This window comes from Protopterus annectens, chromosome 2.part1, assembly GCF_019279795.1.
Source record: "Protopterus annectens isolate FY-2018-M chromosome 2.part1, PAN1.0, whole genome shotgun sequence".
In the NCBI taxonomy this organism is placed as follows: Eukaryota; Metazoa; Chordata; order Ceratodontiformes; family Protopteridae; genus Protopterus; species Protopterus annectens.
Genome location: NC_056729.1, coordinates 1,554,622,038 through 1,554,694,126, shown reverse-complemented (window position 1 = coordinate 1,554,694,126; position 72,089 = coordinate 1,554,622,038).

Below are 72,089 nucleotides of genomic sequence, written 5' to 3'. Positions count from 1 at the left end.
AACAAAGGATAGAATCTCATGAAGCCAGTTTGGATTTTCAAAAAACATCAGTACAAGTAAATCCTAATGTGATTCTTGCACAAAAGGTGGATGATGCGAATGTGGATTTGGAAGATGGAGGATATGAGAGAAAAGGAGATTTGAAGGAATAAGTGAATGTAAGTGATGAAAAGAGAAGTGAGGCAACAAGTACGTCAATGTCTACAGAATCTAGCCATGTTGAAGAAAAGAGTAACATTGAAATTGACATTGGACTTCTTGTAACAGAGGTTCCTGCTGGATATAGAAAACTGTGTTATGAAAGGTCATATTGGAAATCCTAAAACATTTCCCAAAAATATGAATAACCAAGGTTTTCCAGAAAGCATACTAACATTTTGAAATTTGAATGGTGAGAAACATGTCCGAGACTGGCTTGTCTGGACTGATGTTAAACAAGCATTATATTGTTTTCCCTGCCGATTATTTTAGAACAATCTGTGTTGCAACATTAGCTCCACATCCAAGTCTATGCTTGCATCATCAGAAGGATGGTCAGCTGCTGGAAAGTGGCGAAAATTATGTAGTCGCATCCCAGAACATGAGAGAAGCAATAGTCACGGGCAATGCTATCTGGCTTGGCGCGAATTAGAAAGATGCCTGTCTTCTGATAAGGGCATTGCAAGTCTCTTAGAGGCATCAATTGCAACAGAATCTGTCAAGTGGTACAACACTAAGAAATGAATCATTGAATTTATACTATTCCTTGGAGAACGTGGGCTTGCTTTGCATGGTAGTTCACAGTGCATTGGTGACAAGGACAATGGACATTTTTTGGGGCTAATAGAGTTGTTGTCTCATTGAGATCCAATTCTAAAAGAACATGTGTTGCAAGTTAAAGAGTCACAAGAAAAGGGGGAACGACTTCAAGTGCATTATCTCTGCTGATTCTCAAAATGAGTTAATTGCTAAATGCTCTGAACTTGTGAAACAACACATTTTGCACGATAGAAAGACTGCAAAGTACTTTGCAGTGATAGCTGATTCCACACGGGATGCATCTCATGTTGGGCAGACAACATTCCTGCTACGTTATGTAATTGAAAATGAATCCCAGTTTGAAATTGTAGAAAGATTTCTGAAATTTGTTGACTGCAGTGACAAAACTGGATCTGACATAGCACAGATGATTGTAGATACATTGAATGAACATGATATTCTACTCTCTGATTGCCGAGCACAGGGTTATGATAATGCAGTCCAACATAAAAACCTTGATTTCAGAACTGACAGATCTCCGCAACAGCTGGAAAAGTATGTGGAGGGAAGCTAAGCATGTTGCTTCCAATTTACACATAGAAATTAAACTATCTGGAAGTTGTGGTGATGCAAAACGCAAAAGGAGGTTCCATGATGAAGATCCAAATTGTCACAACAACATGAAACGGATGACTCCTCTGAAGAAGCGTATTTCAGAAAGTCTGTTTTCTATGTAATGTTGGATAATGTTATTGGTGGGCTTACAGTTCATTTCAATGCTGCAGTGAACATTTCTGAGAAGTTCAGCTTCCTCTGAAAGTACCTAACAATTCCTGTAGATGAGCTGAAAGAAAAATCAAAATCACTGGCAAATCAATATCCTGCTGATGTCAGTGAAGATCTTGTAATGGAGATGAGTCATCTGCCAGCTGTTCATCGATTAAATTTTGGAGAGAACCAGCTGAGCTGATTGGAGCTGCTGAATTGCTTGAAAAAGTACAAACTGGAAGGACTCTTTCCAAATATTTGCATCGGTCTGCATATTCTGTTGACAATTCCTGCCACTGTCGCCTCTGCAGAGCACTCATTCAGCAAGATAAAGCTGGTAAAAACTTTTCTAAAATCCACTATGTCACAAGCTCAACTAGTAGATTTGGCAAGACTCAGTATTGAGTCTGATCTAGCAAAACAGGTTAATTTTGATTATGTAATTCAGAGTTTCACTAGGAAAAAGGCCAGGAAAGCACTTTTGTTCGGCAGACAATAAATGCTATTATAAACATTTTTTACTATTATAAATATATTACTTTATTATTACATTCATACCTATACATACTTATCTAACTGTATCAATGTAATCTACGATTGTTAGAAATAAATAATAATATATACACTTACATGTGTATGTAGAATTTTGTATAAGGGCCCACACACCTTCTTTGTACCCGGGCCCGGCTTTTCTCTTGGTGGCCCTGACAGTAGGCAGCTACAGCAGGACATATGATCAGGTGCACCATAGGGCCATTGACATGATCTCATCTGGATAGATCCACTGTCTGGGATCCAGACAGCTCTTGGGAAAGTGCAGAATGGCATGTCCTTGACATTGGTGCTACTGTTTCAGGGACAGCAAGCATGTCCCAGGAGGAGCTTCCAGGTAGGCTTTTGTATTGCAGTTGTTAAATACTGTTGTTTAGTAAAACTATTTAAATCAATATGCTAGTTCTGTTTCACAAGACATTTTTTGGGGAGGGAATTGGATTGAAGACTGCTACAGTTACAACACATTCTGACTGATTACACATGGGCTTAGTTTGGACTTGTCATTCAAGTTCTTGTTGAAAGCATAGTTAATGGATATATAAATGGAAAATATATTACTCCGTGTGTTACTGTTATTTGTGATGATATTGTCCTTACCTTTTGCTTAACTTCTTCCAGGACCATCCAGCACATGGCGCATAACACCATCTGTACATGGTAAGCCAAACATTTTTATATCAGTACTGATGAGCAATTCAAGGAAATATTTTAGTGTGTGATGTTGATGTCAGAAATATTGTGTGTATTACTGTACTATCTGTAGTGGCCCTAATGTTATTTTGTTAGCATATATTGGAATATAGTAGTTTAGGTATTAATTTTTCCTGTGTTTGTTGCTTTTTATCACAGGTGATCCTGACAGTGGAAGTGTGGAACTTCTACCACCTGATATCAGAGTATCAGCAGACTCTGATGGTGATGGTGGCCAAACAGAGGTACAATCGGGGAGTGCAGCAGTCGAATATGACACTGAGGGTGGCATACAGCCATCCCCTGAAATTCCATTGGACACAGCCAGTAAGCCTGTGCCTACCGATTCCAGTGAGCCCTCAGATATTGGATAGGCAGAGGGCAAGACAATCGATCAGGGAAGTGTGGTTACTGTGGCTTCAGTGCCTGTTGAGTCTAGCCTTAGCTAAAATGTGGGCAAGCTGCCATGCAGAAAGGTTGTTAGGGGTGCTTAGAGGAGGCCTGCTGTCCATCCTCCACCTGATCCAGGTGTCTTTTCCCATGTCACTCAATGCATATTTAGGGCAATCATGGAGGCACAGGTACAGTCCCATAGGTCCTCTAGAGAAATGCTTAGAGTTGTGGATGTGGAACAGTCTGACATGTGTGACTGCCTCCACTGTGTTGCAGATTCAATGGATTGGATGAAAGACACATTGGGGTGAGTGGTGTCTGATGGAACATCTGCTGGGAGGGGGATGGCATCCTCAGGGGTGTAGGTCAGTCACATCATCTGCTATTAGTCAACATGGCCATGCCCAATCACGGTCCCATAGTGGCAGTACTTCCACTGCTTTATCAGTGGTTGAGCTGTCCACACCCAGATGTGGAATGCCATGGGTTCATGGTATTGGGTGTCCTCATGAGTGGAGCTTATCCAGCAGACATAAGTCACGTTCAGGTAGCATCAGTAGATCCGACTGTGGGGGTGGACATGCTAGTGCAACTTCTGGCGGAGCCAGTTCTCATGGTCAGTTACAACAACAATGAACTGCCACCTCTACTATGCATGGCTCACACCTGTCTGACTTACCAAGATGCAGAGCTAGCACAGAGCTTGGCTGTGTTTCTGCAGACACTCAAACACTAATTTCACCTGGAGGACCTACACAGACACACACACAACAGTTACATGGTTCAGCTGTGACGTTTAGAACTCATTTTGTCTCACTGGCCATTTGTTGCTTTATCCAAATGTCTGCCTGCTTCTCTTTCTTACTCACACACACACACACTCACCGACCTTTTGTGCCAGCCTAGGCTTCCTGCCCCTCTTCGCAACAACACCCTGTACAAGTGATGGTAACTGTGCCATATCCCTGTTTTGTATCTTTTGGATTCAGGGATACATAAGCTTTTTGTCTGATGCTCAGGGTGCATAGCTGACTTAGTGCTTAGTTTATCTGCATTTGTGATGTTGAACTGGTACTTGTACCTTTGACTTATATTGCTCTTGGAAAATTAGATAGTTGATAGCATCAAAATATTTCCATCTTTATTGTTAATGATCTTGTGAGGTTTTGAAGTCTGAAACTGAAATGTGTATCATTACTTTCTAACTTCTCTCGTTAATGATTTTCCAGTGGAAACATCTGGTGTTAAACTGAGGGCATGCAGTGACCATCAATACTTTTGAGAAGTATGACTGTGACTCTTTCATGCCTATGCCTGAGGCCTACTACTTAATAATGGACACACGTAAGTCAAATAAGTCTCTGCTGTCACATGTTTAGGTTATTTCTGTACAAACCTCCCACTTTTTACTTGCTTACACTACCAAGTAACAACATGCAATGATATGCGAGTCATTTATATTATTACACAATACACTCCAGGTTCAACACTTATCTTGTAAATCCAGCAGTTGCAACAGTTTTAGTTCAGGGCTGACTCTGTATGATGCAAGCAGTACACAGCCAATACATGGGGAGGTAAAGGTTATGAGAGTTGCCTGGCATCAGTGTTACTATATGTATATGTGTAGGAGGAAGGTTTTAGGCCCTTGGGTATTGAGTGAGTGAGTGTGCTATGTGTTGTTTCTTAGCCAGTGCAAGGGTATACTGAGCATGCCTACATCTGCCTGCACCCACAGCATCTGCTGGTTCCCCCTCTGACTCCTCACCTACATGTGGCTGTGGTGACCTTGCAGTTGATGGTGGGATGTATGCCCTTCCCATTGTTGATCCTGTTAAAGCTGTTTTCTCAGGATGATGTTGTGTAGCATGGCACATACCATGAATATTTCAGTACATGTCCTTGGATTGTACTGCAAGGCTCCCCCAGATGTTTCTAGGAACTGTGACTTCAACAGCCCGAACACATGCTCTGTGATATTTCTGGTTTGAGTGTGTGCCTCATTATGGCATTCTTCAGCAAGTGTGTGTCCATTTCTCATGGATGTCATCAGCTACATTTAAAGTGCATAACCTGCATCCTCCAGTAAATGTCCCTGTGGGATATTCCCCCCCAGTGAGCATCTGTTACAGTTGGGAGGTGTGCCAGATATGTAAGTCATGGTAACTGCCTGGATTCCATCACACACATTCAAGATGATTCCCCTGGCATTGCACATGACTTGGCAGTTAATAGAGTGGAAGCCCTTTCTATCAATGTAGAGCCTTCTATGTTTCCTGGGTAGTGCTTTAATGTCTATGTGTGTGCAATCTATAGCACCCAAACTTCAGGGCAATGTGCTGCAGGGTAGAACTCCTGCATATTTCTGGCCCTATCCTCAGGAGTACAAGGAAAATATATGTGGTCACTAGCATGTTGTAGCATAGCATTCAAGAATTGATGGAGGATCCTGGAAGCTGATGCCAGTGACACCCCTGTTGGTCTCTGAAAGGTACCTGTAGCTAAAATTCTAAGTGCTACACAAACCTTTGTTTCCAATGGGATGGGTTCCCCTCAGTTTGCCCTAGCTCTGAGTTGAGGACAACAGAGGTCACAGAGTTCCTACAGTGTGTCTCTATCCACCCTGTAGTGCTCTACAATTTCCATATCATGTAGATTGTAATAAGTTACCTGGGGTCTGAAAACTCTTCTTCTTGGCTGTAGTCTATTAGTAACAGCAACATAGGCTTCAGCCTGTTGCACATACACATGAATTAAAGCAACAGCAGCCCCTAATGTTTCTGTGTAGACTCTTTTCCGTGGCTGTATTCCAATAGGTTTTGGAATTTGCAGGGAAAACTAGCACTAAGTCTACATGGTCACTTCATAGCTTTGTTGATAGGATACAAATTCAGCTGCTTATGCTGTAATTTGCATTCCATGGTGTTTACCTTGTTTGCATGGCTGTGCACAGCCCTATGCACCACGTACAGCCACTTATTGAATCCAAAATAGTGCATTACTGTATGTGCATTGTGCCTGACATGCACACGCTGTAAATGGACCATGTAGGCTTTATTGAATCTGGCCAATAATCTTCATGGTTAACCTTTCCAACTTTTATGAACATCACTCTACTTTAATGTAGCATGCAAAATATTTTCCTTATCTTAGCAAGCTCAGTCTACCTTTTATTTATTTTTATTGTACAATTTGGCAACTAGATAAGTGAGCTGGTCTGCTGACCCTTTCCAGTCACAACCTGGGGAAAATGTACAGTAATATGTACAATTGAAAGTTTTGTATAGTACATTACATCAAGAAGCATTAACATAGGTTAATGTCAGACTTGTAGATATTACCTTCTAAACAGTTTCACCTATAAACTGCTTAATGAAGGTGTTTATACTCCACTTGCTCATAAATTAAAGGTCATTGAATCTTTATGCACTCTTGTGGAAAGGGTATCAATGAAAATATATAGGCTTGCCTTTACTTTTATTTCACATAAAATGCCCTTTTATAAAATAGCCCCTACATCCTGGAACAGTTTGCCTGGAGAAGCTACTTCCACACACAATGTCTCACTATTGAAGAAAAAAGCTAAACAAACATTTACACTTACAGAACAAATGCACTTGTTACAGATATAGGTTAATAGACCTACAGCTCAGGCATTTTACTTAATAACTATTATACCATGATCCCCCCAAAACGTGCACGCTGATTGGCCAGCGTGCCCGTTGTAAATCGAGTTATACTAATGGAAAAAGGTCCAGTCGCCCGGACTTTTTTCCATTAGTATAACTCGGTTTTTTAAAACACTGTCTCGCTATGTTAAATGGGTTTAACATAGCGAGACAGTGTTTTAAAAAAAAGCAACGGAGAAAGCAAGATCTCTGTTGCTTTTTATGTTTAAGCTATGTTAAATGAGTTTAACATAGCGAGACAGATTTAAAATAAGCAACGGAGATGTCCGTGGCTTATTTTAAAACTGTCTCGCTATGTTAAACTCATTTAACATAGCGAACACTAAAAAGCAACGGAGATCTTGCTTTCTCCGTTGCTTTTTACACACTCTGATGTACTGAGCAAGCGCGCAGTACATCAGAACTGCCGGATGCCAGACATCTGCGGAAGGGCAGTAAACAGGCATTATACTATGCCATTATTTAAGAAAAGTAATAGTTTCTTTTCTTAAATAATGTCATGGTATAATAGCAATAACCCACTTCTGGGTGTGGGTAATGCTAAATTTACCCACGGTTGGCTTTGTTTGGTCCCTCGGGCTTCGCCCTCGGGACCAAACCACGCCAACCGTGGGTAAATTTAGCATTACCCACACCCAGGCGTGGGTTATTGCTATAATATTCCATTTCATTCCTGTCCCAGAGACTTCCCATACTCTGGAACAGACTACCTATCTTTGTCAAACAGAGCTCCTCATTAGCACGCTTCAAGAAAAATCTTGATGATTGGATGTGTAATTCACCCCGGGGATCACATCTGTGGTTCTGCTTTACAGGGGCACAGGAAAATCATTTTCTTGGGGTGGCGAAAGCCAGGGTACCTTTTTGACTAGGCTTGTATAGGCCCTAGGGCCAATAGCCTAGTACCTACCTATGAACCTATGACTCTATAAGCCAAACTATGATGCCTGAAGACATTTAATTTTCCTTTTCTTTCAGTCCTATTTCATCTGAATATTTCCTTAACTTCTAAACTTTCACTTTTAAGCTCACCCCTCACCATAGATTACAGTCATATACTGGTTCTATTTGTGATACTGTAGTTAACAATAATTTTGCCTATATTACCTGTTATCAGTCTCCAATCATTTGTCAACTAAATCTACAAGTACTCAGGTAACTATATTTTCATTCTAATTAGAAGTGTTTCTGGAAGGCAGTAACATTGAAATATTTCATAAAAAAAGTTTCTTAAAGTTTACATTGCCTGTACTATGCATTATTTGTACCCGCATGCACTTAAGCACTTCTGTGTTGTTTGCAAAGTCTTTGCCTCATGGCTTGGGAAGTGACTGTAAAGAGTCTTGTACCATCCCACCCTCCTGGTTAACAAATTAAAATAAATAAATAAATAAATAAATAAATAAATAAATAAATCCAAAAGGTATATTTTAGGCAGTGAATAACTGTAGTGGTAAACCTCTGACAGCCTCATACGTAATTATCCGCATGGCAGCCAAGCATTCTAGTCATGTTACTGTTGTCTTATATCCAGTAGAACACAGCTGGGTCAGCATGCAATAGTCTCTCTCCTGACTTAACAAGTGTCTTTTTTATACTAGTACAACAGTGCATCTGTCAGACCATAAACACACTTACTGAGTTTCCAATTTTGTCCTATGCATCCTGAATTAGAAGGGAGACCCAAAATAAATGTCACAAGAAACTTCCATTGCTTGTGTTATTTAACATCTATGGAATGAACCTTCCACTGCTCTTAACAGATCATGGCCAAAAGGAGATGAACCTGTTGTGAAACACATTGGTGAATCTTTTAGAAGTTTTTTTTTTTTTTGCAAAGTTATTCAGATCGCCAGCCACAACAAGTGCTGTTTTGCTAGCCCTTTTGGAATTTCTTTGAAGGTTTGTGCCCACCTAGTGGAGATGCATCTCTGGACAACATTATCAACTTCTTAACTCATTCAGTTCAATGGAACTCGGGAAGCTTGCACTGTTAACTTCTAATGGGTGGAGCCAAAGCCTTTTGAAAGAATCAAATTATGTCCTCACGTTTCAAACAAATATTCTTATCTTTGGAACCACAGGGATTATGAAAGAAGTATGAATGGCAAACTCTTCAGCACAAACTGTTTTTATACTGGTAATATTTTTCAGGTTCTAGGTCTTAAACCAAATTTTATAAGTCACAGTAATCATAGTAACTATTACATTTGTAATATTTTGTAAACAACTTCCAATATCTCAGCAACAACTCAAGTTGCACACATACTGTCAGCAGTATTTTATTCATCTAACTGAGAGCATTCATATGAGCCTAAGGAGTTCTATCTCTGTTAATTGGTTGTCGAGATATTTAGAAAAATGTGAAAATTGTATCTATATAAATTAATATTATAAAAACAACAGTTAATATCTATTTACCTGTAGTAGACAGAGGTCAAATATTAATGCAGCTAAGTCTGCTATTGTGTAAGCTTTAAGATGAAATCTTTTAAAACCTTGTACATAATATGGTTTTTGGAAATATTGTTGCAAATATAAAGAAGCAATATTTGATGTCTAGATTCATCAGTAGGAGGTAACTGCAGATGCACCTGGAGGCGTCACTCGGATGTAATGAGTTATCTTTCCACCTCCATATTCCATCCTGTTTTCGTGACCCAGATGATATACCCTAAGTCAGGATTACATCATGTTCCATATTTAAGTCAGAGGGTTGTATCTGATGAGTCCCTAGTTCAATGCAAATATTTTCTACACTTGTCATTTCAACAGATCCTTCTATGTCTGTAATATCAGCTGGATATAAACATGTCAAGTTACTCCATTTCTTGTACCATCCTGCAGCTTTACCAGCCCACCCTAAGATTTAGCTGTATGTCCCATTTTTCAATTTCCACAGATCTTATGGTTTAGCCTTTGTGAAACTGAGGTTACTTGTTGTGGCAGCAATGACCGCTTCTTGCAATCCATGCCAAATTCTTCTTTACTTCAGAATTCTCCATTTCATCTTTTCCATTTTCTGAGTTCTTTGGTATCATTTACAGTAAGTCTCTCACCCATCACTGTCATTGTTGTTGATGCAACAATCATCTATTTCCAATTCGACTTTATGATGCCTGAAATGATATATCCTTGTACAAATAACACCATGACTAACAAACACTATGACTTCATCCTGGCCGTTGGTGACTTTGGTTCCTTTCCCCTTTGCATGGTCAGCTTTATGTAGTATACCTTGCCTCCGTTTTCAGTCTATTTATTTGTGGCTTAAAGTTGCTTGTGTAGTGCTCTCTGAATTCTGACCAAACATACATTCTCAGTAAATTCTTGATGTATATAATGCCAAAATGTGCTCTGCATTCTCCTCTTGGTTCCCTTCTATAGCAGGAAATGGTATCAATTGGAAATGTTGGAACCTGCTAGACAGAATCACAAATGCATGGCTGAAAGAACAGATTTACATAAATTAAGTCCAAGATCTCATTTCTGGGACTATATATAAGTTCGGGGGAGTATGGGGGGGGTGCAGGAAGGGGCTTGTTCACCCCCCCCGCAAAAGAAGTTTAAAGGAAAAGAACAATTCTCTGTGTTTTCGGTCCTGTTTTTTTTTGGCTTGTTGGCACTCGGCATTTCAAGTGCCGACATTTTAATAGGAAGCCATAAGAAACTCATCAATCTCAGCAGAAGGTAGTTTTGAGTTTTGACCAAATACAAACTGATATGAACTGCAGTCACAGACAATTTGCATACTATAGTTTCAGCTAACGGATACCAGTCTAATGCTGTTCCCAGTCACATCCATAACTACCTTTGGCTTGTAATATTATTTCTGCTAGTGCCCAATTGTGTCATTCCCACAGTCACTGCTTCAAGGACTACATGCTGCCATGGCCAGGGTTTCAAACCTGAAGCTCTCTGACATATCCCCGGTTACATGATTATTGAAGATTTTAACATTGTCACTGAATAATTTATGCGCTGAATCTTGCTTGCTTATTTAGAAGTGGATTCACTTCTTTATAATTTCTTATGGTCTGTTTGTATTCAGTATGCTTCCTGTGTTGAAATGTGTAAACTGATTGATTATTTGAGGGTACCAGGCACCAGTTTCAAGCTCATATATGAGTCCAGAGCAACTGTCTCATTATACTCAGAGGCCAGCAGCATGCAATAATGTAACCAGGCTTAAGTCTGCTATACTTCACGGAAACCTCACAACTGCTTTCAATTTGTTTCAGGGCAGAAATGCATCTGGGGTCCTTGTTGTCTGAAATACAAAGCAGTTTCTGTAGTCTAGTCACCGAAGTATGTCCTCAATGAAACTGCTGTTTCTTAAAAATGTTCTGCTTTTTCTCCAGGGGAATTTTTCTATGAAACTATGAAGACTTCATTCTCACAATGAGTCATCTTAAGGTCTTCATCTAGAATATTGATATAATAATTATTTTATTTTTTATTTATTTTATTTTACATTTGTTGACCGGGAGGATCCGACTGGATGCATGTCCATTTCAGCTGGAGGCCCGGGAAAAAAAGCAACACAAAACAACAAAAGGAAACACTGAGCAGATTAAGTCTAAGTTTGGAGATAAGTTTTAGGAATTTATCTAAAATTTTGTAAGATTGTTTTGAGTTTTGGGGTTTTATTTCTATTCTTGTGGTTGGGTAAGGGTAGTAAACAGGAGGTTGATTCTTCCCAAGTAACCATAAAAAAGAAAGTAGTTATTGAATTTACTTCCAATTATATTGGTCATACAGCCTTATTCTGCTTTTAATAGTACTTTTACAGGCACCAATTTACAAGCCTTGTAAGTTTAGATTTGTGATTTTCAGGGCACAAATATAAGTCCCAAGTCAAGTCCAATTTAATTTTAGGTGAAGTCTAGAGCCTAATAACATAATAAAAGTAAAAAAAAGGATCCTAAAGGCAGAGAGCAGACTGACAAAGGCAGAGGCAATTATTATTATTTAACAACCTGTGTAAACACAGTGAATGTCCAATAATGTCCAGAACTGGTGAATTCAAGACTTTCTGGTTGTTTAAACATCACTGCATGGCCAATTTCCTTGTCCAGGTATGTTCCTATTGTTTTTAAGGATATCTTACTCATCAACAAAGGTCTCTTAACTGGAACTACTTTTGTTTCAGCATTACTCAACTTCTTCTTCTTTCTCCAAACTTCAAAATCCTACTGTTATGTCTTTTCAGTTTTCAGTACATTTTCTACCTCAATCTAATATAGTTGCCAAGTCATTTTCTCCACAAATGGTGCATGTGCATGTGTTATCAATCACAGAGGACCCAAAATCTTCTATTATAAAAATTTCTGCATCTGAAGTCATCTCTTTTGCAAATAAAGTCAGTTGTTTAACACTTATTGGTCATTCTTTTGCTCAATGATATGAGCTTTAACATATACCATAGTTGGACCTCCTTTCATGTCTACCTAGAGGATTTGTAGCTGGTATTTTCAGTCTCCCTGAGTTATTCTGTCTGCTCAATGCGCTTCTCCACTTATGCTCTGAGAAATAATGCCTTTACTCTGAAAATGCTCTTTAGTCCTGACTTCACTGAGGTAAACATAAAGTCAATACATGCTACTAATAATGATTGTCTATATTTTACATTTAAATATGCAATAGCTAACAAATTAAATGAGGGCACTGCATCTGGGAGCAACTACTTATAGTTACACGTCTAACTATATCTTTGCTCAAAATCAATTTTGTAATCTGCCTGTCTTTTATAACCCAATTTAAATTAAAAAAAAAAAAAAAAAGATCAGGTACCTTAACCAGGAAACAAGTATCAGTCACAAAAAGGTACCAAGAGGAGGTGCCAAAATAATCACTGTGCAAAGATGTAGCAGCCACAAACAGATTTATTGCATAAATGCCAACCAAAATCCACAGCGTTTTCATCCACTGACTTCTTCAGATGTACAAACAAATTCATCAGTTAAGGCAGCTTATATACTCTCCCCTAAATGTTTAATTGAATAATTTATTAACATATTTAATCAATTCCATATGACTTCCCCTTAAAGCCATAATAACCATACTAATACTAATATAAAAGCCATACATATTTAAAATACTTTTTTAAAAGGCAGATGAGAAACTCAAACACATCAATACTCTTATTCAAATAAGTGACCCTTTCTAATAAATAACTATGATAATCTAAAAAATAATAAATATTTGCTAAAAATGTATATACATGTATTTGTAAAATACATTAGAAGGTGTGGAATACATAAAAAATTACAATTAATGTACAAGAATTGACAACAGTAATCTGAAACCCTAAAAAATAGAAGTAAAAAAATGCATTGCTTCACAGAACATAGGACTAAATTCACTTCTATCCTACAATTTAGCAACCCTCATTCTCAGTATGGGAGCAATAGAAATGTGTTCATTAAACCTGGGGAGTTTGTTAGCTTCCAAGAGTAATTGCAAATATATCTCTCTTACTTCTATTCTGTTCTCCCACGGGACCCCCTGAGAATCCTGGTGCACCATTTCAATTACAAAAAAAAACCACTGGGCCTTAGCACACAAGAAACTGTGTTTGTATAATGCATTGTTACTGTCCTTTGTTCTAATGGCATTTAGATGTTCATATATTCTCCTTTTTAGTTTTCGTGTAGTTTTACCTATATAGAATGCCCCACATGTCTTACAAAGACCTAGGTGTACAAGTCCTGCACTATCACAGTTAGAGAAACTAACACTTTTAATCAAATATTGTCTATTCTTAATGTACACAGAGTCCTGCCTGAGAATATATGAACATTGGGCAAAAGACCCACACTTGTAGGTCCCAGGTTTTCGTCCTTTCTGTTCCTTATAGTTGTTTTCCAGTAACTCTTTAAGGTTTTTACCTTTCTTATAGGTAAATTTCAATGGATTTTTGAACAACATGTCCAATTCTGAATAGCTACTAAACCTACCCCAATGCTGTGTTATGATATTTTTAACTTTTTTTGTGTTCTGATTGTAAAACATTACATAATTGCTCGTGAAATTCTTTTCATTATTCAGGCTCATCTGGGTCCCTTCCCCAATACTTTTCTCCTGTTCAGAGATTGGTGTAGCTTGCCCTGGGTGTCCCCCCCTCCCTAATCCTAAAATGGGGGCAAATGTAACACTTCTTCCTTGTTTCACCTCCATCATCACCTCTTCTAATAGGGTAATAGGGTATTTCCTGGCCAAAAACATGTCCTTGACATTCTGACTCTCCTGTTCATATTTGTCATCCCTTAATGTCATCCTACAACTACGTATGAACTGGCCCTTGACAATACTCCTCTTCTGTTTAAAGGGGTGAAAACTAGAAAAATGCAGGTAGGAGTTTGAAAAAGTTTCCTTCCTGTATATCCCTGAAATAATGCTTCAAGGGATCTTTTCTAATGGTGACATTCAAAAAATTCATCTCTTCATGTGAAATATGGTGGGAGACTCAAACATCCTGTGGTCTGATTCAAACACTGGATAACATCCATTAATTTGTCCTCACTACCCTTCCAAAATATACAAATATCATCCAAATATCGCTTGTAGTGTATCCGATATTGTTCATATGCAGACTGAAAGACAAACTTTTGTTCCCACATCATCAGAACTATGTTGGCATATGTGGGGGCACAACATGCCAACATGTTAATCTATCAGACCTCCTTGCCACCCCTTGTTTCTGCTTAAAAAATTTGCCTTCAAAAAATAGAAAATTCTGCTCTAATATCAAATCCATTAACTCTGTATACAACAGAAAGGTGTTGTGGTCTATATTTCCATATTGGTTGATGGCTTCCTGAAACCATTCGCAGCCCACATCATGTGGTATTAAATTAAATAGATCCTGTATGTCCAAGGTTACAAAAATAATAGAATCTGAGTACATATCCTTACCTATACTCCTTAGAAAATCCCAGGAATCCTTAAATATACCATTCAAGTTCACCCATATATTTTTTAGCCTTGAGTCCAAGAACTTAGCCAAAGGATATGTTTTTGATCCATTGGCAGCCACAATAGGTCTCAAGGGGGGATCCTCAATATTTTTGTGTACTTTCAGGATCCCAAATATAGCAGGAATCCTGGGTTTTTCTACTATTAAATATTTATAGGTATCCAAGTTAATAAATTCCTCCTCCAACATATCCTTTAGTATGAAATCTATTTTACGATAGGCCAAGTTAATTTTGTTTCTTGAGACCCTAGTGTATCTTACGGTATCATTCAAAATTTACATCATCTTACTGGAATATAATATACTATCCATAAAAACCACCCACCACCTTTGTCAGGTTGCATCACCCTAACATATCTGTTTTCCTGTAAAGATCTAAGTAACCCGAATTCAGCTTGGTTTAAATTATATATATTTTTTTAGTATGTAACTTCCCTTCTAACCTCTTTTTCCACTTGCAACTCAAAGTTTCTTAACTGGGGGTGCAGTGGTGGGTTAAATAAACTAGGCTTCTTGACCTCCGTACCCTGATTACATTTTTGCTGTCCTTGAAATAAAATCTCCAAATTCTTCTTTCTTAAAAACAATTTTAAGTCCATGAAAGTGTCCACTATATTTCCCTTAGTAATAGGAATAAATCTGAATCCTTTAGAAAATAAAGAAAAATGATTTAAGGTAATTTCTTCCCCACTATAATTGTATATAGTAAAGTCATTCAAACTGTAACGTAGACCATCCACTACAATATCATTATCTGCCCCTATAGCTTCCTGTCTCCCTCCACTGCTTACTTCCATTATTGTCTCCTGCTGTTCGGGGGATCCCTCTGAAAATATTGAACTGATGTCTTTTCTTTTAATCTATCAGACCTCCTAAGGTCGGGGAAGTATTTATGTCCCATCATGTCCTGTTCCCTTCCCCCATTAAAATCACAGTTTACATCATGAGACTGGGCACCCCAAATTTGGGGCTCCCTGTTGTGTTGCGAAAACTCTACCCTATTTTGTTCGTGATTATCTTTAAAATTTTTATGGTAAAAAGTGTCTTTTTTAGGGAATGGGTACGCTTTTTTCAATTTGTATTTCCTTAGATCCCTGTCAATTTTTCCACACTTTCTTTTGTAAATAAAATCACATTTGTCCTCAACATATTGTTTGATCATAAAATATTTCCTTTTCTCACTCTCTAAGTTAAACATTAAATCATTAGTCACCAGTTTATTCAAATATTCAATTTCCTTAAATAATTCCTGCATGAGCCTCTCATTCTCCCTAATCAAAGCTCTCATTACATCCTGACCACTTCGGTCAAAAATTTGTAATAATTCTTGATGAAAGGTCGATCCCTCAACAACATTGTTAGGGAATTTGTACATTCTCAGACCTTTTGGTACTATACCCCTAGATATGCAATCCCTCAAATAGCTATTGTCCATACCCAACAACTTATGTTTGAAAGTTAAATCCTGAAGCTTTTTAATGCTTTCATTATAGGTAATGTCCGCATCAGTCACTTGTTGTTCTTCAACAACATTAAAAATGTTAACAGTACCTTTATGTGTAGAAAATTAATTGTTAATGGTTAACCAAGAAACCAACACTTCAGAGTCCTTCCATTCATCCGGTCTTCCCATTTCCCATTGCTGATGAATGGCCATTGCCTCTCAACGTGCACAACACATACAAACATCCTCCATGCCAATGCCCTGTTGATATGGGCCATTAGAGCTGCTGAAAGGTATTTTCTCTGTGTTACAGAGCCTCAAATGCACTCCATTACCCCTCGAGCTCTCCCGTCTCGGTTCCCTCTGCGGTTTGGACCTGTTCAATGTCGTCACTTCCACCTTGCCTTGTACGTCGTCTGTGCCCATCTGCCTTAACCGACCATCTGCTTCCTGATTGCAGGCTGGTGTTATAGTGTTACCTGGAATGTCCTTAACAAGTAACAATTCAAACTGGAAGCAACGTTGCCCACAGCTTTTTGTTAGCCTCCAGTTAGCAACGATATAAGCTGTGTAAGCTGACCTTCCACACGAGTTAAATGCTCCTGGTAATCAGTCCCTTGGAGCGCTTCTCCTCCCTGGGAGTTGTTCTCCACCTTCACGACCTCCATGTAGAACAAAAACCAAAAAACCAAAAAAGATCAGGTACCTTAACCAGGAAACAAGTATCAGTTACAAAAAGGTACCAATAGGAGGTGTCAAAATAATCACCGTGCAAAGATGTAGCAGCCACAAACAGATTTATTGCATAAACGCCAACCAAAATACACAGCGTTTTCATCCACTGACTTCTTCAGATGTACAAACAAATTCATCAGTTAAGGCAGCTTATATACCCTCCCCTAAATGATTAATTGAATAATTTATTAACATATTTAATCAATTCCATACGACTTTCCCCTTAAAGCCATAATAACCGTACTAATACTAATATAAAAGCCATACATATTTAAAATACTTTTTTTTAAAAGGCAGATGAGAAACTCAAACACATTTATTTATTTCCAGTTTGATTACCAGGGAGGTCCACTGGGCCATGGAGACCCATTTTCAGTGGAGGCCCGGGGAGAAAATCTCCAAAAAATACAAATACAGATTACAAATTACAAAATATGAAAAAATATAAGTGATACATTGAGGTGACCAGTTTGTACAATAGGAACATTCATTATTACAAAATAGTCAAATACAACTTCACTAAGGTTATTCTAAAAAGGTTATACAATTATAAAGCTGTTCTTATAGAGTAAATTGAGAAAATTCATTATATAAGCACATAAGCACTTTCTAAAAAGGCTATACATTTATAAAGCTATTCTTATAGAGTAATTTGAGAAAATGCATTATATAAGCACATAGAGAAGAGAGTTAAGAAAATCTATTTACAGTATTTACACAAGGGGGTTCAAAGTTAAATAATTGTAAGACATTTTGAGAGCAAGGGTACATTCCATGTGGGATATCAATGTGTTCTTGGATAATTTTTAGGTGGGGTAGACTATATGCACTGCTTCACCTTTTTACATTCTAGGTAGGATATCAGTGTATTCTTGTATAGTTTTAGGTAGGGTGAAGACAGGAGCATTTCCACTTAGTGGACAGATACGACTTTCCCCTTAAAGCCATAATACTATGTCACTAGATGGATTGCAAACTGGCTCAAGGACAGAACCCACATGGTTAGAATTGCTGGAGCCATGTCAGACTCCAAACCAGTTACAAGTGGTGTCCCACAAGGCTCAGTCCTGGGACCTCTCTTGTTCGGTATATATTTCTCGGAGGTACAGGCCAACATGGAAGGACTGTGGCTGACCAAGTTTGCAGATGACTGCAAACTGGGTGCCATAATCGACTCTCTAGCCGACACAAGCATCCTTCAAAAGGGCCTCATAGAAACAGACAACTGGTGCCAGTGCCATGGCCTCAAGCTAAATGCCAAAAAGTGTATAGTCATCCCCTTTGGCAAAAACAAAGTGCCCACAAATTACCACATAGGTGGAAATCCATTAAGTACAGAAGAAGTAATTAGGGACCTGGGGACCCAAGTTGATAGCAATCTCTCATTTGACAACCGCGTGGCCAAAGTGGTTAGAAAAACATTTTATATAGCCCACCTAATCATGAAGGGATTCACATCTAGAGCAGAGGAGGTCATCGTGCCACTTTACTCATCCCTCATCAGGCCCATAATTGAGTACAATGTCCCTTTTGGGATGTACCTTACCAGACACCTGCAGCAACTGGAAAGACCCCAAAAGTACCTCACCAAGAGGATCGAAGGGCTCAAACAGATGCCATATGCTGCCGGTTAAAGAAACTCCAGCTCTACTCAGTGGCATACCGCCTGTTCAGAGGCGATCTGTGCCTGACGATAAAGCCATGTCCAACCCGGAATTAATGGACATGCTGCACCTCAGAAAATCCAAATCCCATCGAGCTATGCACTCGAGACTTGAACCTCAGCACTGAAATAAATAGGACATGCTGGAGGGACAGATTCATAACCCAGAGGCTCCCTTCACTCTGGAATAAAATCCCAGTCCAGGTTAGGCAGAGTCCCTCATTGACTCTCTTCAAGAGGAATCTTGATGAGTGGATGGGAGATCGTAGGTTTACCCCGGGTATCACTTCTGTGTCACTGTTAGATAGAGGCACAGTATACTAACCTCGAAAAAGGGCATAGCAAAATAAATTTAAAATGGGTGGCGAAAGCCAAACACATTCTGGTTAGGCTTATAAATGCCCTAGGGTAGATAGCCTAGTATGACCCTATGAACCTATGAACCTAAGATGTTTGAAAAGCTGAGTTTTTAAATTTTCAGAGTTTGATATTGTTCTTAAAGAGGAAGGGACAGAGTTCCAAGTCTTGCCAATAGTGAAGGAGAAGAGAAGTTGGCCAGCTGGACTTTTAGGTTTATTGATAGCAATCAGGTTTTGATGTTCGGATCTGAGAGTTCTATTGGGGATGTAGGATGGAAGGATGTTAGCTAGGGCAGGACAGTTAGATGGCTGAAATATAAGTTTGTGCGCTGTGGTGAGCTGCAGATAGTTTAGGTAGTTTGGTAGTTCAAGCCAATTTAGGGATTGAAGGGAAAGGCAATGATGGGTGGAATGTTTACAGTTGGAGGCAAATTTAGAGATTTTATTGTAGCAGCTTTCTAGTTTGGAGGTGATAGAGGATGACAAGTTGGTTAGGAGAGGAGCTCCATATAATAATGAGGGCAAAAGTTAGGTAGTGGCCAAAGTGTGCCTGGTGGAGTGAAAAAAAAAGCGATTATTCCTATATAGCATGCCTAGTTTTTGGTGGGTTTTCTTAATATTTTGTTGAATGTGTATGTCGAACTTTAGGAATTCATCGACTATAACACCGAGAAGTTTTGCAGAGGGAACCACTTCAATAGTGGAGTTGGAGTTACTAAGGACTTTGAAAGTGTCTTTGTCATAGGAGTAAAACTTTCTGGGGGAGAAGAGAATTTTGGATTTGTTAGCATTAAGGGAGAGGTGGTTTTGGCACATCCAGTTTTCAGTGGTTGAGAAGGCAGCTTGGGTTTTGAGAAGCAGTTCAGCGATGTTTGAGGCAGAGCAGACTAAGGTTGAATCGTCTGCGTATTGAATAATTTTGGTATCTGGGATAGCAGTGTGAAAGTTATTAATAAAGGTATTAAAAAGCATGGGTCCAAGGATGGATCCCTGTGGTACACCTGTTGGTGTAGGTAGGAAGGAGGAGATGCAGTTTTTCCATTTGACTGCCTGAGACCTATCTGATAAGTAGCTAGAGAACAAGGATAGAGAGTTAGATGAGAGATGCAGGTTTGATAGATGAAGGAGAAGGTGTTTATGGGAAACAGTATCGAAAGCTTTTGAGAGATCAAGCAAAACAGTAGAGACCAGGTGACCTGAATCTCGGGCTTGATTGATAGTTTCTAAGAAGGAAAGTAGAGAAGTAGTAGTGCTATGGCCAGAGCGAAAGCCATGTTGAGTTGGTGTAAGAAGATGGTTTTGGATTAGAAAAGGCAAAAGTTGGACGTGGATACACTTTTCTAGGATTTTAGAGATTGGTGAGAGTAGAGCGATAGGGTGAAAATTTGTGATGCTGGTGTTCTTGCCTCCTTTGTGAAGAGGAAGGATGTAAGCTGAATGCCATAGTTTGGGGACATAAGATTCATTAATAGATCTATTAATAATGATGCTGACTGGGAGTGCTATCCAATCTGCGGCACATTTTAAGAAAGTGGAGGGAATATTGTCAGGGGCATTAGAGCAGGGTTTAAGTTTAGACAGAAGTCTTTTTATAAAGTTAGTTGAGACAGGTTTGAACTCCAACCTGAGGGGATGGTTATTGGAGGAATTGGAGGGGGAAGATAGGGGAACAGATGGGTTATTGCTAGGGAAGGTCTTGGTTAGGTCAGATATTGTTTGTGTGAAGAAAGAGTTAAATTCTGAGCATAATTCTAGGTCAGATTTACTTGGGTCAGGGCAGGGATTATTTTTGGAGCCGAGATTAAGGAGAGAGTTTATTGAATTCCAGAATTTCTTGGGGTTGCTGTTATTATTAGACTGGAGGTTGGTGTAATAGGACGTTTTGTCTTTGGTAATTTGTTGTTTTACTTGGTTACGTAGTTGCTTATATTGGAGCAAGGTGTTGGGCAGTTTATTGTTTTGGAACAGCTACCATAGTTTGTCCCTTTGATGCATAATTTGTTTAGTATGTTTAGATAACCAAGGAGCAGTATTTATTTTTACCCTTTTATTTCTGGTAGGGGCAAGAGAGTTAAGCGTATCTAAGAAAACAGAGTTGAAGTGATCGATAGCAGCATCAAGAGGGAGGGTTTTAAGGTCTTGCCAGTTCATTTGTTTGAATAGGTTTGAGAAGGTTGTAGGGTTAAAGTTACTAAGAATATGAGTTAGGATGTATTGGTGTTGTTGAGGAGAAGATTTGGTAGCGCGATGAATAAAGGCTGGGAGGTGGTCACTAATAGTATCCAGAATTGTTCCAGAATTTGTGTTTTTATTTGGATTGGAGACTTGGATCCAGTCAATGGAGGATCTTGGGGGGTTAGTTTCACTGGGTCGAGTTATATGGTGTATTGTTTGAGTGAAGTTGTAAAGGCTGATGGCTTGGGAAGGCAAGAGAGAGTTAATTTTGTTCCAGTCAGTATTTACATCACCTAAGATGCATGTTTCGTAGTTAACTTTAGTAGATGCCCATTGGAGAATGTCTCCAAGTATAGGGATATTGTTCCCAGGGGAGATATATAGGGCAATAATACAGATATTTTTGTGTCTATTTAGTTTCAGTAGTCCAGCTGTAAGTTCAGTATTTTTGAATTGAGGAACTGGAATTTGGAGGGGAATTACAGTTAATGATTTAGAGTAAACTATGGCAGAGCCACCATCTTTTTTTATAGGTCGGTCATTTCTAATAATATGGTATCCAGGGGGAAGTATCTCTGTATCAGAGATATGGGGTTTAAGCCAAGTCTCAGAAATGGCTAAGATATCTGGTTGGTTATGGGTTAACCAAGCCTGGAAAAGGTGGACTTTGTTATTAAGACGTTGGGAGTTCAAGGTGAAGATTTTCAATGTGTTTGGGAGGGAAGAGGATGGGGTTGGGTAATTATTGTTAGCGAAAAGAATGGGGCCAGGGTTGGGGTGGATATCTCCAGCTAAGAATATGTTGTTAAATAGAAAAGATTTAAGAGATTTAGGTTTACAGATTGAGAGTTTAGTTTGATGTAAGGTTATTTTGTGTGTAAATGTACTGGCAGTAGTGGAGAAGAGTTTATAGTGGAACAGGTAGAGATGATTGGGCGGGATAAGATAAGAGGAGATAGAATGGAAGTGAGAGTAAGAGTTAGGGTGAAGGGAGTTTTCAGTGGATGTTATTTTTGTTGGTGGAATTGGATAAGCAAAGGAAGAGTATGAGCTGATATAGCATGTAGGAATCAGAAAGAGAAGGAGGAAGCAAGGGACTATGAGTTGCTGGAGGATTGAGGAAACCATGATTATGCAAAGGGGGATGAGAGATAGGAATGTCAGTTGAAGTAGAGAGTATATTTGAAGATGAAGAATGATATTGGAGAGAGAAGTGGTTTGTCTGAAGTTATATGAAGGAGGCAGGAATATAGTAGTAAGGGATGTGGGGAATAGGAATATTGAGAGAGAGGTGATAGAGGAGGTGTATGAGAGGAGAGGGAGGAGATTGGGTAGGAGGAGTGAATAGGAGAGGCTGAAGTTGGGTAAATTAGAGTGGGTGTATTAAGAGCAGTTGTAAGGCGGGAAGAAGAGCTATTGGATAATTGGAATAAGTGGGAGGAGAGATGGAGGAATAAATGTAGGAGTGCTGGGGGCGGGTGAAGTTTGGGGACAGGGTAGGGGAGCGGAGTGAGCCCACAGTGCGAATGGAGCGGGTTCAGACAGGTAAGGAGGAGAGAGTCTGAGAGAACAATCAGTGAGCAGCAGGCTACTGCAATTCACCTTACTGGTAAGTAAGGGTGAGTGTAGGGTGAGATAATCTGAAGTGGTGAAGAAGAGGGGTAGCAAAGGGCATAAAGTAGAGGATTGCAGCAAGTAGACTACGAGGTATATAGGCAGTCTAGTACAACAGAGCTGTACTTGGGAAATATTGCAGGGAGACAAAGAAGGGTGAAATTATAAAGCAGGACTAGTAGATGGAGCTAGCCTGGAAGGAAAAAAGAAGTGTGTAGGAGCTATGCTGGGGTGAAGGAGAGACTGAGATCAGAGATAGCTCTTATAGAGGGAGAGGAAGGGGCACTTTACAGTTATAGGTGGATAAGCAAGGCCAAGAGAACGAGTTATGCAGGGCTAAGGAGGGGTATGGCTGCTGGGTAACCTGGCTAGGTAGCAGACTTTTAATACATATTGGAAAAAAAAAGTTTGAGAAAGTATCAGTTTTACTACTTGGTGGGGGAAACACGTACTTTATTGCTTCCCAAGGTACAGGGCTCTGGTATAGGACAGCAAGTAGCTTTTACTTCTTATTGGAGAGGCTGGAATTGTTTGCCTGTTGTCCTTATTCGTCACTCAGGGATGATCCTTTAGTCTTAGAGCAGGGTTAGAAGGTAAGAAAGTTTATTGCTTCCCAAGGTACAGGGCTCTGGTATAGGACAGCAAGTAGCTTTTACTTCTTATTGGAGAGGCTGGAATTGTTTGCCTCTTGTCCTTATTCATCACTCAGGGATGGTCCTTTAGTCTTAGAGCAGGGTTAGAAGCTAAGAAAGTTTATTGCTTCCCAAGGTACAGGGCTCTGGTTTAGGACAGCAAGTAGCTTTTACTTCTTATTGGAGAGGCTGGAATTGTTTGCCTGTTGTCCTTATTCATCACTCAGGGATGGTCCTTTAGTCTTAGAACAGGGTTAGAAGGTAAGAAAGTTTATTGCTTCCCAAGGTACAGGGCTCTGGCATAGGACAGCAAGTAACTTTTACTTCTTATTGGAGAGGCTGGAATTGTTTGCCTGTTGTCCTTATCTGCTTGAATTGGTGGTACCTCAGACTGATGTAAAAGATCTCACACAACTTACCGACGTGATTATCCTCATCAAATTATATGATGAAATTGCAAAATTCACTCAGCTTCATCTGTTTAGATAAATGTGGATAACTGACAATCTCAACAAGAGCAAAATATAATGGGAAATTGAAAAACAAGCCTCCCTGGTGGTCCTCCAACATAAATAAACTTTACAATAAAAGAAAAAACTCCTTAAATGATATAGTAGATACAAAAAAATCTCTTATATCAAATATAGTATCAGAAATATTACTATGAAAAACACTATTAGGTCTACTAATGTACCAATGAATATAGATTACATCTGAAGCTAAGGGCAATTATAACTCCTTCTTCAGGTACATTAGAAAACTAAGGAATAACACACAATATTGCGCTGAACATATTCAAGAGGGTACCACCTATTTAGACCCAATAGATATTGAGAATATACTAGCAAACAAATTCAGTGGTAGTTTTACTCCAGGGCCTTCATTCCAAAGTCTACTTATCCCTGAATCTCTTAAACCCCCTATTATCACAAAACAGCATGTATGGAATGTGCTTTCTAAGACCAAAATATGTTTGTCATATACCTGGCTGTTTAATAAACAAGTAGAAACACTCCTCAAACTGTTTAATATACAGTAACTTTAGCTGCAGGTTTTGTCCCTGAGGTTTGGCACACTGCAATGGTGATATCACTCCACAAGGAGGGCCCTACTGATGCCTGGAATTATATATTCATCAGCCTGATGAGTCTCATTTGCAAAGCCATTGAATGTGTGCTATAACTGACCTTATAAACTATGATAATAAAATGCTCACATAACACATCACGACCAAGCCAAAGTGTTTGATACCATACCTCATGCTGACATTGTAAGTATGCTTAACTCTTTAAAAATAGATTCCCATGTTGAGTGGCAGGTACCTCATCAGAAAGTATAAAGGTAACCAGTGGTGTTCCCATGGCTCAGTGTTGAGAGCCCCTCCTTTTTGGCATTTACTTTTCTGACTTACAGACTAGAAACTAAGACCTCTGGCTAAGTAAGTATTCAGATGACTGCAAACTGGAGTTATTTTCATGTCTCCCAATGATACTCTACCTCTTCAGCAAGAACTTACACTAATAAATAAGTGTGTCCTGAAAATGGGCTCAGTGCACTATTGCCACATTTGGTAGACAGCCCTGGATCATGGGTTGATAATTCCCTCTCTATCGATCATCATGTGATAACAGTAGCCAGACAATCTAACTTCCAGGGGAATATCATCCAGATTTAAATGGGTACATTTTCCCATATATTTAGCATTGATCATGCCAATTACCAAGTACAATGTCCCCTTCAAGATGTACCTCATTAGACATATTAAACAACCTGAAAGACCCCAGAGGTTCCTAACAAATAAGATCATGAGCTTAAAGACTCTGAGCTACCAAGAGAGACCAGAAGTGCTATTCAATATCTTATAGACTCCTGAGGGAGAGATCTACGCCTTTCCTTTCATGCCATTTTTTGCCCAGTTATCATGGATCTCAAGTATTTATGCATGTTTCATAGTTTCACAAATAGCAGATGCAGTGACTTAAATCTTCACCAGCAGTTAAAAGAAATGTGATGGAGAGAGTGACAGTAATCACGCAGGGCTTTTCTCACAAATGGAACTACCACTGCTGATTAAGCTTTGTGATAAACTATCATCCATCAAAAGGGATCTAGATGACAGGATGGAAACCCACAAATTCACAGGCTTGAGCAGCCTAGTCCTCCTGGAGATAGGGGGTATTGCCTAAGGATGGGTACTGACTAAGTGTAAATAGTCACAAGACCCATTTGCCTTGAAATTTGTATGAAACCTATGCATTCTTATTCTCTCAGTGCCCTGGATAAATGTCCCCTAGTCAGTATGAATACCACCTTAGGTTTTCCCTGAAAACAGACTGTTGGCCTAGTGGGACCTATCTGGTCTACAAAGCATAAAGTGAATAAATAAAAGAAAACTTAAGATTAGGGTTATGCTTGGAGTTGAGTAGTTGGTATGGACTGTATTTAGTGCTATGGACAAGATTATATGTTCACTATATGAAGACCAGTTAGCATAATGGTTAAGGTTTTCACCTCTCATGCACAGTTTACAAGGTTCGAGCTTGACCTCTGGCCAATGCCTGTTTGAAGTTTGCATGTTCTTCCTGTGTCTCTGTGGGACCCCCACCTCTGACAAACATGCTGAGTGTTTAATCTCAAACTCACCAATGAATGGAGCTGTGGGCAGCAGCTCAGACTCTAGAAAGTGTCCTATAGGGGGAAGAGTTCTATAGACTACCCACTTTGGGCATCTGCTGTGGTGTGCAGTATCCTTAAGGCAGGGCAACACAGGTCACAGACTGCGTACAGATCACAGACTGCACACTGTGGCAGGGCTAGCCACCTGACACTGTAAAATATGTCTCTAGGTGATTCAGTCATTTTGACTAATGTCACCAAATGGGCATGGGTATTTACTGGTGATAAGTGGGTTGAAGAGCTGATCTACGCCAGGGATCCATGCTAATGGTGGGAGGGTGTCATGGGATAGCTCTGTTGAGTGAAAATTGGACATAGAACCAATTGACCTGCCAAATATGAACTATGTAGGTTCACTGATGGGACACAGCTTGGAAGTGCATGATATGATAGTATGGAGGAGGCTGGACATCCTGTTTATCCAAGAGACAAGATAAAAGGGGAATGCAGCAAAGCCACTTGGCTTGGGATCCAGATTCTACTACTCAGGAGGAGGACAGGCTAGAAATGGTTTGGGAAATGTGGTGAGAGAGAGTCTTCAGAAGGCAGTGAGAGATGTCATCAGAATTAGTGACAGACTCATGGCCATTAGCCTCAAGTTTAAAAATAGGTCAGTATTCATAATCTCAGCCTATGCCAGACAGCAGGGTTGTGATAGTAAGAAGTGTGCATTCTGACAGCAGTTGCAGGACCTATTAGATAAAGCAGGACAACATCAATTGGTGTTGATAATGGGTGACTTGAATGCACATATCGGGTCAGACAGAACAGGATATGAGGAGTGCTTGGGTCCACATGGGTGAGGCAACATGAATAAAGAAGGAGAGGCAATTCTAGACTTCTGTAGTATCTGGCACATGGTTTAGAAAGAGAGACAGTCACAAGATCATGTACAACAGTGACCAACATGCAACTCAGGTAAACTTCCTCCTAGTAATGAAATGGCACTGGCATAGAATCAATTATTGCAAAGTCATTCCCAGTGAAACAGTTGGCCCACAGCATAAACCACTGGTTGCCGCAATCAGCTGAAAGCAGTGGTCAGAGAAGGCTGTAAGGCAGAGACCAGTATGAAGACCTGGAATTTGATTGGAGAAAAATTGCAACAGTTCAAGAAATTACTCAGGGCTCTAGCACCTCAAGAAGAGGGGGAGATAGGTGGAGTTGAAGAAGAATGGTAGCATCTCAAAACAGCAAGTGTGAGGACAACAGAACAGATATGTGGCCATGCCAGGTATGGAAATATGGTACATAAGGAAAGCTGGTGGTGGAATGCAGAAGTCCAGGAAGTCATCAAAAGAAAGGTGTGCAGGAAAAAGTGGGAGATATGAAAGAATGAGCATGGTAGGAAGGAATATTGGTTGGCTAACAAAAAAGCTAATAAAGGAGTTGCAATAACAAAGAACAGGACATTGGAGGTACTCTACCAGATTCTGGAAAGTGACTCACTAGGTGGCACAAGCAAACTATATCAGGTTGCAAGGCAAAGACAGAAAGATAAAGAAGATAGTCAGACACCCTTCATAAGGGATGTCAACAACAACCTGGTCACCAGTTCACAAGACTTCAAAGGGAGATGGAAGGAGTACTTCCAGCAGCCTCTGAATGAAGAAAACCCCACAGAAGCTGTAGTGCCCCAGATACAGCCTATGATGAGAGAAGAAGACATAAGAATAGCACTTAAAGAAAATGAAGTCTGGAAAAGCAGCAGGCTGAAATAAGGGCACAGCAGATATGATAAAGATGATTGGTGAGATAGGGGAGAAATGGCTCCTGAGGGTACTCATAACAGTGTGGAGAGAAAGATGTATCCCATATGACTGGAGAATTAGCATATATGTGTCAGTCTGTCTACAAAAACAAAGGGGACATGAACAACTGTGGACAGTACAGAGGTATCAAACTCCTGTCACTGCATGAAAGCTCTGGATAGAGTGATTGATAAATGGAGACATAGAGTAGTAGAAAGTAAGATGGGAGATGAGCAGTTTAGATTTAGATTAGGATGTATTACAACTGACCTGATGTTTGCAGTGAGACAGATAGTTGAGAAGAAGTTAGAGATGAGTAAAGAGTCCAACTGGGCATTCCTAGACTTACAGAAAGCATATGACAAGGTCCCAAGAAAGCCAATTTGGGCAGTACTGTGATGGTTTGAAGTTACAGAAACATTGGCAGAATTAGTGCAGGCCATGTACAAGGACCCAATGACTCAAGTGTGGACAGTGTTTGGTCTTACAGAGGGGTTCTCAGTGGGAGTGGTTGTACACTAGGGCTCAGTTCTGTGCCCACTGCTGTTCCTGCTGGTGATGGATTACATTAGCGAACAGGTTGGCAGAACAGATAACAAAGTTGCTGTATGCAGATGATGTGGCATTACAGGCAGATTCTGAGCAAGAACTTCAGCAAAGGATAGGGTAATGGAATGCAAAACTGAAGGCACATGGGATGAAATGAAGTACAGATCATTTATTTAACATTTGTTAACTGGGAAAGTCCGACTTGGAACTAAGCCAATTTTCACTGGAGGCCCGGGCAGAAATGCTCCAGATGCATGTCTTTGTAACAGATAGTGGTAATGACAGAAAATTGGTGAAATCAGAAGAAGCTGAGAATTGAGATACAAGGGAAGATGGAGGAACAGGAAAAGAGCTTCAAGTATCTGGAAGGGGTGGTTGAGCAGAAGGGAAGCCTGAATGAAGAGGTCAAATTTAGAATCAGAGGGGCTGCAGCCAACTGCCATAGAGTTTCAGGTGTAGTGTATGACAGAAGAATGCCAAAGAAGCTGAAAAGTAAGGTGTACAAAACAGTGGTGTGACCATTACTATTGTATGGCACAGAAACCTGGTCAGTGAGGGCAGATCAGATTAGAAAGATGATAATAAAGTACCTGAGAAGGGTGGTAGGATGCACACTGTGGGACAAATGAAGAAATGAGGACATAAGAGCAGAAGCAAAAGTAGCTCCAGTTGCAAAAAAGATCAAAGCGAATAGATTATGGTGGTTCGGGCACATGTGCAGAAAAGCGGAAGACAATCTGGTGAAGAAGATTTGGAACAGGCGAGAAGACGATAAGAGGAAATGAGGGCATCCAGTAAAGAGGTGGATGGATTGTGTGAGAGAAAATTTGCAACATTCAGGCATGAGTGTTGGGGAAGGCAGGAGTTTGGAATTGAATCGAGAGAGATGGAGACAGTTAACAGAACACCCTGACCCCATTTAGAAAATGGGAAAAAGGGGGCTAATGATGGTGATGATGATGATGATGATGAAGACCATGTATTAGAAATAATTACACTCATATGCAGCTTCCCAGTGTATAACTGCATACTTCTGGAAAAACAGGTTATCAATTTTTCTTGAAAGTGATAGAGATCAGTTTTGATATTCATGATTGAGCTTCTGTTTTATAATGTTTTATTCTTTTCCAGTTGAAGTTTCTTCTGACTGAACACTAGATACTATAAAATGTTGACTTAGGGGTCGGGCTCATAATTAGAACAACAAAAACGCATTTTGTTGAATGCGTTTTCATCGACACGTAGGGGGAACAGGTAAAACAGCAAAGCGGCTGTTTAGCGAATTCTTTCCCTGGGAAAGAAGTCGCTTGACCGCTTCGTTGCTTTGCCTGTTCTGGAGTGTAGTGTGGTCCCTTGTCCGGTATAGCTCCTGAACGTGATTGTGCAACAGTTACTGACCTTAGGGTTAGGGTGCAGGTTAAGGTAAGTGGATATGTATGAAAGTGATTACTGTTTTTTATTTTGTGTCAGATGTATGGTTGAGTTACGTGTGTGTGTTTTTAACTGTTTACTTTCGTTTTGGAGGGGTAGGATTATGGTTAAGGTAAGTGTGTTTGTGTTTGGAACTGTTTATGTAAATGTGCGAGAGTTACTGACCTTAGGGTTAGGGTGCGGGTTAAGGTAAGTGCATATGTTTTAAAATGTTTACTGTTTTTTTTGTTAGATGTATGGTTGGGTTACGTGCATATGTGTATTTAGTTGTTTACTGGTTTTTGGGAGGTATAATTAGGGTTAGGGTATGTGTGTATGTGTTTGGAAGTGTTTAATGTTTTTTGGGGAGGGGTTTGGAACAGCGATTTCTTTCCCTAGGAAAGAAATCTCAGTTCTGTGGTTTCGACATTTTCAGCGTTCACTGAATATGTGTCGATGTAACCTTGTTCGCTGTTTTCAGCATTCGGTGTTATAATATAAACTCTAGGGGTCATAACCCAGCTTGTTGCCTGTTTCCTTAAAATGTTGAATTGGGATGTTGTACCTATGTTTCAGAAAACATTATGGACCTGAGTTCCTAGCAGACAAGTATCTAGGGAGGTTTGCGTTGGTGAAAACTGCTTGGAAAATATATATATGTGTATCTATGTCTTTATAGATAGCTAAACATAGATATATGCATAGTTTTATGTATATATATATATATATATATATATATATATATATATATATATATATATATATGATTTATCTTTAGCTGGTCGACTAACATGAATGTCAACATCTTGTACATAAACCACTTTATGTCAAAAAAGGAAACATTGGCTTCCTAGTAAACATGCACAGAAATTGCTTCTTGGTGCATACAAATATGACTTAAAAAAACCTCATAAACAACATCCCCCTCAAGTGGGGGGCTGCACCTCCCACCCCCCACTAATTATATTTGCTAACTCTGAGATCACACAGTCCCTGGGGAAAGGGAATATTGCCCTACCTGAGGATTGCCAATCTAACACAACTGTCGATTATCTGTATAGTCAACAAAATGTGGTCAATTAAACAGACGCTGACCAAACTTCCTGTTGACCAAACCAACAGAAACAATCTAAATGTGTGTGTGTGTGTGTGTGTGTGTATGTGTGTGTGTGTGTGTGTGTGTGTGTGTGTGTGTGTGTGTGTGTGTGTGCGTATGCACGCATGTGTGTGGGTGTGTGTGTGTGTGTGTGTGTGTGTGTGTGTGTGTGTGTGTGTGTGTGTGTGTGTGTGTGTGTGTGTGTGTGTGTGTGTGTGTGTCTCATAAAACCTTGAACATTCTTAAGGGAAAACACAGAAAGAACAATAATTTTAGATAACCTAAAAATGATCGAAAGGAGAAAAATGAGCCCCCTTGTAACCCCACACCTGCTGCTAATTATATATACCAACTCTGACATTGCACAACAATGGGGTAAGGGCAGATTCACTTACCCCATTGCTCCACAGTCTCATAGAAAAGGCTGCTGGCAAGAATTCCCTAGAAAAGAATGTTCACTCATATGAGTGTTTGCAGGTATGAGCCTAGCATTGAGCAGTATTATACCATTATCAAGTATGATGCTGCAATATGAGCAAAAAAATTCTTGATTTTAATAATTGGCCCAGTTTTTGTTGCCATTCAAAGGGGTCCAGTATTTGTCAGCCTGCAAGTATATGGTCTGCAGACCATATTGCTTCACCAGGGATGGCCTGCATCTGTTCGCTCTAGGGTTTTGATTATTGGCAAAGATGTTATGCACCCCCACAGTACCTTTTTTTAGGCAATGACAACTAGTTGAACCTATCAACATAATGATGCAAGCAAAATAAACATTATTTATTTATTTAACATTTACTAATCAATGCCAGGAGCTTAAACAAGAAACTGCACTCCTTAGAAGCCCTTTTCATCGAAGAAGATGTAGACATCTGTGCAGTGACTGAGATATGGTTTAAAATGTCAGACAGCACTCTGCTTGTGCCTGGATTTAATACCTCCCACACATTTGGACCAGCTACTGTGCAGGACAGGCAAAAAGGTGGAGCTGTTTAAATCTTCATCCAGAAGAGACTTATGTCAAGGCTGTTAACGCAGCATGATGTCAAATAGCCATAAGAAAGGTCATGTACCATATATTAGCTAGCTATAGAACTCTCTCTATGGCACAGGCAAGGCCAATATTATTTTCCTATGTGACTTATGTGATAGTCCCTACCCCGGGCCAGTAATCAAAGAGCCTCAATCCTCACCACTGACACCAATGAGGGACAACCACGAGGAACAAAAATGGATACACAAAGTATTTTCAGATGTAGCTTTCTTCACACAATTATCCTTAAGAGCAGAAAGGGAGCACACTCCAGACCTGGAGCTGGACTCTTGTCCTCTCTTTCTCTCTCTCTTTCCAGGCTCCAAACAAGAGTCCACACTGACCACTTTGGAGCTCTGTGTCCCAATTCCAAGTAGCTGACTCACACACACTTGGATATTTGATTGTCACACACACACACACACACACACACACACACACACACACACACACACACACACACACACACACACACACACACACACACACACACACACACACACACACACACACACACACACACACACACACACACACACACACACACACACCTGGGAAAGTCTGCCACAGATTTACCAGCTGTGCACATTCTGCTCAGACTATAAGGTAATTACACTGCCACCAGTCAGCTACTTTAAGACTCTTACAAGGGTATGCAATTATACTCCATAAAATCAGTACTAACAAGGTACAGTTTGACCAATGTATAAAGGCTTTCAGGAGGATCCACAGTGTCACAAAAATAAGCATAAGTACTCTTAAGACGTTAAAAGCATTCTCTAAAAGACCAGCTGCAATGAAAGGTATATAAATATTTATTAATAAATGAATATATAATTACAAGAAATGCCAGAGTTTCAGGCACAGGAGATATAAAAATAGCACAGTTGGATAGATTCACACAGATGCAGAAAAACAATAATGAACTAATCTCACTATATTTTCCTGACTGACTAAAGAATTACTGTTCCCTAGTTAAGTTACTTACTACAGCAAGGCAAGATGATGACTGTTGAGTTGCTCACTACAGCAAGGCAAGATGAGGTGTGTGAGGTTGTGTGAGATATCTGTGAGAGATCTTTCCTGTCTGGTTATGGAAGACAAAGTGCTGCAGCAAAAATGTTATCATATCTCTTACTAATATCTAAAAAATCATTTCAGTGCTGGTTATAGAATGACATCACATCTGGTCATCTGATTCTGGTACAATATTAACCCAGAGCTTTTGTAAGATCTGTTGCAGCATCTGAAAGTTATAAAGCCATTTCAAAAAACTTCCACTCTTTCAAGGTAGCAATTAGTTCACTCCTAAGGACAATACAGTAAGATTCCTAGTCCTGATTTTCCCCCAGACATTTCTGCCTCTAGCTGCAATCAGACCTGTAAGATAAAATCTTTATAGTCTAAACCAGCCTATTTAATTTTCAACCTTTTTTAAAATTAGGTGGACTGAGATTAACCTCTTCCCTTCCAGAATTCTCTGTTAAAACATATACATTTAATCACTTATAATAATACTGTCTGACATACATGTATATTTCTTTTCTGTACAGGAGGACCCAATGTTGATGCATTTTTAAGACAAGCAACTTTACAAATAAATTTTTAACACAAGCATCTGTACAAATCAGTGTGATAGTCAAATGACATAAAATTCTTTACAAAACTCCAGCTAGCTATGCTGGCATATGTTACGCATGCACTGCCATACTCTCCCTGGCACAGATGGCACTACCTCATATCATCACATCTTAAACTATTCAAATATAACATGGGAAACCTACACCACCACTAGTGCACAAGTACAGCAATTCCTGGACTTTGCCAATAAAAATGTCGTGGAACAACATTTTGGAACTAGCGCTTACCAACATTGGGACATCTTGCGCCATCCCTTGCTTATCTTCTTCACTTGATAGGTATGACTATAAAGCAATCTTCATATCCATACCAAACTAAGTTAACTGTACTAACTACATGCAAATGTACACCACCATGCTATACCAGCATGTAAACATCTACACAGATGCAGTTGTACCCTGTAGAAATAAGTACGGAGCAAACCACATAAACAACCCCCCCATGGCGACACCATAATATCAACAAACTTTTCAAACAGGAAGAGAATTTTGACCAAAAGTAAGAAGAGTAATTTCCGGTATGATAGAACTGTTGGTATTGAAACAAATAAGCAACTCAGGAGCTTAATAAAATCCACCAAAGCCAAGTTTGAGGATAAAATAACCACACAAGCCAAAGATAATCACAAGGCATTTTTAGTTATGTTTGTCACCTCAGAAGCACAATGCATCAATATGTTAAGCTGATTATGAATGATGTTACCTACACCAAGGCTGAAGATATAGTGAACTTACTGACTGATAAACTCAGCTCATATTTTATCCTTCACTATCCCCTCCATCTATCCCACAAGATATACCTGAAATCAACTCGCCTCTAGCTGTCACACAAGACCAAGTCCTAAAAGCGAAAATACTGCATCGATGGGTCCTGTCAATAACATGAATCATGATTTAGCCACCTTCCCCATACAACACTGCTTAAACCTTAACCTCCATATATGTTTTGTACCGAGTGAATGAGAACAGCTACAGTAATTCTACTGCATAAGGGAGGACCTTCCACTGACCTAGGCAATTATAGACCCATATGTCTGACCAGCCTCATATGCAAGCCCATGGAAAGACTTATCATGGAACTAATCAATAAGGATATAAGGAACCTTTAAACACTGGACTCCTCTCACTTTGGGTTCATTGAGAGTAAGTCATATTTACTTAACCTGATGGACTTTTTTGAAAAGGTCACCAAAGCAATGGACAGAGGTAAAATGGTATGCATCTGATACCTCGATCTGGCCAAGACTTTTAATGTAATCTCCCACTTGGCATAGTAGAAAGCTACATAAGCTGGGGATAAACCCTTATGTTACTCAGTGGCTTGCCAGATGACTCACAGATAGAAAGCAGGAAATTAAAATAGGGCAAGTTACCTCCACAAAAAAACATTCTCCAGTTGAGTCCCACAGGGTTCGGTGCTGAGACTTCTCCTGTTTGGAATATATTTCTCTGAAGTAAAAGCCAATACCAAAGGTTCTGTCTGACTAATTATGCATATGAACACAAGCTGGGAGCAGTCATTGAATCCCCAAATTACTTAGCCATCCTTCTGGAAGGTTTGTCCCAAAGACATAATTGGTGCCAGAATCATGCACTAAAACCAAATACCAAAAAATGCATTATTGTATCCTTTCAGAAGTTTTCTACCCTTGGAAACTATCACATTAACAATACCACCTAAAGACTTGACCCTTTTGTTTGGGATTATATCATGCAGATTATAAACAAAGGGACTTTGTCTAGATCTAGGTATGTCAACTTTGTCTAGATATAGGTATGTCATTGTCTCCCTTTACTCAATCCTTATTGGGTCAGTCATTGTGTATAATGCCCCCTTTGGTATGTATCTCTCCAGACACATGCAACAACTGGAATGCCCACAGAGATACCTTACTAAAAGGATAAAAGGCCTACACAATATGCACTACATGGACAGACTCAAAGCCCTGTCACTATGCTCAGTGTCCTACAGACTACTAAGAAATGACCTGTGTCTGGCGTATAAGGCATTCTCCAACACAGTGCTGATGGACCTACTGCACACAACAAATCAAATGCCATCTGAAATAATCAGTCCAAGGATCTAAAGCTCTCATGTAACATAATATTAAAAATTAGAGGTAAAAATTAAATATTAATCAAAATGGAGATGCTCAATAGTGATATAGTAAACCTCCAGACACTGGCTCCAACCCAGTTTGGTTTTGTCAAGAGCAGATCATGCCCACTCAGTCTGGTGGACTTCTTTGAGAAGGTCACCAAAGCAATGGATGAGGGCAAAATCATTCACACTGCCTACCTTGACTTGGCTAAGGCATTTGACACAATACCCCACTTGGGCATTGTTGACAAACTCAAGAGGTTATGTACAAACCCATATGTCACCTGGTGGATAGCCAACTGGATCACAAACAGGACCCAGGAAGTTAGAATTGTGGAGTCCACCTCTACAAAGAGGCCAGTGACATGTGGAGTCTCTCAGGGATCAGTCCTTGGACTGGTCTTTTTGGCATTTACTTCTCAGAATTCAAGGCCAATGTCACTGGTCTCTGGCTGACTACATTTGCAGATGATTACAAATTAGGAGTTGTCATTGACTCTCACACTGACACAGATGTTGTCCAGGAGGGGCTGACACAGACAAACAACTGGTGTCAGAGCCATGGACTAAAACTAAATGCCCGGAAATGCATAATAATATCCTTTGGGAAGTCATCCATCCCTGGTAACTATCATATTGACAACACACCCCTTAGAGTTGACCCAGTAGTCAGGGACTTAGGGACACACATAGATAGTAATCTAGCCTTTGATCATCACGTATCTACAGTTGTGAGGAAATCATTCTATGTTGCACAACTTATAAACAAAGGTATGGTATCCAAGTCCAAGGAAGTCATTGTTCCATTGTATTTGTCATTCATCAGACCTATCATTGAGTACAATGCTCCCTTTGGTATGTACCCAACCAGACATATCCAGCAATTAGAACATCCACAGAGGTTCCTCACTTAATGAATACAGGGCATAAGTAAAATGTCCTATGCAGACGGCATCATGGCCTTATCCTTGTATTCTGTGTCCTACAGGCTTTTGAGGGGAGAGCTATGCCTGGCATACACGGCATTGTCAGACCCCACTCTGATGGACTTTCTGCATATCCACAAAACAAACAGCACCAGAATTGCCCATTCTAAAGACTTAAACCTTGCCTGTGATATAGATAGGACCTTCTGGAGAGATAGGTATGTATCCCAGAGACTACCCCATCTATGGAACAGGCTCCCCATCCATGTGAAGCAGAGCTCCTCCCTAATCCAATTCAAGTTCAACTTGGAAAATTGGATGAGAAACCAGAAATTCATCCATGGTTTGGCACCTATGTCTCTAATGGATGCAGGTAACCATGCTTACACTTATCAAGGGTATCAGAACTTGTCAGAGATTTGGGATGCATAGCTAGGCTTAAAAAGGTCCTTGTGGTCATTAGCCTAGTAAACACATATGAACCTATGAACCTATGAAAATAAATTTCCTATCAAGCAGTTGCATGAAAATTGCAAAACAACACTGGATGGTTTCAGATAAGCAATGTCTTATTATAAATTTATAGCTGACTATGTTTTTTGGAGAGTTAGTTTGACAGTTTTCAGTCAATCTCATTCTTCAAACAAACAGTGAAAATCAGAGGAAAACAAAATACAATAAAATGTAAATCTTAGTAAATCTTTTCTATACCAAGCTGTTGCATAATAAATTACAAAATAAAATGGTATGGTTTCAGAATAGCCACATACACATGCACACAAGCATCATTTTTTACTTGAGGTTTATGTGTTTTGAAAGCTAAATTAGCTGTTTGTGAATCCACATTGCTAACTCGGTTGTGTTCACTCAAGGAAAATATGCAGTATTCCTAAATGTGTGCAGTCATTTTTTCTTGTTTATCTGAGGATGAGCTTGAAATTGGCCCACAGTTATCAATGTTCTACAACTTTAAGCAATTATAAATACAAATAAAGGAAATTAAAAAATTGTCTTTGTTTTTTATTGCAGATATTTGGATGCTGGGACTGTTATCAACATTACAAAACTAAATGGCAAACCATGGCTAGAACAACATTATTTAATGAGGATCCTGAAAAAAACAATACTTTGAGACATGTTCTTCCTTGTTTCACCTGAAGAAGAGTGCATTCTGTCCAAAATATTACTTGTTTTAGGTATAATTATAATCCATGTTCTTGTTCAGCTGTTGAGCTTCATATCATTTTGATTTACTTTTATTCAATTTATTTTCCCTTGATGTTATTTACCCAGTGTTTATATGCGTTTTTTTTCCCTCTGGAGCATTGATATTAAGCTTGGTACTACTAGAACGGATTGGTTGGGGACTGTGGAAGAAACATAAATTAAATGGTACAACAGCAGCAGAATGGAATAGAGGGTTATTTGCCTGAATATTGACTTTTGGTTTGAGTGCTTGTACTGTTGTTGTGGATAGATAGTAGGACAGTACACGGAAAATGGAGATAGCAACCACAAAGTCTAATTCATGTTTTTGTTTATGCATTTATCCTTTTGTTTGTAAAGTGCATTTGAAGGTTTACAACATTTTCGGGTAGAGAGACTACAGTTATAGAATCATCATTGTGGAAGTAAAATTATTTTCAGACAGTAGAGGTATGCTTACAGACACACACACACACACACATACACACACACACACACACACACACACACACACACACACACACACACACACACACACACACACACACACACACACACACACACAAGCACATACTGAAGATCTGTACTGTAGATGAATGAACATCCTATTACCAAAATATTTACATACATGGGTCAGGTTTGGCAGGTACCTTTGCAATGTGCAAATAATGCAGACATTTGCTTTTTAAATATGTAATTAAAATAATAGTTTCTTGCTGCTAGTGATAGTTTTCCATTGAGTAATTATAAATGATTAACTAAGCATTCTGGGCAGCATTATGGAAATCATAAGAGCAAACTGTCTTTGAATTACATACATGTGTGTACTGAATGTTAAAGCAGTGCTATGTTTAGTTTGTCTAATTGGTATGTCATCAATATGGTTTACTATCAAATGACTGAAAATCAAAAGACTGAATCCCAAAAGGACTGCTCTGGCGAAACACATAACTGAGCTTGGAAGCACACATATTTTTAAGTTCTTAGTTCTGGAATTAGTTCACACAGATGCAAGGCTAGGTAACTTACAGAATAAGGTAGAGGAAAGAGAAAATAAATGGATCTTAAAGCTTCAAGCACATAGATTTGGGCTTAATGATAGGCTTACCATCAAGCCTTTCTTAGCAGCCAGGTCACTTAAACATTGACATGAAATCTTCACATAAGCAGTTCATTTAATTCTTGTAACTCTGTCAAGTCAATGTTACCATGTTGTCTTACTGTTTTGTTTTTGTTTTTGTTTTCATTTTTATATATTTAATGATATGAAGTTTATGTATAAATACTTATTCTTATTGCCCTTTTAAGTTAATGTGATGTCATGTGATTTTTACATATTTAAAGATTGACTTTGCAGTACTTTTATGTCTGATGAAGCGCTTGAGTCTCAAGAACACACCAGTTTCTGCAGTCTTCGCTTTTAATAAAGTGGATTTTATCTTATAAATTTGTGCTTCTTCATTCTATCGAGGAATTTTTGGAGACTTTTACAGCTCATGGTGCACTCTATACTTTTTTATGTTTAACTTTGTTTTTTCTAAGGAGAGTGCTTTACCTGGTAGTTTGAGTTCTTCGTTTACTTTGCTTGCTGTTTTTACTCTCAATACTGCCAGGACATGGCTGCTGTACCTGCCGAGTCAGCTTTGAATCCTGAAACCAATAGACTGTTTAACTTGAATGGACTTGTTGACTTTGAGGTCAACCCATTATTGAAATTAACTGCAAATGATCTCAATACTGAAGGTAATGCAGCACAATGTTTCAAAAGTAATATGCATATCATGATGGCCACGAGGAATCTTGAAAGTAAACTGCATAAACTCCGCAACACACAATGGCAGAAACTACACATGGAAGCCTGCCTTGAATTCAAGTTAGTTCCGAGGGGCTTGAGAATTTTAAAGACGCCAACTTTCGGGAACTCTAATCCTGAATTACTAGCTAAGTGGCAAAGATCTAACATTGAAACCAGTTTAGTATATATAAATATTCTTATTGAACATTATGACTTGTTGATTAGAGAGTTGAAGCGAGAAATCGCAACAATTCACAATGATTTAACTGAGTTACTGAATATCGAACAGCTTGATACTCTATTTAATGATCTAAAACACATGATCTCATCTTTAGACATTAAATGCCTAAGCGACAAGAAACGCAAATTACAAAGGGATTTTATCGACTTCAGCAGATCCCAGGTTTTCTCTTGGCCGAGAGACCATGTACTACCGAGAGCAGAGAATTCCAGTGTACGATTGGATAATCTGCCTGCTCCTCATCCGCATATCGAGCAATCACATCGTCCAGCCACTACTGCATTGCTGACGTCAGTTGAGGAAGTTACTGTTGTGGAACCAGCTATCACTACAACATTGGTAACGCATGAACAGCCAGTAAACCAACGGTCTAAAACCGTTGTAGTAGAAGCACAGATCCACAATGAGTTCGACTCTGAGCATGTTTCTCATTCTGAACAACCTCATCCGGCCACCAGAAGAAAACAAGACGCTTGTGCCAAACAAGTTTCTATCGACACATTCGTTAGACAAGAGTTATTTGGCCTAGGAGAGGGCATGCCTTCTTTTCCCTTGCCCTACAAACCTCAGGAGAGGAGGACTTGGTCGCCACAAACGAAAAGAAAAATACAGCCATCCGTGAAGAAGGTATGATGACTCTATAAGTTTTGATAATGAAGTCGATTCTGAGCACTTAGTGTTTAATATTTCTAATTATTGCTTAGATGTTTTTGAAACCGCAGTTTTGAACAAGGGTCTTGCTTTTATTCCGTCAAGCTGTAATGATGTGACAGATATTGTTGTTGATGTGAAGTTATTCACCAGAAACTTAGCATTGAAGTTGTTATATGGGGAAAGTGATGATTATCCTGTTAATAGCGTCATACCTTTTAGGAAACCATCATTATTCATACCTCCACAGCATCCTTTACTTGAAGCGTTTGAACAGGCAGTTGAGAGAGACCTGTTCGATCTATATAATGATTTGAGTGTCAAACCAGAGTTTTACAACTTAACATTTAATGAAAGGCAAGCCCTCAATAACTTACGACAGAATAGTAATATTACTATCAGACAAGCGGACAAAGGGGGAGCTGTCGTTATAATGGATAGCTCTGAATATGATGACAAAATGCACTCTATGCTCACAGATAGTGAAACATATTTACCTATACCTGGTTATAAATTAAATACTTTGATTAGGGATGTGCAAGCCATGCTTTATGACTTCTTATTATCTGGTGTCATTGACAATGAGTTATACTTATACTTTTTGGTAGAAAAGCCCCTAATACCATCATTTAGGGGGCTCCCAAAAATACACAAGAATCCCTCTGATCCGCCTTTACGTCCAATTGTATCCAGTCGGGGTTGGTTAACTGAACCCCCTGTCGATTTACCTCGACAAGATGTTCAGACCGATTGTTTCTAAGGTCAGTTACATCTTAAAGGACACTAACAATTTTATTCAAAATTTGGCAAGCTTCAACAATACCTTTTCATTTACAGACAATCTTTTATTGGTAACATTAGATGTTAGATCGTTGTTTACCTCCATTCCGAATGACCAAGGTATGGAGTATGTTAGAGCACTCTTGTTACGTAACCAACTAGATCCACACATTACTAATAGATACATGTCTCTTTTAGAGATTGTTCTAGAGAACAATGTACTATGTTACCGCAATGAATATTTTCTACAAACAAAGGGTGTAGCAATGGGCACCCCTTGTGCCAACGCCTATGCCAACCTGGTGTTGGCACAGTGGGAGCATAATTTTGTATTCACTGATGACCCTAGAGTTTCCAACCATTTGAGGTGCTATAACAGGTTTGTGGATGATGTGTTCCTCCTATGGGCAGGAACACTTTCCCAACTTCTGATTTTTGTTGAATATTTAAACAAGTCCACTGATTTCCTTGGCTTTGATTGCCATCATTCCACAGTCAACATAGACTTTCTTGACATCAAGGTCATTATGGGGTCACATGGCTTTGAAACTGAGCTCTTCAGAAAAAGCTGTTGGAAAAATAATCTTTTACAGAGCATGCATCCTCGACACATCTATAAAAACATAGTTAGGAATCAAACCACTAGGGTTTCTAGGCTAACATCAACAGAAACATCTTATCAAAACACAAAACCTGTTTAGCAAGGAATTTCATTTCCAGAGGATACAACAAGAAGCTAGTCGATCAAGCCATCCTTGAAGGTGATTCCAGAAGATCTAATGAGGGTGCTCCACTCATTACCAGACCTGTCATCCCCATCAGCCACCAGACCTCAGTAAAAACCTCCCATAATAGAATTGTTATACCTTTTACTAATAGGAATAACCATGTTCAAAAAATTTTCAATCAACATTGGCACCTTTTATTGATAGATGATAATATCAGATTCCTTGTTGACACTCAACCCAGAATAGCCTATAAGAACATGCTTTCTCTAAATCGACTTTTATGTTATGATAGAACTCATAACTCTAAGTTAAGTAATACTCATAAGAAGGGAACTTTTGCTTGCCAATCCTGCAACCAATGCAGACACATCATTTGCCTTCATACCCACACATATACACATCCCATTACACAGAGAACCTATACTTTTAATCACTATGCCACTTGTAAGTCCACCAATTTAGTTTACTTGGCTGAATGCCAATTCTGTCACAAATTTTATGTAGGGATGACCACAAGATCACTGCGTGAGCGCATAAGGGAACATATTTATGCCATTAACAAAGGCAATACACTCAATGCTCTGGCGAAACACATAACTGAGCTTGGAAGCACACATATTTTTAAGTTCTTAGTTCTGGAATTAGTTCACACAGATGCAAGGCTAGGTAACTTACAGAATAAGGTAGAGGAAAGAGAAAATAAATGGATCTTAAAGCTTCAAGCACATAGATTTGGGCTTAATGATAGGCTTACTATTAAGCCTTTCTTAGCGTCACTTAAACATTGACATGAAATCTTCACATAAGCAGTTCATTTAATTCTTGTAACTCTGTCAAGTCAATGTTACCATGTTGTCTTACTGTTTTGTTTTTTTTGTTTTCATTTTATATATTTAATGATATGAAGTTTATGTATAAATACTTATTCTTATTGCCCTTTTAAGTTAATGTGATGTCATGTGATTTTTACATATTTAAAGATTGACTTTGCAGTACTTTTTTATGTCTGATGCACACCAGTTTCTGCAGTCTTCGCTTTTAATAAAGTGGATTTTATCTTATAAATTTGTGCTTCTTCATTCTATCGAGGAATTTTTGGAGACTTTTACAGCTCATGGTGCACTCTATACTTTTTTATGTTTAACTTTGTTTTTTCTAAGGAGAGTGCTTTACCTGGTAGTTTGAGTTCTTCGTTTACTTTGCTTGCTGTTTTTACTCTCAATACTGCCAGGACATGGCTGCTGTACCTGCCGAGTCAGCTTTGAATCCTGAAACCAATAGACTGTTTAACTTGAATGGACTTGTTGACTTTGAGGTCAACCCATTATTGAAATTAACTGCAAATGATCTCAATACTGAAGGTAATGCAGCACAATGTTTCAAAAGTAATATGCATATCATGATGGCCACGAGGAATCTTGAAAGTAAACTGCATAAACTCCGCAACACACAATGGCAGAAACTACACATGGAAGCCTGCCTTGAATTCAAGTTAGTTCCGAGGGGCTTGAGAATTTTAAATAACTTTGAACTCTAATCCTGAATTACTAGCTAAGTGGCAAAGATCTAACATTGAAACCAGTTTAGTATATATAAATATTCTTATTGAACATTATGACTTGTTGATTAGAGAGTTGAATCGCAACAATTCACAATGATTTAACTGAGTTACTGAATATCGAACAGCTTGATACTCTATTTAATGATCTAAAACACATGATCTCATCTTTAGACATTAAATGCCTAAGCGACAAGAAACGCAAATTACAAAGGGATTTTATCGACTTCAGCAGATCCCAGGTTTTCTCTTGGCCGAGCAGAGAATTCCAGTGTACGATTGGATAATCTGCCTGCTCCTCATCCGCATATCGAGCAATCACATCGTCCAGCCACTACTGCATTGCTGACGTCAGTTGAGGAAGTTACTGTTGTGGAACCAGCTATCACTACAACATTGGTAACGCATGAACAGCCAGTAAACCAACGGTCTAAAACCGTTGTAGTAGAAGCACAGATCCACAATGAGTTCGACTCTGAGCATGTTTCTCATTCTGAACAACCTCATCCGGCCACCAGAAGAAAACAAGATGCTTGTGTCAAACAAGTTTCTATCGACACATTCGTTAGACAACCGGCGAGTGAGTTATTTGGCCTAGGAGAGGGCATGCCTTCTTTTCCCTTGCCCTACAAACCTCAGGAGAGGAGGACTTGGTCGCCACAAGAACAAAAGAAAAATACAGGCGACCTTCGCCATCCGTGAAGAAGGTATGGATGACTCTATAAGTTTTGATAATGAAGTCGATTCTGAGCACTTAGTGTTTAATATTTCTAATTATTGCTTAGATGTTTTTGAAACCGCAGTTTTGAACAAGGGTCTTGCTTTTATTCCGTCAAGCTGTAATGATGTGACAGATATTGTTGTTGATGTGAAGTTATTCACCAGAAACTTAGCATTGAAGTTGTTATATGGGGAAAGTGATGATTATCCTGTTAATAGCGTCATACCTTTTAGGAAACCATCATTATTCATACCTCCACAGCATCCTTTACTTGTTGAACAGGCAGTTGAGAGAGACCTGTTCGATCTATATAATGATTTGAGTGTCAAACCAGAGTTTTACAACTTAACATTTAATGAAAGGCAAGCCCTTAATAACTTACGACAGAATAGTAATATTACTATCAGACAAGCGGACAAAGGGGCATAATGGATAGCTCTGAATATGATGACAAAATGCACTCTATGCTCACAGATAGTGAAACATATTTACCTATACCTGGTTATAAATTAAATACTTTGATTAGGGATGTGCAAGCCATGCTTTATGACTTCTTATTATCTGGTGTCATTGACAATGAGCTATACTTATACTTCTTGGTTGAAAAGCCCCTAATACCATCTTTTAGGGGGCTCCCTAAAATACACAAGAATCCCTCTGATCCAATTGTATCCAGTGGGTTGGTTAACTGAACCCCTGTCGATTTCGACAAGATGTTCAGACCGATTGTTTCTAAGGTCAGTTACATCTTAAAGGACACTAACAATTTTATTCAAAATTTGGCAAGCTTCAACAATACTTTTTCATTTACAGACAATCTTTTATTGGTAACATTAGATGTTAGATCGTTGTTTACCTCCATTCCGAATGACCAAGGTATGGAGTATGTTAGAGCACTCTTGTTACGTAACCAACTAGATCCACACATTACTAATAGATACATGTCTCTTTTAGAGATTGTTCTAGAGAACAATGTACTATGTTACATAATGAATATTTTCTACAAACAAAGGGTGTAGCAATGGGCAGCCTATGCCAACCTGGTGTTGGCACAGTGGGAGCATAATTTTGTATTCACTGATGACCCTAGAGTTTCCAACCATTTGAGGTGCTATAACAGGTTTGTGGATGATGTGTTCCTCCTATGGGCAGGAACACTTTCCCAACTTCTGATTTTTGTTGAATATTTAAACAAGTCCACTGATTTCCTTGGCTTTGATTGCCATCATTCCACAGTCAACATAGACTTTCTTGACATCAAGGTCATTATGGGGTCACATGGCTTTGAAACTGAGCTCTTCAGAAAAAGCTGTTGGAAAAATAATCTTTTACACCGAGGGAGCATGCATCCTCGACACATCTATAAAAACATAGTTAGGAATCAAACCACTAGGGTTTCTAGGCTAACATCAACAGAAACATCTTATCAAAAACACAAAACCTGTTTAGCAAGGAATTTCATTTCCAGAGGATACAACAAGAAGCTAGTCGATCAAGCCATCCTTGAAGGTGATTCCAGAAGATCTAATGAGGGTGCTCCACTCATTACCAGACCTGTCATCCCCATCAGCCACCAGACCTCAGTAAAAACCTCCCATAATAGAATTGTTATACCTTTTACTAATAGGAATAACCATGTTCAAAAAATTTTCAATCAACATTGGCACCTCTTAATGATAGATGATAACATCAGATTCCTTGTTGACACTCGACCTAGAATAGCCTATAAGAACATGCTTTCTCTAAATCGACTTTTATGTTATGATAGAACTCATAACTCTAAGTTAAGTAATACCCATAAGAAGGGAACTTTTGCTTGCCAATCCTGCAATCAATGCAGACATATTATCTGTCTTCATACTCACACATACACACATCCCATTACACAGAGAACCTATACATTCAACCACTATGCCACCTGTAAGTCCACTAACTTAGTTTACTTGGCTGATTGCCAATTCTGCCACAAATTTTACGTAGGGATGACTACCAGATCACTGGGAACATATTTATGCCATTAACAAAGGCAATACACTCAATGCTCTGGCGAAACACATAACTGAGCTTGGAAGCACACATATTTTTAAGTTCTTAGTTCTGGAATTAGTTCACACAGATGCAAGGCTAGGTAACTTACAGAATAAGGTAGAGGAAAGAGAAAATAAATGGATCTTAAAGCTTCAAGCACATAGATTTGGGCTTAATGATAGGCTTACCATCAAGCCTTTCTTAGCAGCCAGGTCACTTAAACATTGACATGAAATCTTCACATAAGCAGTTCATTTAATTCTTGTAACTCTGTCAAGTCAATGTTACCATGTTGTCTTACTGTTTTGTTTTTGTTTTTGTTTTCATTTTTATATATTTAATGATATGAAGTTTATGTATAAATACTTATTCTTATTGCCCTTTTAAGTTAATGTGATGTCATGTGATTTTTACATATTTAAAGATTGACTTTGCAGTACTTTTTTATGTCTGATGAAGCGCTCACACCAGTTTCTGCAGTCTTCGCTTTTAATAAAGTGGATTTTATCTTATAAATTCGTGCTTCTTCATTCTATCGAGGAATTTTTGGAGACTTTTACAGCTCATGGTGCACTCTATACTTTTTTATGTTTAACTTTTTGGGATTCCGTCTTTTGATTGTCAGTCATTTGATAGTAAATCCATCAATACACGTCTTGCAAACCTGTCTGAAGTCTTGATGCAACACCACATGTCTCAGAAGCTACCCTAACAGCAGAATAAGGAAAGACTTAGAAATATGGCATTAAAAGTTTGGATTATTCTTGGACATTATGAGTAATTGAGAGATTTCCATACAGCATGACTGTGACAATTTACATGATGGCAAAGCATATCAAATGCTTCATATACAAGTTATCAATTTATTTTTACCTGAAAAAATCAAAGGGGTCAATGAAGAAGGCTCAGAACTAGTTTCATTGTTTTTTCATTTAATAGGGAAAGGTATATAATACTTTTGTGATGAGAATGGCGAACGTAAGAAAGATTGAGAGATAGCAGCGGGGAAGTCTGTGGCTTCTTGTAAAAAAAATGTTTCTTGTGAATGGTACCTATTTTTTTACTAGCATGCAGAGTGATGAAACAATGACACAGTACGTGGCAGACCCAAAATAAATAAGCACCATCTCATCATTTTTGTGAATGTATTGACTTAGAAAACTCACAAATAAGGATTATTGTTGGGGCAACTGCAGAAACTTTAAAGAAAATGTGCTTTCTGTAGATGTTTGACTTTACATAAAGCATAAAGCATATGATATTTGTCTTTGGTGCAAATATGATGTTACAAAAGGCTAAATAACACAAATATGTGTGATAAATGCTTCTAGTACTAAATAGCTGGATAGTGAAGAACAGATAAAATGTTTATTTTAAATCATCCAGTCAAGATGGAAACTGTAAGCTTAAAACACTGAAAGAAAACCTGGGGCTGGTAGAGTAAAGAGGGAAGGCTGTGGGGCAAATATTGTTATTGTGAAAATGTGAAAATAAAATGAAAAACCAACCAACCAACCAACAAGCAAACAAAAAAAAAACAATGGTATTAAACAGCAGAGAAAATATGCTTGTATTACTGGACTAATGAAAATTACAAAAGGCACTTTCTTACAGTTGTGAATGATTCTAAGCATACTGCAGACAATAAGTGCCATACCAAAGCACTGAATAATGTACTACCATAAGTGCCATACCAAAGCACTGAATAATGTACTACCATAAGTGCTATACCAAAGCACTGAATAATGTACTACCATAAGTGCCATACCAAAGCACTGAATAATGTACTACCATAAGTGCCATACCAAAGCACTGAATAATGTACTACCATACAAAGCACTGAATAATGTACTACCATAAGTGCCATACCAAAGCACTGAATAATGTGCCATACCAAAGCACTGAATAAAATAATGTACTACATAAGTGCTATGCAAAGCACTGAATAATGTACTACCATAAGTGCCATACCAAAGCACTGAATAATGTACTACCATAAGTGCTATACCAAAGCACTGAATAATGTACTACCATAAGTGCCATACCAAAGCACTGAATAATGTACTACCATAAGTGCCATACCAAAGCACCGAATAATGTACTACCATAAGTGCCATACCAAAGCACTGAATAATGTACTACCATAACTGCTATACCAAAGCTCCGAATAATATACTACTATAAATGCCATACCAAAGCAGCGAATAATGTACTGCTATAAATCATGCTGCTCAATGCTAGAAGTCTAAATTTCAAAATGCACTTGCTCAAAACACTCCTTAAATTGGAGAACATCAACATTTGTGCTGTAACAAAGACCTGGTTCAAGGCAGCAGAAAGCACCGCTGCACAACCAGGCTTTAACTCATTCCACACCTTTTGGTCCCAGATCTTAGATCAAAGCTCCAAAGGCGGTGGTGTTTCCATATTCATAAAGGATGTGCACACCTCCAGACTGATAGCCCAACATAATGCATCAGAGATATTTCAGGTGCAGCTAACATTGAGTAAGACAGCGATTCAGACCGTAGCCTGCTATAGTTCTCCAACAATGTCCCAAGACTCACACTCCACGTTCCTAAGCACCCTGGAGAATATTAGGGTCCGACCTAACACTATCCTACTGGGCAACTTCAACTACCCCTCCATTAACTGGGAAAACTACTCATGTACCAATACACTTGCACAATGTTTCCTGAAATTCATTAATTCCAAAGCCCTGGACCAGCTTGTTCTTACCCCCACTAGAGGTAGCAACATCCTTGACCTGGTCATTACTAACATGGGCAACCATTGCTCTACACCAATTGTCAACTCCTCCCTGGTTAGAACAGACCATAAACTAATTACCTTGGAAATCCACATACCACCCACTCCCCTGTAAAGGTAACCACCATGAAAAACGTCTCCAAAGCTAACTTTGGACTTCTAAAAACAGACCAATAATCCAATGAAACCCACATATATTAGTGGATTCATGGGACTTTCTAAAAAATGAGGGGAAATTAGAGTATGATGTGGAATATAGGTTTATAACAGTGGATGTTAAATATTTGTTTTCTGTGATTCCGCACGAGTTAGGCCTTAAATAGTTAGAGGAAATGATGATAGAATTTGGGTTTTTGGATGGTAGAGACTTCAATTTAGTATTAGAGTGTGGAGTTGGTTATGAAAAATGACTATGTATATTTCCAAGGAGAGCTATACCATCAGATTGATGGTATACCAATGGGGGCAGCCTGTGCATCTATAGTGGCAAACATAGTATTACTGTATTGGGAGAAACATTTTATACTGGATTCTGGATACAAGCAGTATATTAAAGCATATTTTAGATTTTTGGATGATATATGCTTGGTCTGGAAGGGACCAAGACATGAAATAGATAATTTTGTGAGTTATATTGGCCAAACAACGGAATTTTTAGAATTTACACATGAAATATGGGAAGATAAAGTGAACTTCTTGGATGTTACTATCTTGAAGGATAACAAAAATAAAAAAATTTAAGTCAAAATTGTACAGGAAGGAGTGTTTCTCTAATTCATACCTACATTACAGTAGTAATCACCCTATTAATCAAAAACGAAATATAATAAAAGGTCAGATGATTAGGGCGATACGTATGACATCAGAGGAAGATGATATGAGGAGTGAGTTAGATTATATAAAGTCTTTTTGAAGAAAGGGATTATCCTGTAGAGATTATAGTGAATATTAAGCAAGAAGTATTGAAAGGATGGAAAGAGAAATATATACCATTAATATTAAGTGGGCATAGTAATAGTAATTGTATTCAATCTGAGGTAAGGGAGTTGGATGAAAGGAAAGAGATAGGAGATGTATATATGGTTCTGACGTACAATCAAGACACTAAGGATATTAAGAATATTATATACAGAAATTGGACTTTATTTTCATCTATGCCCAATAGTAGTAAAATATTTTCTAAGAAGTTAAAATTTGGGTATAAGAAAAATAGGAACTTGAAGGAAATATTTGAGAGAGAACAAGTAGTAAGATCTAAAAGGAAGGTTGGTACATATAATTGTGGTAGATGTCCACAATGTCCATTTGTGTATAACCAAGGGGGTTTAGATATAGAGCATATCAACATGACATTTTACCCTAAGGATTATTATAATTGTCAGTCAAAGGGAATAGTGTATTTGGCCAAATGTATATGTGGCTCATACTATGTGGGAAAGACAGAGAGGGGTTTGAAACAAAGGATATATGAGTACACATATGATATTAATAGGAGGAAGGAAACCAATGCACTTTACAGACATACTGTAGTTTGCCCACAGGCAGATTTTAAGTTTTGGGTCATAGAACAGGTTTTAAGAAATGAAAGGGGTAGTGATTGGGAAGCGCAACTGGAGTTAAGGGAACTAATATGGCAACTGCAGTTAGATGCTTGTAACCCACCGGGACTAAATGACCATATTTCACTTATGCCAGCACTTAAAATTAGAGCAAACAAATATTAAAGGTTAAAGTTGTATGTATGAAATTAAACTATTGTATAGCATGAACACTATTGAGTAATAATTTATTTACTGTATTTATTTATTTATTGTTTACATGTGCAATATGTGTTTAAAATATGTTTTTAAAAATAAGTAAAACAGTATCTGGTTTTAATGTACACAAAGTGACAAGGTAGCATATTAATTTATAGATGTATTATACAATTTAACAGAATTTATGAACTATGGGTTTAGGTAGCTGTATTGCTTTAACTAGAAATTAATTGATTAATTAACTACTTAAATATTTAGGTGTTGGGTCTATTTAAAGTAAAGGCGGGAACTTTGACAATGACTCTGATGATGTTTCCGTGGTAGGAAATCAAAGCGCTAAGTCCGTTTTTTTCTATGTCTGTTTGAAATTAGTCTGTTTTGTGCCTGTTAAAATTAAATAAAGTACTGGTATTTTATTTGAGTTTCATTATTGAGGAGACCTTATTTGGGCTTGGAATACAACTGAAGAATTTGTGAAGTTACTGGTCTTCTAAAAACAGAGGTGGCTAACTTCACGGCACCCATGCAAATGGAGAATAGTTGCATGACCGCCGAATCATACATCAATGCACTGTATGAACACGTACACAAATGCATGGATCTCGCCATACCCAATAGAACCAAGATGTTCTCCATCAAAAATAGGAAGCCAATCTGGTGGTCCCCTGCCATAAACAAACTCTAGAACAGAAGGAGGAAACTGATGTGGAATAAGGTGAAGTCCCAAGACTGGAAAAACTCCCTTATCAGCCTCAACAAAAAGTTGAGATCCCTCATCAAATCCTCTAAAGCTAGCTATGAAAACAGAATTGCAGCAGATAATAAAGACAACCACAAGGCCTTTTATAGTTATGTAAAGAATCTTCATGGTAATACCCAGATTTGCTCTGAGCTACTGCACAATGGTACCTCCTATACCAAGCAAACAGATACTGCCAATATATTGGCCAACAGATTCAGTGCAAACTTTACCCCTCTCTCCCCTCTCAAAGGACCTATCACATTAACAAGTAGGTTGCCAGACACCCAGCATTACTGTGGCACAGGTTAAAACAGCACTGTCCAAGGCCAACAATACAGTTTCTATGGGACCTGACAATATCCCTGGCTGTGTTCTACATGAACTCCAGAGTGAACTGTCACCTCACCTGTGTGCCCTATTCAATCACAGCCTCAACTCAGGCTTTGTCCCTACCTAATGGCGCACTGCTACAGTCATTCCTCTCCACAAAGGAGGAGCAACTACAGACACTGGGAACTATCGCCCCATTAGCTTAATGAGTCTGATATGCAAAGCTATGGAACACATCATCATGGACCTAATAAACAAGGATATAGGGAATCTCCAAACTCTGGATTCCACACAATTTGAGTAGATCATGCCTGCTCAACTTGGTCGATTTCTTTGAGTCAGTCAGCAGAGCTGTGGATGAAGGCAAGGTGGTTCACACAGCCTACCTTGATCTGGCCAAGGCCTTTGATACCATTCCCCACTCAGGAATCACAAGAAAAACTCAGTAAGCTAGGCATCAACCCCAATATCATTAGGTGGCCTGCAAACTGGTTCACAGATAGAACCCACAGTGTGAAAGTAGCTGACTCCAAGTCAGACTGCCGACCAGTCACGAGTGGAATCCGACAGGGTTCAGTCCTGGGTCCTCTCCTGTTTGGTATATACTTCTGTGAAGTCCAGGCCAACACAAAGAGACTTTGGCTGACAAAGTTCACAGATGATTGCAAGTTGGGAGCTATTATTAACTCCCCAAATGATGTTGACATCCTACAGAAAGGCCTCACTGAGACCAATGCACTGGTGTCAGAACTATGGCCTTAAGTTCAATACCAAAAAATCCCTTTCCCTTTGGGAAAAACCAGGTTCCCATGAATTACCACATCGATGATAGTCCACTGAACACAGAAGGCATTTTAAGAGATCTGGGAATACAGGTTGACAGCAACCTCTCTTTCAACCACCACGTTGCCACTGTGGTCTGATAGTCCTTCCATGTGGCATATCTCATTACTAAGGGTTTTGCATCTAGGAAGAAAGAGGTCATTGTCTCCCTCTACTCTTCCCTCATGAGCCCAAGCATCGAGTACAATGCCCCATTTGGCATGTACCTCATTAGACACCTGCAACAACTGGAGAGTCTGCAAAAGTACCTCACAAAGAGGATTCTAGGCCTTAATCACTTGTCCTATATGGACAGACTCAAAAAACTCCAAATATTCTCTGTCGCATATTGCCTACTTAGAGACGATCTCTGCTTGACTTACAAAGCCATGCCTGACCCAGCTCTGTTAGAAATGCTACATCTAAAGAAATCCCAATCCCTCCAAACCAAACACCCCAGAGACCTCAACCTCATTACCACAATCAACAGAATGTGCTGGAGGGACAGGTTCATAACCCAGAGACTGTCCATGCTATGGAATAGACTTCCCATACATGTCAGACAGAGCACCTCACTTGCCCTCTTTAAGAGAAATCTTGATGAGTCGATGGGAAATAGAAAATTCACTCCGGGGATCACTCCAGTGGATCTGCTTAACAGAGGCACTGGGAACTAAGGTTGGGTGGCATGATGCCAGGGTAATCCTATGGGCTAGGCTTGTAAAGACTCCATGGCCATTAGTCTAGTACACACCTATGAACCTATACCAAAGCACCGAATAATATACTACTGTAAGTGCCATATCAAAGCACTGAATAATATACTACTATAAGTCCCATACCAAAGCACCAAATAATATACTACTATAACTGCCATAGCAAAGCACCAAATAATGTACTACTATAAGTGGTATACCAAAGCACCGAATAATATACTACTGTAAGTGCCATACCAAAGCATTGAATAATATATTACTATAAGTGCCATACCAAAGCACCGAATAATGAACTATCATAAGTGGCATAGCAAAGCACGAAATAATGTACTACTGTAAGTGCCGTACCAAAGAACTGAATAGTATACTACTGTAAGTGCCATACCAAAGCACCGAATAGTGTACTAGTATAAGTGCCATAGCAAAGCACCAAATAATGTATTACTATAAGTGCCATACCAAAGAACTGAATAATATACTACTGTAAATGCCATACCAAAGCATCAAATAATATACGACTATAAGTACCATACCAAAGAACTGAATAATATACTACTATAAGTGCCATACCAAATCACCAAATAATGTACTACCATAAGTGCCATAGCAAAGCACTAAATAATGTACTACTGTAAGTGCCATATCAAAGAACTGAATAATATATTACTATAAGTGCCATACCAAAGCACCAAATAATGTATTACTATAAGTGCCATACCAAAGAACTGAATAATATATTACTATAAGTACCATACCAAAGCACTGAATAATATACTATTGTAAGTACTATACCAAAGCACTGAATAATACACTACTATAAGTACCATACCAAAGACATGAATAATATACTACTATAAGTACCATAACAAAGCACCGAATAATGTACTACTATAAGTGCCATAGCAAAGCACCGAATAATATACTACTATAACTGCCATAGCAAAGCATCGACTAATATACTACTAATTTTAAAGTAAATATTGGAAAACAGGCAGATGTTATTGCTTACATCATATTTCAAAATGTTACAGAAAATTATGGATTACTAAAGACTGAGATTAATTTGGTTGTTCATACTAGGCAAATTTTTTGTTTGTGGGACAAAGCAAATTTTGTTGGAAGTGAAAAAAGCTAAGTTGCATCTTTTACTAGTACACTGCAGTAGTACCAGTGTGTGGTACTCAAGCAAGTAAAAGTATGAATGTAAGTAAAAATGATTATGTATGTAAATGCTGAATGTGTTGTTGTTCTTCTTTCATCTTTTCCCGGTTAGGGGTCGCCACAGCGGAACTCCGGTCCACTAAAGATTGGCAGTAGATTTTTATAGTGCCGAGATGCCAGCTCGGTGCCTAACCTTCAACGAAGGCATGCCCATTCACGCATGTCTTTTGAACGCCACTTGACCGCGGGGAGGAATCAATTTAAAGATGGTATTGTTTGCCTAGAGGAAGAATACACTACCACAAAAGATGAGAGTTCACACTATATGCTCCAGTGACATTCCTTTTATGCTAAATTAAATGCAGAACTTGATGGAATGAAGTGTGTGTAACTTTGAAACTGAAAGAATAAAAGGCTTGATTCAAGTTTATTTGTTTAGATTCAAAATATATCAACCAAGCAATTACATGAAAGGCAGCATTACTTGCTGTTTCCAGTGTGAAAGATATAAGCAAAATATCTAAAGTTAATTATTATTTAGGAAGTGATGCAGACTAAAAGTTTTTTCAAATAATTTTTGATGGAAAATCTCAATGCTGTTTACATTTTAAACATCTGTCACACATTATGAGCAATTCCATGGGGACACATACAGTTATAAAGAAGAAAACAAATAATTGTATACATTTTTCATTAGCTCCATGTACTATATATATCTGTTTTTTAAACAATTAGCATTCACTCCAAAATAACATAAATTGCTCAATTCCTGCCTTCACTTAAATTTTACTCCTTCTATTGAACATTATTCTGCATGTATTATTTCCACAAATTCCATTTATTTCTATGCAATTTGTCCTTTCCTTTTCTGAAGATGCCACTGGCAATTCATTTTTCTCTTTTACAAGATTCATTACTTTAGTTAGTCATTGTTGATTTAGATTTTGATTTCTATTTTCTAGTAATTGTGTTCTTCACAGCTAATAGCACCAAACTTAACAAGGCCTTACTGTTTCTAGCCAGTTAAGATCTTGTATCCCATCTTAAAAGAATCTGATTATTTATTTAGCTATTCATTTGTATTTGTTTTCCGGGGTAGAGCACTGATCTCCTTGGAGCTTTTACAGATTCATCTTGGGAATGGTGTCTCGTTAAGTTGCTCAGAGTGACACAGTTTCTCAATGGAAAGTGGAAGCATTTCCTTAGTTAAAGTCATTTGCAGGGAATTTTTTAACATTTTTCCAATTCATTATATTCCCAAAAACACAAAAGTACATTGATCCATATCTATCAATTTTTTCAACTTTTTTGGTAATTTTAGATAGCAAAGACATTAGCCCTTTATAATCATGGATTAAAATTGAAACTGATTTATGTGAAGCTGAGTCTGAAGAGTCTTTACCCTCTGGATAATACAGCCATCACAGCTTACTTCCAGAATGATGGTACTGTCCCTCCTTTTAAAATATTGTTTGATAAGGCTGTGTACTTTTAACGTACTATACTGCCAATCATGAGCGGACAGGTGATCCGCTGTGGCGACCCCTAACTGGGAAAAAGCCAAAAGAAGAAGAAGAATTGCAGACACAAAATTCTGATATCATCTTTGATTAAGTTTTGCATATGATGTAACACATAAAACTGTCATATAGTTAGCTGTTCAACAATACTGGATAGTACCAAAGAAGAGCACAACAATCATGTAAACCAGATATTACTTAAACTTGGATTATAAAAAAGCTAGTCTGCATGTCCTCCCTGAATTCACGTGAGTTCCTTCCGGGTGGAACGGTTTCCTCCCACATTCAAAAGACATGCATCTGGAGAATTTCTCCCAGGGCCTCCACTGAAAATGGGCTCTGTCCCAGTCAGGCTTTCCTGGTAAACAAATATTAAACAAAATAAATAAATAAATAAATAAATAAATAAACAAATAATGCTACAGAGAAAAACTGTAAAATAAACTTTTATGAAATAAAATTATTTTGTCACATGTTAATGAATAATGGGATGATATCATTATCAAATCAAAATTAAGTTATTCAGAAAATGCTTCCACATGAATTAAAAGAAACATTGAATACATTTTTAGTAAGATTACCAATTTTGGCAAGTTTATTTAGCACGTCAAATCTCACTGCTCCACTAAGAAAAAGAAAACTACTACAGTGATGTGCTAAAGCCTATGGAAAAAGGCACACAGATGTATTAAAAGTCCATAAGGAGGTATCAATTCTCAAATCCTGTTGTATGTAAAAAAGTAGAGCCCAGGTATGGGCCAAAGCTATGCTCTAACAGCAAACACTTCAAATGCAATGACAAAACATCCTCGAATCACTTGATCTCAAGCCAAGACAGACCATACTGAGAAAACCAATAAATCATGCACCACTGAGAAGTCAATGTTCTTTTAATGTAGCTGCATAAATATTAAGAGAAATAAGTGATAAACCATGGAAAGAGATACGCAAGTCGGGTGCCAGACAGCAGTAAAATACAGTAGGAAACACCCAAAAGTCTGACACTTAAACTGTGGTTGGTGTAACTTGTATACTAAGACTGAGACTGTGGTATCTAAGAGAATTTCCCTTTCTTCAATTACAATCTCAAGGGTAGCATCAATCTAAGTAGCAAAGATGTGTGGAGTGTTGAGCGGGGGGGGGGGGGGCAGGCAAAGCATCTCTGAAAATTGTTTTAAAGCCACTGAATTATTTTCACTGTTTTATTATGAGGTGGGCAATTGCAGTGTTGTGACTGTATTACTGTTAGTGTCTACTGCAGATGCACACCTTTATCTTTGTTTGATACATTTGTTACCTGGGTGAGTGATGTGATTCATAGACCCATTTCAGCCATGACCCAGACCAAGAAGGCGGAGACGATAAGAACAATCATAACAAAAATACAAATTGAATTTGCAACAAAACATGAATGTTTATTAAATATGTATTACACATTTTAAATGTATATATACATTGAAATAATAGAGTTAAAGGGAAGTATCATGAACATTATTTAGAAAATATACATGGAAAGTACATTCTAGTCAAACATTTTCTGAATTCATAAAAATAGCAGCAGTGTGCAACAAAAGACAGAGGCAGGACTAGCTACCATTCATGGTTGCAGGTGCTTCAGATGTGTAAAAGAACAATATGTATTACTTAGCTATGATCTGTAAAATAAGTATGTGTATTATTCTTGAGCATATGATCTCTTTCTTTCTGTTTAAACTGAACTACATTGTCAATTTGTTTTATATAATCTGGGATGTTATTCAAGAAGGCCAAGGCAAGCGCTAGTTTGCTAAAATCTCTTCCAGTAATGGAAAGTTTGAAAGGGAGCCTAGCTAACGAAATTCCTTCAGCGCCTCTAAGAATGTACGATTGTTCACTGCTCATATTGCACAGGTGGGGAGTATCTCTCATGCAGTAGTTTAGATGCAAGCCTGTTCAGAAATAGTCATGCTCTCTTTGTGATGGGAAGCCACTTGTATTTACTTAGTGGGACATGTAGTTCTACTACCCACAGGTTCATAGGTAAGTACTAGGCAATCGGTCTGCAGACCATTTCAAACTTAGCTAAAAAAACTATTCAAAATTTCTCGCCTCAAGGAGGGCAAGACAAGATAGACTGGTAGACAATGTTTGGCTGCCTATCCCATTATTTAGGTTTACCTTGAGGTTAGCAAGGGCGCTACTTTGTCTGACATGCAGTGGAAGTTGGTGAGGGATATATATTAGGATATGAATCTTTCATGTCTTTGTGTCTTATTTATCTGCTGATGAAGGTTTAGTTCTATGAAGGAATAGGAGATCAAATAGGGTTGGATATTTCATGGCATGAAAGGCTAGACATTGATCTCCATGGAGGAGTCCGTAAGAAACTGAGTACAGAGAAAGGGTTGCCAGTCTTTCCTGGTTACTAAGATTTTTGAAGCCAATGATTTTTTTTAGTTATGAATCCTTGAGGTCTCTCAGGTTGTGTGATATGTTTAGATCAATACATGCCAAAAGGTGAATTGTATTCAGTAATGGGTCTGATAAGATATAAGTAAAGGGGAATTAAAACTTCTCTCAATCTAGTGAATAAGCATTTGAAAGTTAGATGGACCAGATAAAAGGCTTTCTGAACTAGTGCAAAGACATGATGGTTAAATGATAAGGAATTATCAGCTGAGATGAATGAATCTCAGCATTTTATTTTCTATTGTCTGCAGCAGTTATTTATTTTGAGGACTGAGCAGTGCAGTGAAGGATAGGCCATGTTCAAGCCTGGGTATTTATACATTAAAGTGAAATGTCTCTTCTGGCATCTGTAGTGTTGAAGAATATCTAGACATAGAAGCTCTAGAACACACATAGTGGACAGTTTGCCAGTTTCTGTCCCATCCACTAATTTTCTAAACCACTTGTCTTGATGAGTGCTATTATGTTAGCAAGCTGAGAAGCCTAGGCCAGGCATCCCTATCCCTAGCAACAGCCTCACACAGTGTGCAGGATTTCCAAGTATTCATAGGCAGCTGAGAGATACGATCACTCCAGTGTGTCATATGTATGCCCTGGGGTCTGCTTTCAGTGTTCCATTCCAGGTAACATCCTGCAGGAGACATCCTCAGTAGCTGCCCAAAACATCTCAATAGGCTCATATCAACTCATAGAAGCAGCAGCTGTGGTCTGAAACCTATCAGATTGCTGAGCTCCTTGCTATCATGGAAAATGAGCATAGCAGTTCTGTAAAGTAGCCTCATTTGTACTGCTTGTATCCATGATCTGTTCCTTTTAATCAAAACTTAAAGAATGCGATTATATGAAGATGGATGACATTGCATGATTAGTAATGTGAGAGCTTCACTGTATGGTTCATCTGTTGGGTTCAGCAGCACAGTACCATACCAAACCTGCAGTACTGCAGTGCTGCCCTCCTATTCTGGTTAGTACCCTGACCCCCTAATACATCCTAACTCTGGTCAGTCTCCAGATCCCCTCCCTGTACCTTAAGACATGTAAGCTCCTTTATCTAAGGCTGCTGCTCCATCCTCTCCTCTGGTGAGAAATTGTCTTGTGGATGAGAAACCCAACCCTATATTGGAGATGATGATTTTCATTCCAACCACTTCACATCCAGCAGCAAACACTGACTGTAGACAACAAAGATGCACCCCCATGCCCCCCCACACTGTGTAGATTACATAAGTTGGCTGCGATTTGACATCTTATTTCTGAAAATCATAACCAGGAAGAAAGGCAAGACATACCAGTAACACAGTCCTGCACAGCTGTGAATGCATTTAATTTAATGTCATAGTGCAGCAGAGGCAACTCTCACTACACAAATACAAGGACAAAAGGACATGATGCAGTGCTTCAACAGATGACATACTTTTTGTAACACCTCACATAGAACATTTCATGGTACACCATTATAAGCCTACTTTAGGTCTACAAAAAGAAGAAGACAACACTGCCAAACTGCCAGAATTCCTGTAAGGATAAACTGTTGATCCAGCATGCAGTCTGTATTACTTTTTCTGGATCACAAGTTTGACTGTTAGATTAAATTTGCTTTACAGCATTCTGGAATAGACTTTTCAAAGGAACCTAATGAGCATGATGACCTGTAACTGGAACATGCCATTTTATCTCTCATTTTGAAAATCACCATATCAGTTACCAGCCGAAATGTACTATCCCACCCTTCCACACAGTACTGACAAGACATGTTAACTGTGACACTGTAACTAAATGAATTGCTTATAGTATTTTCCATCTGGAATTAATCTAGTCTCACAATTTTGCCATTATGGAATTGTATAACTGTCCGTTACCTTATCTACAGAAATGGACTGAGTGAAATCATATACTTTTTGAGGGATACGCCTATTAGATATGGCAGATCATCAAGTTAGACAGGTCTGGAGGACAAAGTCCTCCATATAGCCCCATATAGGAGGTGCGAGGGGACTTGCCCCCAGCGATTTATTTTTCTTTTTGACTGTTGAACTCACCACCTGTCCACTCTTGCTGAGGATGGCATGGTCATGTCCCCCCAAGTTTCTGGATGGTTTGCTAGAACCTCTTTAAAGCCACCTAAAAGTCCTTCTCCATTCTGCATCACTTTGTCTCATTCATTGTTTAAGCTTTGGCCACAGAGACTGTGCAGCTGCTGACTTCCTGGCCTGTCATTGCCAGAGGTACTGCAACACATATGACTTATTTCTTTAATCACTACCCTCAGTGCTGGCATCCTGCAGCAGGCCCAAGGCATTGACCATCTTTTGGCCTTATCTCTCTGCCAGTGTCCCAACTACTGAGGTATTGAACATAAGCAGGCCAGATTCCACATCACTGATCTTCCCCGGCATAATGGAAGAAGCTCTTCAAGAAGAAGGAGTTGAACTCATCTCTCACAGAAGGATTTGCTAGGTGTTCATGGGATGCTTTCACATTTCAGTTTTTCAGATCTGTGTAGCCATTGCCCTGGTGTTTTGAACAGTCATTACAAGTGGTGGTTATTCAACAGGGCAGCATCTCTCTTGACCTGAGTATCCAGAACATATGATCTTCTATCTGCTGACATGACCACAAAGTTAATAACTGACCTTTAGTCCATAGTCCTCTGGTAGCAAGCACATTTGTGAGCAACCTTGTGTTTGAACATGGTGTTCACTGTGGAAAGGCCATGACTAGCACAGGATACTATTTGAGCTCATATCAAACTCCTCAATCATCTTCATCATTGCCCATGTGGGCACTGAAGTATCCTCCCAGCAGTATTTCAGAATCATAAGAACTATGCCCCCATCTCCAGTTTAGATGAATGTTCTAAACAACCAATAGTTGCATATGCACACGCAACATTTTCCCTTTCTGTGATTCACAGAAACACTTCCATGCAAAAATGGCCACAATGACTGTGTCATGGCAAAAAATAAAATAAAATAAAATAGCGAAAAAACGAACTAATCAATATGAAAATAATAAATAAAAGTTGGTATAAAACCAAACAAATACACTTTATTGAAAAAACCTTCAGTAAAGTTTTCATCTCTTTCATTACATTGAGACGTCTTCAGACTTGAAAGTAATTCATTTATGACTCAAAAACTGAAAATCAGCTTTACAAATACCATTTTTAAAATATCTGCTTAAAGCATTTCTATCATTACCTGTATGGACTGCATATTTGTGTTCATAAACACTTTTATATAACTCACAGGAAGTTCTACTTATACAAAAAGCCATACATGAAACACAAAAAGTAAGATAGGCCACAAATGTTTGACATACATGTAAACAAACCGTTTACACTGATCTTATGGTTATTAATTACAATATCTTGGGCTTTTGATTTTAAGTTGTTGGCATTAGATGCAATTAGAAATGCTGATAGTTTGTTAAATGCAGAAGAACTGAGGTGGTTAGAATATTCATGGCAAGTTATATTAAATGCCTGCTACCTCCTCCTGGTGTGAACAATCGTGAAGATTTTGTAATGTATTTAAAATGCAAAGGGTTAAAACATTAACTACTTATAGTCATGTGACTATTTTTATTTAATATGAGTAATTAATTAATGACTTTCAGTCCAAAGAAGTCTCAGTGTAATGAAAAAGATGAAAGCGGTTACTGAAGGTTTTTAAATAAAGTGTATTTGTTTGGTTTTATACCGACTTTTATTTATTAATGTCATGGCAAAAACTCCAACTGTATAGTACTCAGCTCACATCTTATGATTATCTCCATACGTTCTCAGGGCCTCTGCAGCTTCAGAATTTGAGAGGGCCAACTTCTGCATGGGAAGCAGTATTCTAAAACAGATGATGTGTATAAAGGTTTGCCAGCTATATTTAGCTGTTTGTTTTCAAAGTGCAACATGAATTTTGACTCATTCCTTAGCAGTAAGTTAACATGTATCCCGTGACTCAGTTACTATTTCCCGGCTCTAGCTCCCTCTAAACTTGTCTACTCCTGTCTATCATTTATATGGCAATGTTTCTAATCTCCACCCCACACTTTATGGGTTAAGAGCCCACAAGGCATCTTTAAGCAGCTTTTTTGGGCTGAACCCAAACTGTCACCTGGCTACCAGGCACACAAGAGTGAACACCACCACACGCATGTCTGCAAATGTGGGTTCACGTGTCCCTACTCTGGGTGAGACTTTCTGTTTCTTTCAATGACGCATCATTTGGCTGAAATTAGAATCAATATTTATTATTACCTTCTTTTATGCTCACTTGTCAGTGATGACTCTAACATGAATAAACTTCTAGTTGTTGGTGTTACTCTAAAGATTGCCAGGGCATACGCATCTCCTCATCATAACAGACCACCAGTAATATGCTACAAATTAAAGCAATGTGAGATGCCTCACCAGCAATCACTTCCCATTTCAAGCTTGTATAGTAAACTCTGTGGATCGTGATGGCTGTTTATGGCATCGCTACAAGAGATGAAAGTGACTCAAAAACATCAGGTGGATTATTTGTCAACTCACAACCCACCTGCTGACTGCAAGCTCATCAATGCAAAAGACTGAGAAAAAACATTAAAACCTCTCAATAAAAACATATCTAACACTGTTTTTTTTCCTATGGCAAAGCCCTTTCAGTTCCTATGTAGGAGAGCTCATTCCCTACTACCTTACTTACGTATGCTTCCTGTAAGTTCAGTCAACTCATGCAATAGTAGGACGTTTTTCATCAATTTTTTTCAGCATTGAGAAGTAGAAGTCAAAAAGAAAAAAAATGCAGGGTACAAGTCCCCCTGCACCCCCTAAATGGGACTCTATGGGGTACTTTGTCATCCACACCTGTCTAACTTATATATACCAACTCCACAACCACATTATAGTATGGAAAACCAAAATAAAAACTGCTGTGCACCACCAGCTCTCTCCATGCAAGTCGATCTGTATTAACAAATCATGACAAAACAAAATCAAAGAGAGGTTAATTGACAAAGAGTGCCTCATTAGAGTGTAGGTATGCTCTTATGTACACTAACTCCTTGGCTGTAGACCCATGGGGAAAACAGAAACCCCATCCAAAGATAAAAACAGTGTCCCCATGAACTACCATCTCACACTTCATTTAAAAGGACATATGTCTGTGAATACTATAATATATCTAATATATATTCAGGAATTATATAAACATTCCTGGCTTTCACATTTATATTCAGTGACATATGGTAGAAAGTGGGAAAAACAATGTACATTTGAAAGCTAAGACTTCCCACTCCCAGCTGATTATTATACAATGTGTATGTTTCTAATCTCCACCCCACACTTTATGGGTAAAGAGCCCACAAGGCATCTTTAAGCAGCTTTTTTGGGCTGAACCCAAACTGTCACCTGGCTACCAGGCACACAAGAGTGAACACCACCATACGCATGTCTGCAAATGTGGGTTCACGTGTCCCTACTCTGGGTGAGACTTTCTGATTCTTTCAATGACGCATCATTTGGCTGAAATTAGGATTTTTTCCAAGCATTTTGGGTTTCTAATACCATGACAGGAATGGACCCTATTCCTAAGTCAGGGTATGATTAGACTTCATGAAATGAATATTGTTTTAATCTTTGATGTTAACCAAGAGTGTTCTTCTCAGTACATTTGTTTTAATTTTTCCAAGACTTTTGGGTGTCTAGTACCATGACAGGAATAGACCACATTTGTAAGTCAAAGTATAATTAAAGTTCATGAAATTATTATTGTTTTAGTCTTTGATGTTAGCCAAAAGTGCACTTCGCCGCACCAGCAATGTTCCCAGAACTGACACTGTAATTCATATGGAGATACATGTATTGGTAGAATATCTAAATATAACTGTAAATTCTTTTTTATGAGACCCATTGCTCCTACTGCTGTTGGAACTCTCTTGGTATCCTTCTTCCACATTGCCCTCATTTCTGCCTGCGAATCCTGGTATTTCATGACTTTGTGTCTCTCTGTACGCAAGACACTGTAATCACTGAGTATAGCAATTTCAGTGATCAATGCTACATTTTTTTCTTCTTTTGATGTACTATTATGTCTGGTTTTCTTGCATCCATTTTATGAACTGTTGGTAATGGGTGATCCCAAGTGACATAAACATCATTTTCTACAATGCTTTGTGGCTCATGATTCCAATGCTTCTCAGCTCCTTCAGTATTGTAATGTTTGTACAATCCCCAGTGCAACAGTCTTGCCAAATTATGATGCCTTTCAGTACACAGGCCCTCTGTCTTTAGTATATCACACCCAGAAGCGAGATGTGGGACTGTTTCTAGTTCTGTTTTACAAAACCTGCATTTCTCTGTTTCTCCCACATGTGCAATGGACTTTGTGTGTACGTAATCCACTGTCCTGGGCTGCCAATATTATCCTTTCATCTTTTGGTTTAAATTCACTTCTCCTTAACCATTCCTGTGTCAGATCCTGATTGACATGAGGTTGTTCCAGGAATTTTCTGTACTTGCAACTATATTTATGCCTTTTCCGCATTTCATGCCTTCTCATCTGGTCCTCCTCCTTATAGTCTTTCTTTTGTTTTTTCAGCTCATTCAGTTGCTGCCTAATTTCTGTCTACTTCTGGTTTAATTTCCATTCCTGCTTCTGCTAAACTAAGCAGGGAGGTCATCTCAAATTTGTTCTGCTCATGTTTTAAACTTTCACTATGTTTGGATCTGGTGAAGTCAGCAGATAAGTATGCAGTCCTACAATTGCAGATCTATACATGTAATAAATTGAGAGGAGGCCCATACCTCCTTTAGTACGAGGAATATATAATCTTGGTATACACTGATTTTTATATATCATTTGATAAGCGTGAAGCATTGTTTTTGTTTTCCTGTCCAACTGATACAATAACTTTTGGGGCCAGTCAATCACCCCAAAACTGTAAGTTACAACAAGAAGACCTAACTGGTTTATAACCTGGACTTTGTTACTAGATGTCAGGGGTGTTTTCAGGATTAATTTTAATGTTGTAAAATATTCCTTACTAAGTTTTGTTTGCATTTGTTCATGTTTCATTGGTGATCCTTCATCATTTCCCAAATATTTATATACTCCCCCTGCTCATATTTCTTTATATCACATTCCTGACACAGACTGATATTTTTTTGGTGCTGTAGCTTTTCTGTTTTATATGTTGCTGTTGCACAATTAGTAAGACCAAATGGCATTCTGCTTTCAGTTCCTCATCTCATGAACTATACAGTTTTAAATCATACTTGGTTGTTTTCTGGTACCATATTCTAACCATGACCTGATCTGTTAAGCAGACAGCTTAATGGGTTAACGGTAAGACAAAAGAGAAGTGGTAAAAAAGAGTCATCGTGGAATACCCCCCTTTGAATTTTTATCCCTGGGATAATAATTTGCCCTTTATAAATGTAGGGCATATCTTATACATCTGTAAGAACTCCTTTATCCAGGAATGTGGGATGCTGTCAAATGCTTTTTTCTAATCTATCCATGCCATACTTGGATTCTTCCACTTTTACAATTCCCCGTTCTAACTTCATTTAACAACAAATGATCATGTGTTCTGTTTGACTTTCTTTTGTTACTCTTTTGTATTATTGCCATGATTGCGATTTCTTCTAAATGACTATAAACTCTTGTGCGCATTAATTCCAGATGAATATCCAAGCTCCATTTATTAGAAACACAAGTGAAGAATATAAAGTAACTATGGTTTTTAACATTTATTTATTTATTCATTTATATTTAATACATTTCAATAATTATTTATTATAACTTATGGATAGAAGCCAGTTTTTAATAGTAGTACATATTTATATATATATTTTTATTTCATGGCACTAAGCACTTTATCATGAAAAGAATTAATATTAATGATTTTTAGGTAGGGATTGGTGTGTTTGACTGAGTTTAATTGATTTATCGACCAATGGCATTGTTCATCAATTAATTGTTTTAGTATTTAAATGTGTGTATTAAATTTATATCTTTGTCTGATGAAGTCTTCAGTGACGAAAACGCAGGAATTGTGTTGTATGTAAGAGTGTTTATGGTCTGGCATCTTGGCAACTAGGTGCAGCGTGGATCCTTTTAAATTTTGTAAATAAACCTTCGTGGAACATTTAACAGCGTGTCCAAGCACTTCTTTTTGACTTTCCAGTATATAGTTTCTACATCTTCAAAGGGCAAGTTATTGGTCTACAGCTTTTAAGATAGCATTTTTTCTGTCATTAACCAAGCTGGTGTCTATTTGGGATGTGCATATAAGTACTTCTTACTCAGGGTTACATCTTCTTGTAAAGATGCTAATACTTTTAGCCAGAATTTAGATATTGCATCTGGGCCTGAGGATGTCCATTTAGGAGCTTTTCTTAATTTTGTTTCAGTTTCTCTGGCTGTTACTTCATCCCATTTCATATCCTGTAGATTTGAACTTCTTGCATTTTATTTTACTTCTTCTATCCATTCAGCATCTTTATTATGTTACACAGAGTCTTCATAGATATGTGCCTATTTCTTCTTTTTTGGTGGTACTTCTATTCTTTTCACTTTGTTTCCCAATTCTCTTTAAAGATTTTTGGTTATCAATGAATTGCTTATTTTCTTCTTTTCCTTTATATTTATCTGCATATATTCTAAGTTTTTCGGCCGGGGCTGATATCTTTAGTTTATTATTTGTAATAGTGTATGATAGATCCTGGTCTGTTCTGATACTGCATGTTGCTTTTATCATCTCTGTCTTTCTAAGTATTTTTGTTGATGTGTTCCCTGTTCAACACTGTTCTAACAGTGACACTCCTTGCCTTATTTGCTTTATAGTTTTCTCTTTGATGCTTCCATGATAGCATTTGATTTCTTCCCTTCCCTTATTGCGTTGTGTTTTTGTGGTAAGACTTCATCTGTTTTAAATTAGTTGTGCAGTAATAAATCCTATTTACTTCTATCACATGATATTTTTGTTAATAATCTTCATTACTGTGTCCATTTGCTTTATCAGACCTGTAATGTTTTGGGTTTTATTGATTTTCTGTAATATATTCTTTCATTGATCTTAATATGTCTATCCATCTCTATTAAATGAAGTAACTCTTCCCTTTGATAATTTTCTTCTAAACTGTGGGCACATTATTTGTTCTCCATTTCCTGCAGACATACTACAGAAAGTTCCAGAACATCTTTTTGTGGTATATTCTCTGCATCCTGCATCGTCTGTTGCTCTTTCATATGGGAACACTCTGGCCTATCACACCACACCATTGACTGTGTCAGAGTTGCCACTGTTCCCTGCTCCTTATCTTGCTGTGCAATTCCAGTTGAACTTTTGCTCTGGTTTCCTACTGAAGGCTCCAGAATATCTTCATGTGACAAGTGATCAGATGCTTCCTGTTCTACCTGCTTCTCCTTAATTTGGGGACTCATTGCTCCATCATGCTGTGATGTTACCAAAGTTGGATTTTCCACTCCAAATCCTTCTCTTTGCAGGTAATCCATAACTTCAGTTTCTATTTCTTTAACTTCTCCATTACTAATGCTCTTTTATACTTTCCCTCTTTGTTTTCTTATTTTTTAATTTGTGAAATTTTCCATATCCAGATGCTTTTGCTTATATTTCTCTTCAAATATCTTTGGTGCTGTTTTTTTTATATCAATTAGTTTTGCTTTCTCTTTAGCATACATATTGCACCATATTAAATCTCTTTTTCTTTCCGTTCTTCAGATGTCTCCAGCTCCACTTGTTTCTCCTTACTTTGGGGGCTCATTGTTCCATTATGCTGTGATATAACCTGTCTTAGACTTTCTAGACTAAATCCTTCACTTTACAGGAATTCCATAATTTCAGCTTTTATTTGCTTAACTTCTACTTTCTAATCCTTTGATCTACATTCCCTCTTTGTGATCTTATTTTTTGTTTTGTGACTTTTCCATATCTGGATGTTTTGCCTTCATCTGTTTTTAGATATCTTTGGAGCTGTTTTTTTTTGTATTGATTAGTCTGACTTTGCATAAATATTCCACAGTATCAGATATCTTTTTCTTTCCCACGTCCATTTTTCTTTTTTATACCTTTCAAAAATCTCTAGATTGTGTTCTTTATATTTTCACACTTCCTCTGTCACTTCTTTATCCAAACAGCCCAATGTTTCTTAGTCTATACATTGTTTTTTTCATGAATCCGTTGTAATAATAAACACATTTTTGAAGCTTTTGATAGTTTTTCTTGAGTGGGTATTTTCTTTCCTCTAATTTCTCTTTTAATCTTTTTGAAAATATTTTATCTGGAAATGCTGGGATTCTTGCACAACAATAAGAACAATAGATCAGTTCTTCCTTATCCCCTTATCCTCAGTAGACCACTTTATCATCTTTATGTCTCTTTTCTGGCCTGTCCATTTTTGTGTTTTTTGTGGACTTCTTCAAGTACTTCTTTCTACAGGGGGCATCCTCCCCTTCAGCCTGGCCTAACCTCATTGTAGGAATGTTTCCATGTCTTGGGGATGCTATGCTGTCATTTTTTTCACTTCTGGCTCCCGGGACTTATGCACCCAGCTGTCTTTTTTATTTTTAACCTACCTCTGTTCATTATATATATACTCTATATAAAATACAGTCTATATATCAGTGTCATCTCAATGAGATATTGTAAAAACACGGTCCACAACATGAAGGTACTCACCAAGACATGAGGATGAATTCAATTCCAGTAATACTCCTTCCATTTTCTTGCTGATTTTATCATCTCTCTGTTCGGACCCCATACATATGCAGTAAGATAGAAACAATGCTCATACTATAGCTGAAGTCTGTATTTGCATGTCATGGCATCCAAGATCTGTTCATGTTGAACAGTGCTCTTGTGGGTCCAGTGGCAGTGTCACCAGCAATGTGTGCTGGAGGTACTGGGTTCAAGTCTCAAATAAAAGCTAATATTTTCCTTTTACTTCACTTTTATGACTCTAACAGTACCTAAGCATAAGATTTGCGCATGTGTGTGTGTGTGTGTGTGTGTGTGTGTGTGTGTGTGTGTGTGTGTGTGTGTGTGTGTGTGTGTGTGTGTGTGTGTGTGTGTGTGTGTGTGTGTGTGTGTGTGTGTGTGTGTGTGTGTGTGTGTGTGTGTGTGTGTGTGTGTGTGTTTATGTGTGTATTTGTAATTTTTCCTTTACCACCATACTGGAGTTTCCTAGGTTAAAAGATAAAGCTCTTCAGGAAAAACTCAACATCTACCTGTCCAGAGGGTCTTGATGTTCCAGTGGTGGTGTCACAAGCATGGTATGTCAGAGGTCTTGAATTTATGTCCCAAATGAGAGATAATATTATTGTTTACTTCTACGATTCTGCAAAAAGTAGGTGAGCTATCATTTGGTGAGGTTGTTTTCTGCAAGTGGGAGGTCAAGATGTAGCCATAACCTACTCTGTTAAGTAAACAATTTAATGGGCTAACAGCTAGGCAAAATAACCATGGTGTCAACAAATCACTATGAGTTATCTTCCTTTTGATTTTTGCTTTTGAGATGGCAATTTGCCCTTTATTGTGATTGGGTTGTATTGAGCTTTTTCCACTGTTTCATAGTGACTGCTATATCATTTATAATTATTTGCAGTATTTGATATATTTGTAATGAATGAGGAATGACTGTCAAATGTATTCTTTGCAATCTATCTATACCATAATTAGGATACACCCCTTTCCAGCTGTCTCTTTGTTCCATACAATTTTCTTTTATTACCTTTCTGTTCTATTGATATTTAGTTTTTTATCTAAATGACTAAAATTCTTTCTGCATCAATTTTATCTATAGCTGTGTCTAATTTACATTTATCAATCTCTGTCTCTGTCTGTCTGTCTCTCCCTCTATGTTTATGTATTGGTCCCAGTAACTTTGTCAAACATTACTTTGGTCAACATCTGTTTAACCAACACAATTTGGTTGACTAAATAGATAGAGATTGACAATCCCTGGGTAGAAGAATATACCATTTCCCCCGGGGATTGTGCAATCTTGGAATTAGAATATATAATTATCGGGGGTGTAGAGAGGCTTGCCCTCTTGCAAATAATGATGCTTTCTTTGTGTGCATTTTTTTAAGTTTAGCATAAACCAAGATTAATTCTCTTTGCATATGTAGTAATGTCTTGATGTGCATAATGTCAATCAATTTGTTTCAACATTATGCACGTCAACATAAATGGTATTCAATCAATTTAATAATTCCATATATAGATAGATAGATACAGATATCTCAACATACACATGCACACACATACATATCTATATATATTTTGTTGGCAGTCCATAGGTGTGTACTAGGCTAATGGCCCTGGAGCCTTTACAAGCCTAACCCATTGATGTGCCCTGGCATCATGCTGCCTGACGTTAGTTCCCAATGCCTCTATCAAGTAGAACCACTGGAGTGATCCCTGGGGAAAGCTAAATAACCTATCTTGGTATTTGAACCATGCACCTACTACATGCCAAGCCATGACTCTAACCACTAAGCTAATGGAGTTATTTTGGTCTATAGCTCATATCATGGCTTGCAAGATTACATTTAAGAAGGGCTGTAGCTTTTCCTGTTGTCAGCCAGACTGGTGACAGTCCAGGGTGTGCAAATTAATAATTTTTACTCAAGGCTAAATCACTGTGCAAATTTGTTAATAACTTTAGTCAGAAAAGGGCTAAAGCAGTAGGGCTAGAGTTTTAGGAGTTTTTCTTAATTTTGTCTGAGTTTTTCTCTCTTTTGCTTCATACCATTTCATATCATCAATTTTAAACACTTCTTATTATTTGCTTTATCTCTTCTATCTAGTTATCATTGTTGCTATGTTCAAGAAGATCTTCATAGATAATTCTACATTTTTTGGTGGTGTTACTATTGTTGTTGTTTTATTTCCCAATTCCCTATAAAATATTTCTGGGTTATGAATGAATGGCTTATTTTGTACTTTTCCTTCATATTTTTCTGCATACTTTTTGAGTGCTTATTTTTGTGCTAATATTTGTAGTTTATTACTAAATATGGTGTAAGATAAATCCTGATTTGTTTTGAAGATGTGCTGTATCACTTTTATCACAGTTCTCATTTTAACAGTATTTGTTGTTTTCTTTCTTCCAGCAGTTATATTTCTTGCCTTAGATGAATATTGTTTCTCTAATTAATGTTTCCATGGCATTCTACTTGTTCCCATATTTTTGTTTCTTATGTTTTGTTGGATCTATTTATCTGCTATTAGTTTAGTAGTATGGTAGTGTATTCTGTTTGTTGTGATTGCATCATATGCATCTCTCTTAATGGTTCCAGTTGTTGTCTTCATGTGTTTTTTCCTGTCTTCTAACACTATTGGTCACATACACTTTCAGTAGTGACTTTTTCCCAACTATCTTGACATCTCTATTTCTGTTAGATCAAGAAGGGATTCCCGTAGATCATTTTCTTCTTGGCTGAGAGTGTCCCCTTTGCTTTCTTATTCCTGATGTTTCTCATGTCACAGAATC